General features: G+C 34.1%; 2 protein-coding genes across 2 annotated transcripts; both read left to right on the top strand.

The window, feature by feature from the left end:
• The first annotated feature begins 34,750 nt into the window (after window positions 1-34,750).
• LOC107004783 (transmembrane 9 superfamily member 1-like) lies at window positions 34,751-44,162 on the top strand. Its single transcript, XM_015203135.2, has 12 exons — window positions 34,751-35,060; window positions 39,127-39,316; window positions 39,406-39,510; window positions 39,636-39,653; window positions 39,743-39,837; window positions 39,926-40,078; window positions 40,555-40,689; window positions 40,771-40,937; window positions 41,540-41,634; window positions 41,733-42,106; window positions 43,388-43,661; window positions 43,780-44,162. The coding sequence occupies exons 1-12, from the start codon at window positions 34,986-34,988 to the stop codon at window positions 43,845-43,847; spliced, it is 1,749 nt and encodes a 582-aa protein (XP_015058621.1). The 5' UTR covers window positions 34,751-34,985; the 3' UTR covers window positions 43,848-44,162.
• A 4,319-nt stretch (window positions 44,163-48,481) lies between these two features.
• Window positions 48,482-51,354, top strand: LOC107004149. Its single transcript, XM_015202387.2, has 2 exons — window positions 48,482-49,749; window positions 50,761-51,354. The coding sequence occupies exons 1-2, from the start codon at window positions 48,829-48,831 to the stop codon at window positions 51,061-51,063; spliced, it is 1,224 nt and encodes a 407-aa protein (XP_015057873.1). The 5' UTR covers window positions 48,482-48,828; the 3' UTR covers window positions 51,064-51,354.
• Window positions 51,355-63,888: the final 12,534 nt, after the last annotated feature.

The following is a 63,888-nucleotide window of genomic DNA, read 5'->3' as shown; positions in this document are numbered from 1 at the left end:
CTATCTAATAGGCTAGTATTGATTGGTACGAGGTAATAACTTAGTCAAATATCGAATACGATGCTTAATATGAGGTAAAGATAAGGGTTAGGAAAGCAACACACGTAGCCGGACCAAGGTGCGGAGTGAGATTTTCTAGATGCCGGACCAAGGATTTAGAAATACATACCTTATCACTTTGCATGCAAGATACTAGGAAAGAATTGTTATTGTTAGAATTATCAAGTTATGAACCTGTGAGGAACACGTAAACCCTAGTTACTTTGATTAATTGATTAAAATCCAACTTTCAAAACTGTTAAGTGTCTCTTTCAATTTCGTTAGTTATTTTTACTCATTTAGAAATATAAACCCCCCTTTTATGTTTTTACTTTCCAAGGAAGTCATCAACCGAACAATAGTAATAACAGGTTGAAGTTAAGTCTAGACTATTTTCCTCGTGGGAACGATCCCAACCTCACTAGTTGAGTTATTTACTTGACACGACCGCTTTACTTCTTATTTGAGAAGTAAGTTTGAGCGTATCAGCTATGTAGGAGATTGAAAAAAGCTTTTACAATAGAAGGAAAAATCTTCAAATCATATAGAGGTAGGGATTTCTCAACCAATACTTATTGTTCCTTAAAGAACAATCAACATGGTCCATTTCTCCGTGTTATTGCAATTAAGGGCCAGACACGAGCAGTCATCATTATACCAGAAGATCACTTCAAAGAAGGGTGGGGGAATCTGGCTTTAATAGTGGAGGAATTTACTTGCAGAAAGATAAATTCAGCAGGTATATTAATCACAACAGGGTAGAAACCCATCAATTGATGGAGGGAGAAATCACAAAGAACACTCAATAGAGTAAATGGAGTCGCAAGAGATTGAGGAGGTAGTTGCTAAGATGGAAACCGACTGATGGTATTTTTAGATGCAAAAGAGATCCCATGACGATAATTTCCAATTGCATCATTGAGTTTTCTTTAAATTTATGTAAATGAGATTTGGGGTGTGTTTCTCTGTTTATTGCGAGCACACCTAAATGTCAATATTGATTTGAGCACTGGACGTCTAGTTTCAAATTTCAAAATTTACTTTAAGGTCTGATGTCTCATCTTTCATGACCCCATCCTGAATTTTTTGCATTGTTTGTGATTTATGACATCATTTGTTTTAGCATGAACATCGATTTTCCTTGGACATATTGGACTGTAATAAAAAGAAATTACTAAATTTCCCCCTGAAAAAACTCATTTTCTGACTCCAGTCCGGTTGCAGCTTGCCGGAATCATCCAGCTCTGTCTTTCTCACCACAAGCTAATTCCTTCTGATTTAGTTACCCCCCCCCCCCATTCTTCTTTTCTTCCAAACCAGTATTGCAGAGAATATATTTTTTGCCATCAAGGACAAGAACAAGACCTACTTCAATGATGGTTTCAAATTATTTGACATTACAAAATGGACATCTGGAGTTGTACCTGGTACGAAAGGGTTGAAAGGAGTAGCAAGCTGATGAGAAGAACCTCGATAAGTAGCAAGATCATGGAGTGGATTTACTTCACACTCACAGAAGCATTTAGGAGATGGAAACCACAAGAAGAGATGCTGCACATTTTAGTGCAAGAAAATAGAATGAGCATGGAAGATTTTATGAGCATCCTCTAAAGTTAACTATTAGCAAAGGCACGCTTTAAGCGCACTTAAGCCCTAAAGAGAGGCTCAAAACGTGTTGAGTGCTTCATCTCGCTTTATGTGCGCTTCAATGTCGTCATCAAAGTTCTAAGACAAACTTTTCCATGTCAATGAGCCTCTTATGAATAAGTGACACTAAAAAATATATATTTTATTTTATTAAAATTTTATAATATTTTTGGTCATATATTTGTCATTCATGTTTATAACTATTAGTCTTGGACTAAATCGTAATCGATCACTTGATAGAGTGTATAAGAATAATGCTAAATAAAGTGTATTATTAATGTTTGTATTTTCAATGCATGCATTAGTTATGCTTGCATTAATTATACATAGATTATTTTAATGCATTAAAATAGTATGTATTGCATTAAAAAATTATTTACAAAGATACCCTCCACTTTTATGGTGTAAAAGATGTAAAAAGGGTTTTTAGGGGCAATTGGGTCTTTCATTATGTTAATGAATGCATTAAAATCATTGCATTGCTAATAATACCTAGAAATCCATGTTATTAGCAATGTACACCTAATACACAATAGAGTATATATCTAATGCAAGCATTAGTTGTACATAGGTTGAAATAGAGTACCAAACAAGGTACTAGTAATATACAAGGTCAATACATGCATTAATTTTTCTAATACACTCTACAAACTACCACCCCTAAGTGTTTTGAACATGAATGGGGGATTCAAATCCGATTAAACACTTAATTTAGGTGAGGAAACGCGCTAAGAGAAGTGGGGGTGGGGGGAAGGAAAATACCAAAAAACTCTTTCCTGAATCGGATGGAATGCCTTAAATGCGGAGGCTTTACTCAAACAACCATAACTTTTTACTCATGTTAAGAAGTAAGGAGCAGATTGACATTCCCCTTACAAGGAACAAGCTGACATGCGACTTACAAGTATCATGTAGGCTTGGGCTTTGTAACGCGCATGTCAAGATGCGCCTTACTCCATAAATTTAACAGTATCCACTTCTGTCTAAATGTTGCACTTTTAGTTTGAACCTTATTTTTGTGGACCTTTAAATTTCCCACAATGTTTTTGCCCTTTTGGATCCGGACTCCATCAAACTCCGTGGTTGTGAAGATGCATGGGTCAGAGATTTAGGGTTTCCCTTAACCTCTAATCTCATAAGTTTTTGATAAAATTCATCAAATATGTGTGATTTAGGTAGCCACAGAAAAGGAGAGGGGAATTAGAAACCAGATAAAGTGAAAAAAAAATAGTGGCTATGATAAGAGAAGTGTGCCATGTTCACAATGTCGAAAGCAAACCAAGATTTTATGATTCTTCCGAAAATGGAATGTGGTGTGGCTAGAGAAGACGAAGCTGGATATTACCCAATCCATGTGTTTAACCAGAAGACAAAGAAGGGAACCGATTGTGGTGGAAGTCTATTTTCTTAAGAATCCAACCAAAATAGGGATTCGATAGAAAAATGAACACATGGGGTGTTTTTCAATACAACTACAACACATTAGGCCCAAGGAAGCACATGAAGTGTTTGACAAACTGATATAACACCTCAGCAAGTGTTTGTCAAACTTACGACTTCAATAAGACAACTAAGGACTCTCTTCTCCAAAGCTTTGATCGACCATCCATGAAAGTCTCATCGAACATTGGGGAGTCCTCTAACATGGTCACTATTCCAGAATTGTTATATTGAAAGAGAATTATTGAGGAGGAAATATGGTTTGTCAAGGGCTAATGGAAGGGGCATGGGTAGCTTGTGGGGATTTTAATGTGTGCAGTTTCAGTTCCGAAAAAAGGAAATGCACTAGAAGAACAAGACAAAAGAAAGAATTCTAACACTTAATTGAAGACATTATCCCTACATACCTACAATTAGAGGATGCAAATTACACTTGGTTTAGAGGGGATAACCGGAAGCTTCTTAAAAAATTGATAGAATTTTAATTTCTGGAGATTGGGATGGTTGCTTCAATCCTTTAACAGGTTGTAACAGACACATCTGCATTGGATTATATTCTATGTCACTCCTATTTCCCTAAGGGGGGATCTTAAGATAGAAAGAAAAGTTACTTTTAGTTTGAAAATTGGTCGTTAGGAATTAAAGGCTTCATATACAGAGTCAAGGGTTGGTGGGATAGTTTAAGATACGATGGAAGACTTAATTATATCCTAGCTTGTAAAATGAAAGCTCTAATGGTTAAGTTCAAGGAGTGGAACCAAAGAGAGTAGGGGAATTTTAAGGGCAAAAAGGAAGTTCTTGCTAAGAAAACTAACAATAATGAAAGCAGTTTACAGGGATAGAATGCTTAAAAAAATGGAGACAACAAGTAAAGAGGAGCTTTTGGCCTATGTTGTTTGGACTCTTTAAAAATGACAATGGGTGTGTGTCAGATTTGCAAAAAAGTAGTGTATTTTTGAAGAATTTGAGACGGATGCGGCATCAAAAGTGAAGAGTCTGTGCAACTTAAGGTCTTTAATATAATATGAAGATCCGATTAACAGAGAAGGAATTGCATGGAGGCAAAGATAAAGGGCACTATAGTTGAAGGAGGGGGACAAAAATACCAAGTCTTTTCACAAAACTGCCAATGCTCAATAGAGGTATAACAATATTGACCAACTGTATGTGCAGGAAGAACACACCTCGAGTATTGCCAGAATTGAAGGTTAGATAATAGAACTTTACTAAAGTCTATACACAAAAACAGTGCATTGCAGACCTGATTGCCATTTCCCAAATTGCACAACATTAATAATGAAGGAGAAGGAGAGCCTCCAAGCAAGGGTTGAGGAATGGTCGAAAGAAAAACTATAAATGGGTGAATAAGAGGATTCAATGTGGCAAGAGAAGGAAGGGATAATTTGGAGGTGGATATGCAGTTGATACCCTCACTTTCAGTGATGCAACTGAAGAACATGTCTACTGTTTTGAATAGCGAAAGGCGACAAGGGCCTTCGTCGCCTTGTGGTGAGACGAGCGACTTTTTGAACTGAGGCTCCAATTAATTTCAAAAAATTAAAATATTTAATTGAATATAGAAATATCTAAAATCTCAATAGCAATAACATATATTAGCAAATAATTATATTCAAAATTTAATAGTAGATACTAAAGTCTAGAACTTGAATGACTCAAAAGTTCATAATACAATTGAAAAGGAATATTAGAACTCTAAAAGTCTATTCTCCTACAAGATTATCAAAATCTTGAAGATCAACATCCTCGTGATCATGATTATATTACTCATCATCTGCTTCCTTCTCAGATTTTTCATTAATTAGTGTTCGGCTCCTACTTGAAGTTATAGATGTAGTTTGTACTCATTTGCCCTTGGCAAATGCTCTAAATCTTGAGGAAATTCCGCTAAGATGATAGATACTCTCGTCAACTCCAATTGTCGAAGCAACACTACCCCAAGTAATATCACCTTCCTTGTATAGTAGTTTAGCTTTTGGACCTTCGAGGCATCCAACTACCCATTCATTTAACTCATCAATGTTATCCAAGAGCATTATATCAGTGGTATCACGAGCATCACAATGACGTTTCAATGTTCTATTGTACTTAATGTAACACTAGATCATTGAAATACGATATTGCAAGCCTATTTCTCTTTTTGGAATGAATATGTGCATAAGTTGTAGATATTAACAAATAGATACTAATAATAATATAATATAGAAATTAAAATAAAACATATTCTTCTTACGTGTTCAAACAAACTCTAATTTCGCTCACATTCGGATGAGCTACAAGTTAGGATTAATACTTTCATGGCAAACTTTTGCATGTTAGGAGTTTGACTACCAAATAGTGACCACCATTCAACTATGAAAAGTAAAAAAAAAAAAAAAGGTTAATAAGCATGAATAAGTCAAATAACTCAAGTAAAGCTATAGTATAAAGTATAAATTATAAAGAACTAAATCAATTTACTTTCCTGGTGACCTTGTGTCTTTGGCTCTTTGAGTCTGACCACAACCAAATAGTCCATCCACCATTTTATACTTGGAAGGCGTTTGGATTGGCTTAAAAGTTTTTCAAACTTACTTTTAAGTCAGTTTTTGACTTCTGAAAATGTTTGGAAAATATAAAAAAAAATAACTTAAAATAAGTCAAAAATGACTTAACATAAGTTAGGAAGTGTTTGACAAGGTAATAATGACTTGTAATAAGTTTAAATGACTTCAAAAAGTCAAAACCAGAAGTAGTTTTTTCCCTACTTTTTATTTTGTGACTTAAAAGTTGTTTAAGTTTGACTTTTTATTTTTGACTTAAAAACTTCTTTTTTAAGCCAATCCAAACAAGGCTCTTAGAAATCTGAACAACTAGTAAATCTTGTAGTGCTATATTGGGGTTCATCTTCTCAGACACATGCATGATAATCCTTCCACACATCACAGGATGTACATTTCCATTGTTATAAGCTTCATAAAAAAATCATGGGTTCAAAATATGGTATGTGGCATGAAAAGGTCGATGGAGTAGGTTTGAGCACCTTATATAAATAATTTCAAACACTTTCTCATACTGCTTCTTAACTCCATCGAAACCCCACTCAATAGTTTCATTAGGCACTATACATTGCTTCACAAATATATTCCATTGGTGCTTTTTTCTCCCCATCCACCAAATGAAGCATTATTGGCAGAGGACCACAAACTTTAAGTGCCCGAACAACATCATTTCCAAAGTGGGCAGAAATAAGAAGGTTGGGAAATTCTTTCCCAAAGTTTTCTTTGCAAATCTACTTGAAGTCCATTAGGTGGAGAGGACTAGAATTCTCAAGTTTTTCTATTGTTTGTACATATCACTCAAAATTAAGAAGGCCGTTGCAAATCTTGTCTTGGCCAGTTTCACCAAATTTCTTTCATTGGTGAATTTTCTCATCAAGTTGAACAAGAACAAACTTTACCTAATGTAAGAATGAATTTTTATGGACTTCAAAAGTTGTTAAAGTAATATTATAATTACGAGGAGAATAAACATAAAGGGATATTTGAAGTCGTACTAAATTTTCAAGAAGGCACATTAACTATGTGTCTATCCTATTGTCCCTAAACAACCTTGCATTGATATTATTACATCATTTCTTGTCCACCTAACATAGTGAGTGTATGCACTCTCTTAAAGAACATAAGCAACCTAAAACAATGTATATAACTTTATTTTTACAAGAATCTTGTTATAAAATATATTTTCTATTTTTCCTTGTTATTTTTTTTCTTTCTTTCTTCTGCTTCAAATATTCATAGTCATCTCCGTTAGAACTCCACACTTTCAATCTCACCATTTTTACCACAACTCCATCCTCCTTGTTTTACTATTATTAGTTTAGTTCTCTTCAATTTTAGAACTTTATCTAAATATTTTCTTATGTTCGAACAATTTGAAACCCATTAGATTTCAAGAAAATTGGTAGGTTTAATTTAGCCTTTTACCTAAATTTCAATGCTCTATCAATTTTCGGGAAACTCATTGATTCTTTCAAAATTATCATTTCTACTTTTGAATTTATATGAAGACGAGATAAATTAAGTAATGATACCTTAAAATTTTTGAAGTTTCTTAGAAAAACAACTATTTTTTCATCAATAACACAACTAAGTTTAAAAAAAAAGTAAGATTTTTTAAATAAAAAGAATAATGAAAGATGGAATTTGATTGAAGAAGAAGAACAAGAAAAAGAAAAGAACAAAAATGTGGGAAGGACTCAGTTTGACGTGGAGCGGTAGGTGAGGTGGGAGGTGCGGAAGAAAGAATATAAAAAAATGAAATGGAGGGAGGTTTTCATCTTGAAAGTGGTGGTGGATGGTGAAGTAAAATTTAAGATGAAATCAAATCAAAGCAATAAGAGAGAAATTAAGGGCTTAATCAGATTCTAAATTCCCCCACTTTTCATAGAGCATTTTCCTGACCCATATTAAGGGCTTAATTAGGTTCTACATTCCCCATTCACGTTCAAAAAACTTGTGATTTTGTAGGATTAAGTTTCAAGAAGAGAGAAAGGGCTACATTCAAGCGTTCATCAAGAATTGAGGAATTTCGCCAAGAACATCGTTCTTTTCAGGTATGTGAGGTATTGTATAGTGATGGATTGTTCATTTTCACGTCAATCATGTAATTATTTCATTAAATTATCCAATAAAATTACTTGTATAAGGATTCTTGAAGAGTTCTTGAGTTTTGGCTTCATTTTTTAAAAATGGAGATTTTGAGTTCTTTAGGTGAGGGCCTTGAGAATGAGTAGTGTTTGTTTATCGAATTTAAGTGAGATTTCAATTAAATTGCATTAGGTTTGTGAATTTACGTGAGTTTGGAAGAGGAAGAAAAAGATGGTCAAACATTCACGTTCAGGTTCGCATTGCGGAGACGCTTGAAATTTTCCATCTTCAGTAGATCACCCCCTCTCTGCATCGTGGAGAGGATACAAAGTCTTCTGTATCAAAAAACTTTTCATAGCCAAAAATTAAATTTTCTCTCAGCGTCGCGCCATGGATACGTCACGGTCTCCTGGCCTTTTTTTCCATTCTTCATTTCGTATGTGTTCTTTAAATCGTGTTTTCGTTCTCTTCTTGATTGGAACTCTTAAAGTCTTAATTAATTCTTAAGAGAGCATGCATATACTAATCACATATCTGATTTATATTTTAAAATTTTAGTAAAGTTAAAGAGGAAAGTTCATGAGGAGTCAAAGTTGAGAACCTTTATCAATTAACTAAAGATTTCAACTAAATCTTGAGTAAATGAGTATGCTGATGAGGAGAGTTGAGTTTAATGTTTCGAGATGAGTATAATGGAACTAAGTACTCCCAAATTATATAATTTTTTTACATTTAAAAGAGAGAAAAAAATTATTTCTAAATGAGTTTATAGGTTGAGAAGAGTTTTAGAGGATTACCTCTTTGAAGAGAATCTTTTGAGTAATTACCTCAAATTGAGAAAAAGTTATGTTTTAAACATTCGATAATGAGTTTTATATATTATTGGGATTAGTATTGAGCACCTATATGAGGATGAGTACAGAAAACTCAAAATCATTATAAAACATGTATGCCAACATGGGTAAAAGGATAATAGTTTTGTGGATCCACTTAGTTGAGGTAATCTATACCCGGGCAAGGTATAAGACAATTATGACAACGTGGACAAGACATTGATAGAGGCGTTCAAGGTCATCAATAGGCGCTTCGTTGATAACATTTACATTCCAGTTCACCTTGGTGAGACTTTCTTTCCGGAGGATCCACATTATTTTTCAGTTTTGCTAAGATGATGTTAGTCTTGTCTCCACATCTATTGTATTATTTAGAGGCTTCATAGACAGTAGTAGTTGAGGAGTCTTTCCCTATTTCTGTTATTGATGTTTTGAGACTTAGAGTCATTTGTTCATGTTTAATTAAACTATTCCAGACATGTCTGAGTTAAACTATTGTTGATACTTTTGAGTTGAGTGTTGCATTTAAAGTTCATGTTTTGTTGAGCAAGTCTTCCGCTGAGTGATGAGTCAAGATAAGGGTTCGCTTGGAAACCATCGATGGTTCTCGAGTGTAAGCCACGTCCAAGGTGTAGGCTCGGAACGTGACAGTATTAAACTAATTATTTCTATATAATGCCCTTGTTATTTTCTACCTTGTTTTGTCGTAAGTTTTAAAAAAGTAAAAATTTAAAATGGTGGACAAGATCCAATATTAAAAAGAAGTGGAAGAGAGAAGAAGCGGAATGGGGTGGGGTGGGGGTGGGGGTGATTTTACTATGAAATCCTAAATTAAGTTAATCATACGAGATCATATACTAAATAAATTATCTGACTCTCCGGTGGGAGAGCCATTAATAGTAATCAGCTAACCCAAGAACTAAACAACTTAATCAAATATTAAGACATTTTAAGTTACGCAAGCATCTTTAAATGCACAAATCAAATAGAGTTCCCACAAACTCCAAAAGTCTAACCTTCAAACTAAAACATTGCGAAAAACACCCCTAGAATTGGAAAGTCAATGTATTAAAACTCTAACCAGGAACATAAGTCTAAAGGAAATGGGTACAACCTAATTAAACATACGAATAACTAACTAGAAATTCTGATTTTGGACAGAGTGGACTAAAACATAGACAACTCATGGCAGCCCGGAAGAACTGGTTCACCCTTGAATTCGAGTCGATCACTGGTCTTCTAAACAAAGTCTGTCAGTAGCCACCGAAAGATGCCTTGCACTCAGCAAAGAAAGAGAAAGTCCAGTATCAGTACACAACTATAGTGTACTGGTAGGATCACACGACTATTCCAAAAGGTGAAACACATACAAGTAACCACAACATAATAAAACAAGCATATAACGAACATATACAATATTAGTCATCATTTCAGGATCAAGACTAATTCCACATTCTCAATAATACATCAATATGAAAAGTAAATGGTCGACATGGAAGCTACACTCAGTCTGTTAATGTACTGGTACTTGGTATCCGGTCAAAGTTAATGTGTCAGACATGACACCCCGACCCCATATATGTTCCAGAACATGGCACCCAATCCAAATTCATGTGTTGGAACGTAACACCAATATACATTCTAATAATCATACAATCAAGTGTTGATTCATGACATAGAAGCATTCATTCACACTCATTTAGGATTAGTGTGATCAATCATGTAACATTCACATACATACATGCATTAAAATGAAGTAATTACTAACTTGCATCACACCAACATAAAATCACAACCATCACCTACAACCCATGACACTCAGAAATTACCTGTTCACGCTAAGATGAGTTTCGGGGGTTTCACTCGCCCGAATTCAATTTCATAAAGTCGTACGATTTCTTAATGTATTAGATATCCACATATTCAATCAATTAATTATTAGATCTATCATTTGTTACCACATTTTCCTAGACGTTACTGAATCTGATTTCATCCAAAGCCGGACTAGTCTAGAAAATTTCTAGTTACTACGAAAATATTTTCCAGCCTAAAGTTTCTCCCGATGGATTTTCTATAACGATCACTCGTCCATAAGTGAAAAACTTAGGAAAAACATGTTAAAGTAATAATGGATTAGTACCTTAATCGACGAACAACTGGATATTCATCTCATATGTCCTTCTCGGTTATCTAGGTGCATTCCTCAACTCGATGATGTTTCCATTTAACTTTCACGGACTTAATATCTTTAGTTCTTGACTTTCGTACATATCGATCAATAATTGCAATCAGTTCCTCCTCATATTGGAGGTCTTTGTCTAACAACACTGAGGCCCACCTTATGATGTAATCTCTAGCACCATGATATCTCTTTAACATAGATACATGAAATACAGGATAAAATCCCAATAAATTGGGTGGTAAGTCCAATCTACTACATAGTCAATAATCTCAAATGGTACAATGTATCTACGATTAATCTTTCCCTTCTTACTGAATCTCATCACCCCTTTCATGGGTATCTCTTTAAGAAACACATTCGCATTAGTGAAATGTCATGTCTCTTACCTTATAGTCCACATACTTTTTCTATTTACTCTGGGTTGCTAAAAGGTTAGCTTGATTGGATACTCCTCCTTTTATGTTGAACATACTTCACTAAATCTACCCTAAAAAGGTTTCACATATCCAAACTCAAACTATCTTATGGGTGATCTACATTCCTTCCCATAGAGTGCCTCAAACAGTGTCATATCTATGATGTAGTGATAACTATTATTATAGGAGAACTCACTATTGTTGCAATAATTACTCTATTGTTGCAACGAAACCCAACTACACCAATAGCTTAGAGAAAAATAGATTCTCCATTTCACGACACATTTGCATAACAACATAAAACAAATATGACGATCACCACATAGGTTCAATTAGGACTCACCATTCAGTTTCAGAGTCTTCTACGGAGGTCTAGATCATTGATCACATCACAACATAATGCAACATAAGACATCAATATAAAACATCTAAATTAGGTCTTGATTATTATGATATCTTGATATGTCATCAATGATTGTAGATCATACTTTTAAAACTATTTCCATTAATAGTAGGGTATTTTTAGTACGAAGTTAATGACTATGGACCTTATAAAGCTATTATGAAAAGGTCATGGACGGTGAAATTTTTTCTCACGCATGGTCGGAGCTATTCTATAATGTTTTTAGCTTGGATTAGTATTTTAATCATATTTTTTGATGAATGATAATATGAATATAAATTAACGACTATTCTGTGGGACTTTTACTTAGCACCGAGTGAATTTGAGATGGAGGCTCAATTAGGTTAGTCTTTAGTAGAAACCGCTAGTCCTAAACTATATGGCCCCGTAAGAGTTGTCTTAAATGACCTACCTAGTGGATCCACATATAACATATGGTATGATCTGTAGGATTTAAACCTGACAAGTTTGATTTTCCTTTTTTTGGTATGAGGAATATACTGGATTCCATGTTATAGCTCACATGATCTATGTCAGTTAATGGTTAACTTTCCAAAAGAAGAACTATGTTAATTTCTAATGTTTTGTGAAGATTCCTTTATGATTTGAAGATGCATTGACCATGTTCATGACTTATGAATCTTCTTAAATGATTTTACTATGCTTTAACTGGGTTATGAATTTCTTGTTTTGTAATGATCCGAAAGGTCATTTTCGATAATTTTGAATAGTCATTTAACTATAATTAATTAATTTGCGGGTATTTTAGTTATTTTTAATAATAATCAATTAAACTTCTCATTTATTTAAGACCCTATATCATTAAGCCTAGTATTAAAAATAAGTTAGTGGATTTTATCAGTTTAATAAATGATTAATTTAGAAAGAAAAAGAATCAGAAAACATTGAAGCGAAAGAAGAACTCAGAAACGATACCAGACCTGCAAATCGTTCCAGGTAACTTTAAGCGATACTTCAATTCTATTAATTTAAGATGGTGTTTGCATACATGTATATATTACTATTATATTAGGTAGTAATAACCGTGCATTTCCCCTAAAATATGTTATCTAGTATCATTTTCTATGCACCCAAATTCTTTAGCATTAATGTCCATTAGTGGAATGTTGAGTTGGCAATGATAGATATAGAGTTAAAAAAAAAGGTTATGTGATAGAAGATTTTGGTAGAAAACTAAGGCATATTATTGTAGTTTGATTTAGAAAAAGGACGGTGAGTTTTCAAAAAAATTAGGGGAAATATTAGGGATTAATTTAATAGGTAATGGTGGGCAATGAATGGCCATAATGAGCCAATCATTGGTTGGGATTAAGGGTGAGAATTGAATAGTTGTCGGTACGTTCTTTGGGTTACCAAATCGTATAAATATCATTAGACTTATGATATTGAAAAAGTTGAAGCTTAACCCTATACTTGAAACTTGAAAAATATGATAGTTGAAACATTAATAGGCATCAAGAATTACGAACTTAATTATAAACATGGATGAATTTGTAGGTCAAGGTTAAACACATAATAATATGAGTGTTGTTAGTACCGAAACCTTATTGTGAATATATATACTTGAATAGATTGCATCGATTCAGAAGCTCAACGGAAAAGAAAGGCTCAAGTCCCGGAGTGATTATTCGATTGGCTAAGGGAAGTGGATTTCTAACACTTGTTAAGCGTATAAAATTCGTGTATTTTCTTATGTGATTTTTGAGAATCATTTGGAGGCTTATTGCTTATTTGTTGATGTTCTATTATGGTTGCATTGTTGTGAGTTGTGTCTTGTTATGAAAATGGTTATTTCCTTATTATTTGTTTGAACATGTCATTTGCAATGCATCTGAGACATGGTTATGATAAGTGTTATGTGATAAGAGGACGTACCATTTATAGGGTCGTATCACACACCGCGATGAATATTATATTTCGGGGGTTGTATATCGCTCCGTGATGGTTATTGTTATCAACAGTTGTATCGCAGTCGTGATGGACGCATAGACAGATATGTCCCCAAGGGGTCCCAAACTGAGAGACAATGGGTGTGTATGATTAAAGAAGACATGCATCATTATACTTAACATTATATCTCATGGCATTACACATTTTTATTATTAATGAACTTGAACTTGTGTTTCGTTAATCTTGTGAGTGTTTTTCTGCGAAACTTGTGACTGTTGAATATTGAGTTGTTATTGAGAATATGTAATCTAATACAGTGTTGTTGTTGAGCTCTATACTTGGTAAACTGTGAACTATTAGGTTGTAGTGTGGAGGTTAAGAGAGGGTGTAAGGAGTACCCATATTTTGTTCCCTTAACCTATGTTTAGAGGTTTGTTTATTGGGTACTGTGTGGTTTGGTTTGGTACTCACCTCTTGCTTCTACAAATTTTTGTACGAGCCCGGATCTTCGTGATACCTTCTATTCTTTTAATTTCCAAGGCATTCTATAGAGACTTTAAGGTAGTTGTCATCTCGGCAGACCTTCTTACTCCTGTTTATGATTTTGTTTTTAGTTGAAAGACAATGTCATTCGATACTTGCGTATTTTAATTCAATTCTAGTATTTACATTAGAGGCTTGTGCACGTGACCATTAGGTTTTGGGGATTGAATTAAGTTGACTTATTTTTTGTAATAGTAATTGATATCAAACTTTTATTTGAATTTCGCACTTTATTAGATGTTGAGTTTTAAGGTGACTTGTCTTGGTGAAAATAAGACGAGTACCATCACGCCCATTTTTGGATCGTGACAAAATGGTATTAGAGCCTCAGGTTCATAGGTCTCACTTGTACACATGTAACAACCCTAAAAATGGATATGCTAAACAATGCGTAATGTATCTAGAATGCCTACGATTAGATCAGGTTCACACGGATTGATGCACGTAGAACCAGACCTCCGAACCCTTACGACAGCATATCCAACTAACATAGGGAGTTAGTTGAGCTAGAAAAGGTTGGGTCCATCCATGTAGGGCTCCCGAATATGAAGACTTACTTGGACGAGTCTTTACCGGACTTAAAAAGGGGAAATCATAAGTTTGGAGGGTCTAGGGGTAAAATTGTCTTTTTCAAGTATAAGGGTCGTATCGTAATTACCATTAATATATAAGTAATTATTTAATTAATAAGGTGGAGGGGCATTTTTGGGAGAGAGGGTCGAAAATTGACTCTTAGAGTAAAGTCTTGCTCCACCCGGGTTCGAACCTAGGTGGAAGCGATAATTTAAATTGTTTTTTATTTAAGATGGTAAATTAATTTAATTAATTAATATTTATTATTTATTGGCTGATTTAAAATAAAATGAAAATCAGATTTTTACAATTTAATAAAACCTTATTTGACTAAGTCCTAAACTAGACTCCTAAGCCTAAGAAAACTCTTATCTCTCACACTCATCTCTCTCTCACGTCTCTATCATTCTCTTTCACGTTCTTTTTTCCAAAATAAAGTACAAGAACAAAAAAATTACCAAAGTTCTTCACACTTGAAGAACTCACAACGAAAAACAAAATCAAACGCTAAGCAAAGTACGTTAGGCAAAGGAAAGAGATTTTCCGTCAAGAGTTTGGTGTTGAAACTTGGATTTGGACGTGAGTGTTGGAGCAGGTTTGAACCTCATAAAATTTATGGGTTCTCTTCTCTCATGTTCCCTTTCCCAAGAGACCCCTTAAGGTTCAGTATATTCTAATCCGAAAACTAGGATTATTTCCCCGTTGCATGTCCCTGTCACTAGCTTTCATTGAATCATAGGTTGGTTATATTTGTTGGTAGAAAACTAGGGATAAAACATGTTTTCGTGATGCTTATGTGTTTATATGTATGCTCAGAATTATGTGACTTATGTTGATGTTTGCCAAAAATGTAAAAACGTGCGTTTGGGTGTGTTGCCGTGGCTATTGGTCATGCTATAGGAATAGAAATTGCATGTTAGTTCTTTGTATTTCATGTACACATGTTTATGTAAATCGTGATGTTCTTATGAGATGAAATGTGGATTAATTGAGTGGTAATTTCTTGGCTAAAAGAATCCATGAAAATGCACCTAAAACGTTCTAAATGCACTATGAAATTCCCCTAAGAACTAACGTGTAATGGAATGGAAAAGAAGCTGAAAATGTAACTCAAATTTCAGCACCTTGTTGATTAGTTTAAGAAAATTTAAGTTGTTTAAAATGTCATGAAAAGTGAAGAAAAACAAGTGAGGTCACTGAGGGTCAAAATCCGTGACCTCACCATGTTAAAAGTGGTGAAAAGAAAGAAGTGAAAAACAATGTGGTAAGGGGGAATTGAACCGTGCTCCTGGCTGTAAAAACAAAGTATGAAAATAAGAAATGAGAGGAGTGGGATTCGAAACCCACAACCTCTCGGTCAAGCTTAAGGAAAAATGAAAAAACAATAAGTGTGAGGCGTGGGAATCGAACCCACGACCTCTAGGCGGAAAAGGAGAATAAAAAGAAAAATAAAGTAAGGTTGTGGGGGTTCGATCCCACAACCTCATGGTCAACTCGAAAAAAATCATGGAAAAAGAAATTAAAATAAAAGGGGCTGTGGGGGTTCGATCCCACAACCCCTCGGCCAAGAAAGAGAAAATTTAAAGAAAAGAAATTAAAGAAAAATGAAGGCGTTGGGGCTTGATCTTGGGTCCCCAAGCCATGTGGAACAAAATGAAATAAATGAAAAATGTAAGTGTTGTCCAAGGGATTCGAAATCGGGTTCCTTTACCCAAATTTCGTATTTATACATAAGTCATACGTGAATTAAATGTTTAAGAATAATGTTGCCTACATAGATCAGAATCAAAATCTTGGCATACATACAAGATGCATAAGTCTTGTACCACATAATCTTAGGAAGATATGAATCACTTAAACGAATTATGATTGAAGCCTCATGGCTTGTATGTGTAGACCAATAAGTCTAGCATACGTTAGAAATAAGTGAACCTAAGATGTATGTAATGAAATGATGATATGAACAATGAAATGATGAAACCCTAGTAGGGTTAAGTAAGAGTGCCAAACACACTAAATGGCCAAGTGCATTGGCATATCATGAAATTAACATTCACGTAAAAAGGGGTGAGTAATTATGAAGAACAAATGTGCTAAAGTTAATGAATGTGGTGACAACATGATAAGAGGCTAATGTAAAAGATGAGAGCAATCTCAAATGAGCCTAAATAAATGTTACCAAAACGTACTCACCTATGAGAGTGTAAAGTTATTGAAGAGACCAGTCTCTGTGAGCACTATAATGAAAGTATTGAGATTAATATACACTTAATACTAATGGTGAGATGAGAAATCATCTACTGAGCTATGATGTCCTCATACTAGAAGCCAGCTTCCATGATGTATGAGTTGAATGTAATGGAACTTTACTCTGAGCACCAATAGACTAGATATGAGTGGTGATGCCTTTTTTCAGGAAGGGCAGAGGTTCACGTAACTCTCATGAGATGAAACTGTCCGACATGCCGGGTATGGGTCTCCTTGTATCTCCAAGTCTTCGAACCTATACTGCCAATATAGGGATCTGGCGGGGTTCAATTCTGATGTACGTTAGCATGTTTTGGGTCACTTTGGCCGGTGATTCCACCTCTTTTCGGTGTGGGGGAGACACTGGATTTCATGATGCTCACATTATCTATGTTGGTTAAAGATAAAGTTCCCAATGATGAATGAGGCTAGCCTCACATGATGCACATATAGAAATGAATGATACCAAAGATGTTAGGATAGGATAACCAAGAGGTGAGCTAGACTTAAGTAATGACACTAGGTCATTCTTGATCATTGCACAGCGAACCCAATGGAAGTCTTAAACTACATCTTAGGTATAGCTGGTGTTTACACTAGCCTATGAAAGAAATTAAATGAAGTATGTATGAATGAATGAAGCAAACTCTGTGTTTTCTAAGGAAGGCTCCCTAGTTGAGGTACCATATGTTGAGCCCTCATTTTGGGAAGTCTTAATGTCAAGTCCATAATTCCAAGGTCTCATGGCCTATGAATGAATGATATGAAAGATGTTATGTGCTATATGCAATATGTTATGTGCTATGTGTAAGATGTTATGTGTTGTGTGCGATATAATAAGTATGACGATGCATGTTTCTCTCATGGAATGACTTTCCCAATTCAAATTTGGAAAGCTCACTCACTTTCCTAATCCAAATATGGAAAGCTCACGAACCTTTCTAATCCCAATTTGGCAAGTCTACCGACTTGAATTTCCATAATCATGTTGTTAAGAAAGAGTTCTTTTACTTATGCATGTCCTTGGTGTGTGCTTGAATATACCCATACTTAGTACAAGTGTGTACTAATCCCATACAATTCTACAATTTTAGGTGCAGGCACAGGTGGATGCTAGAGCTTATAGGTTGACGTTGCAGCTATCTGGACATGGAGCTTTCATCCGAACTTCTTATGCCCTCATGCTTTCGAGGATGTATACCGTTATTGTCTAGCTTAGATGTAGGCCATCGCTAGTGGAGCATGTCCCACTAGTGTTTCTTTCCACTTTCATTTCAGACATTGTACTGGTGTCGTTTTGTTAAGAATACGTTTAATGCAATTATGAATTGTTTCTTTCATTTGACTATCTTTATATTAGATGGTTGATTTGTGAATGTCTATGATGTTAAGTTTAAAATGTCTAGCATGAAATAAGAAAATAAAAAGTTCAAATTTTCCACTAAAGTTAACCTAGATGAAGTAAGTATGACGTATGTAGGCTTGTCTGCGACCTCTTAAAGGTCAACGACGCCGGTCTCGTCTGGGGTCTAGACTTCGATCATGACAACACAAGTCGAGTCTGTGCAGAGTATCAAGGATTGGTACAGAGACGTCTGTACCTATCTTTGAGATACTATAAAGACTATTAGGAAACTTCCTTTTTGTTCATTATTTCTCATCGTGCGTGGATACCTTCTTTAGTACTAAGTTATTGTGTACTCTTTTGATAGATGACGAGGACTAGTGCTAATGTTACTGGTGGTAGAGAGAAGGAACTTCCCGAGGCAATTATTGAGGCCCCAACTAGGGGTAGAGATAGAGCCCGAGCTAGAGATCGTGCTCATGGAACGGCATTAGCCAGAGGTCGTGGCAATGTAGGAGCACCAGTGAGAGGTCGTGATAGTGAGGAACATGTTCCTCTAGAGCCTGCAGCTACACCTTTTCTTCAAGATTCATTATTGAGGGTGTCAAGTGTGCTTGAGAGTTTTCCTGGAGTGGTGATGCGACCACCACACCACATGACTCTCAAACTAAAGAGGGGGATCAGACCCAAGAGCAGCAAGAAGCTCAAGTTATTGAGGATGTTGTGGGGAAGCTACAGGTGGATCCCGCGATTGAGAATTATCTGACAACCAGGTTTTGAAAATTGAATTAAGTTGACTTGTTTATTATAATAGTAATTGATATTGGACTTTTTTTGAATCCCGACTTTATTAGATGTTGGGTTTTAGGCTGACTTGTCTTGTGGGATAAGACGAGTGCCATCACTTCCATTTTTGGGTTGTGACAAAATGGTATCAGAGCATCTAGAGAGCGGGCTTCTTTCCAGTCCATTGTGAGCACCGCCAAAGAGGCGGAGTTGATGGATAGAGAGGAGTTTGGGGACTTTAAAAGGGCCCGTACATAAAGTCAGTTCCATGATGCCTCATCTGGAGTCAGGGGATCACATAGAGGGAGTGGTTCAATTCACCATCGGGACCCATTCACGCATCTATACCGACATCTGAGGGTGGTCAGATATGTCGGGATTCTTATAGCTCAGTTTAGGGATCATACGGTTTAAAGAAGTAACCTACAGGGCGAGGCAAATATAGTGGGTTTTCAGGGTCTGCACAGCAGTTTCTCAGTCAGAGATTTTGCTCTACTTGTGGAGATCCTACCATATGATCTGACAGTGTACTTCTCAGAGGGATCGTGGTGGACCCCAACCTAATTCTTCATTTCAGTCTAGACCACCGGCACCACAGGGTAGAGGCCGTGAAAGAGTTCAGTCAGGTAAAGGCGGTAGAGTTTTCTAGTAGTTGTGTTGTAGCTCAGCAAAGTGGGCGTAGAGGTACCAACCAAGCTGGTGGTTAATGAGGGGGCCACTGTTATGCTTTCCTAGGAGACCTAAGGCGGAGACCTCTGATGTTATTTTTACAGGCATCATCCCAGTTATGTCATCGACCTGCGTCTGTATTATTTGATCCAGGGTCTACATTCTCTTATGTGTCTACCTATTTTGCTACTAAATTTGATATGATATGTGATAGCATGACTATACCTATTCGTGTTTCTACACCCGTGGGTGAGTACTTAGTGGTAGGTTGAGTGTATCGATCTTGTCTTATTTCTTTGGTTCCGTGTGACACTTGGGTAGACTTAATCATTCTGGGAATGGTAGACTTTGATGTTATCTTGGGTATGAATTGGCTTTCTTCTTATCATGTTGTCCTTGATTGTAATGTTAAGACTGTGACCTTAGCGATGCCTGGTATTCCGAGGGTTGAGTGGAAGGGTGTTAGTGGTTCTTATCCTAGCAAGATCATCTCCTTTATCCGTGCTTAGAGATTGGTGGAGGGAGGGTGTTCGTCTTACATAGATTTTATTCGGGATACTAGTGTTAAACCACCTCCCATGGACTCTATTCCCTTGGTTCAAGAGTTTCCTGATATATTCCTTTGTGAATCTCTAAGTGTTCCTCCCGATAGGGATATTGATTTTTCTATTGATTTGGAGTCGGGCACTAAGCCTATTTCTATCACTTCCTACCGTATAGATCCAGAAGAGTTGAAAGAGTTGGAGGATTTATTGAGTAAGAGTTTTATTCACCCTATGTGTCACCTAAGGGTGACCCTGTATTGTTTGTGAAGAAAAAGAAAAATTGGACAATGAGGATCTGTATTGATTACAATCAGTTGAACAAGGTAAAATTGAAGAAGAAGAAGAAAAATTGGACAATGAGGATCTGTATTGATTACAATCAGTTGAACAAGGTAAAATTGAAGAATAAGTATCCTCTTTCGCGTATTGATGACTTATTTAATCAGCTACAGGGAGCATCATTGTTCTCTAAGATTAATCTGAGGTCAGGGTATCATCAGTTGATGATTAACGCATCAAATATTCCTAAGACAACTTTTTGGATCTGGTATGGGCATTATGAGTTCCTAGTTATGTCCTTAGGGTTGACTAATGCCCCTGCAACATTCATAGAGTTGATGAACGTGGTGTTTCGACCATACCTTCATTATTTTGTGATTGTTTTCATCGATGACATCTTGGTTTACTCCAATACTGAGGAGGACCATGTCTGACACTTGAGGGTTGTGCTTCAGAGGTTGAGAGAAGAAAAATTGTATGCCAAGTTCTCAAAGTGTGAGTTTTGGCTTAGTTCTGTGACATTCTTGGGACACGTGGTGTCCAAGGAGGGTATAAGAGTAGATTCGGACAAGATTGAGGCAGTTAGAGGATGGACGCAACCTACTTTTCCTACCGAGATTTGAAGTTTTATGGGATTGGAATGTTATTACCGACGATTTGTTAAGAGCTTCTCTACTATTGCAGCTCCATTGACTAGATTGACTCATCAGGGTATGTATTTTTAGTGGTCTGATGAGTATGAGGAGAGATTTCAAAAGCTCAAGACTTTGTTGGTTTCGCTCCTGTGTTGACTCTACCTGAAGAAGGTGTAGACTTTACTGTGTATTGTGATGCTTCAAGAGTCGGTTTAGGTGGCGTATTGATGTAGAAGGCAAAGGTGATTGCTTATGCTTCTCAGCAGTTGAAGTCCCATGAAAAGAACTACCCTACTCATGATTTGGAGATGGAGCTATGGTATTTGTACTTAAGTTATGGCGTTATTATTTGTATGGGTGCATTTTGAGAGCTTCACTGATCATCGATGTCTTTAGTATATTATTAGTCAGAGGGATTTGAACTTAAGGTAGTGTAGATGGATTGAGTTGTTGAAGGACTATTATGTGACAATTCTATATCATCCGGGCAAGGCCAATGTTGTGGTTGATGCTTTAAGTAGGAAGACTCCTAACATGGGGAGTCTTGCAGCACTAAGTATTGAGAAGAGACCATTGCCTAGAGATGTTCAGGTGTTAACTAGTAGTCTTGTTCAATTGTATATTTCAGAGGAGAGTGATGGGATGATTGCTTTTATTGAGGCTCGGTCTTCTTTAGTCGAGCAGATTCGTGCGCACCAGTTCGATGTTGAGAAGTTATGTCTCATTCGAGAAAAAGTATTGAGAAGGGAAGCTGGGAGGTTGTCCTTGATTGTCATGGTGTCTTAAGGATCAGAGGTAGGATTTATGTGCCCAAGATGGGCGAGATGACTAGATGGATTCTTGAAGAGACCCATTGTTCTCGATATTCCATCCATCAGGGAGCACCAAATATGTATCTTGATCTGAGTCAACACTACTGGTGGTATGGGATGAAGAGAGATATTTCAAACTTTGTTTCTAAGTGTTTAACTTGACAACAGGTCAAGTGTGATATCAACATCCCAGGGGTGTATCTCAAAGGATGCCTATTCCTACTTGGAAGTGGGAGCGGATCACTATGGACTTTATTGTAGGTTTGCCTAACATAGTGGATGGTTATGACTCCATTTGGGTTGTCGTTGACAGGCTGACCAAGTCTTCCCACTTCATTCTGGTTCGGGTAAAGTATACGGAAGAGAAGTTAGCCGAGCTATATATCAACTAGATTGTACGAATACATGAAGTTCCAGTTTCTATTATATCAGATTGAGGTTCACTATTTACTTCTCACTTTTGGAAGGCATTACAATATGGTACGGGTACTCAGTTAGATATGAGTACAACTTTTCACCCTCAGATAGATGGTCAGTCCAAGCGAATGATTCAGCTCTTGCAAGACATGCTTCGAGCTTGTGTGATCAATTTCGGAGCTAGATGAGATCGACATTTGCCCTTAGCAGAGTTTGCCTACAATAACAGTTACCACTCTTGTATTCAGATAGCCCTATTTGAGGTGTTGTATGGCAGACAGTGTTAGTCTCCAATCCGTTGGTTTGATTCGACGGAGATGGACTTCTTGGATACAGACTTGCTTAGAGATGCTATGGAGCAAGTCCATATGATTCAGCATAGACTGTTGATATCCTAGAGTCGAAAGAAGAGTTATGGATATTAGGGAGTTAGAGCCTTCGTGTTTATGAAGGTTGATCATGTTTGGCTCCGACTATCACCCATGAAGGGTGTGGTGAGGTTCGGAAAGAAGGGCAAGCTTAGCCCTAGATTTATTAGACCTTTTGAGATTTTGAGCCGAGCGGGAGAGATGGCCTATTAGTTGGCCTTTCCACCTAGTTTCGGCATTTCATCATGTTTTCATGTCTCTATGCTTCAAAAGTATGTCCCGAATAAATCTCATGTAATTTCACTTAAATCTGTGGATATGGGTCCACACTTGACATTTGAGGAGGAGCCTATAGCTATACTGGATATGAAGGTTTGGAGGCTTAGTACCAAGGAAATTGCTTCAGTGAGAGTGCAGTGGAAGCACCGATCAGTGGGAGAGGCAACTTGGGAGACAAAGTATGGCATGTGTGTCAAATATCCTCAGCTGTTCGAAGCTTCAGGTACTTTGCTTTACTTTATGTTCGAGGAGGAACATGCTTATTGGTGGATAATGTAATGACCCGAAAGGTCATTTTCGATAATTTTGAATAGTCATTTAACTATAGTTAATTAATTGCGGGTAATTTAGTTATTTTTAATAATAATGGTTAAAGTGATAATTTATTTAAGACCGAACACCATTAAGACCATGTATTAAAAATAAGTTAGTGGATTCTGTCAGTTTAATAAACAATTAATTTAGAAAGAAAAATAAATCAGAAAAAACAAAAAAGTGAAAGAAGAACGTAGAAAAGGCATTGGACCAGGAGTGCGAATTGTTCCAGGTAACCTTATGCGACACTTCAATTCTGTTGGTTTAAGATGGTGTTTGCATATATGTATATATATTACTATTATATTAGGTAGTAATAACGGTGAATTTCCCCTTAAATTTGTTGCCCAGTATCATTTTGTATGCCCCTTAATTCTTTATCATTAATGTTCATTAGTGGAATATTGAGTTAGAAATGATAGATAAAGAGTAAAAAAAGGTTATGCGATGGAAGATTTTTGTCGGGAAATTAAGGCATATTATTGTAGTTTGATTTTTTTTTTAAAAACGCGAGTTTACCGCGAGTTTTCTGGAAATTTAGGAAAAATATTAGGGATTAATTGAATAGGTAATGGTCGACAATGATTGGACATGATGAGTCAATCATTGGTTGGGATGAAGGGTGAAAATTAATAGTTGTCAGTACGTTGTTTGGGTTACCAATCGTATAAATATCATTAGACTTATGATATTGAAAAAGTTAAAGCTTAACCCTAGACTTTAAACTTGAAAAATATGATATTGAAATGTTAATTGGCATCAAGAGTTACGAACTTGATTATAAATTTGGGTGAATTTGTAGGTCAAGGTTAAACACATAATAATGTGAGTGTTGTTAGTTTCGAAACCTTATTGTGAATATATATACTTGAATAGATAGCATCGATTCAGAAGCTCAATGGAAAGGGAAGGCTCAAGTCCCGTAGTGATTATTCGATTAGCTAAGGCAAGTGAATTTCTAAACCCTTGTTAATAACATGAAATTCGTGTATTTTCTTGTGTGATTTTGATAATGATTTGGAGGCTTATTGCTTATTTGTTGATGTTGTATTATGGTTGCATTGTTGTGAATTGTGTCTTGTTATCAAAATGGTTATTTCCTCATTATATTTTTAAACATGTCATATTCATGCATCTGAGACATGGTTGTGATAAGTGTTATGTGATAAGAGGATGTACCATTTTGAAGGTCGTATCGCGCGCCGCGATGGATATTATACTTCGAGGGACGTATCGCACATTGCGATGGTTACTATTATCGAGGATTGTATCGCACGCGAAGATCAATGCATGGACAAATATTTCCCCCATGGATCCAAGACTGAGAGACGACGTGTGTGTATTGTTACTCCCAATTGCACACGCTATTGTACGTGTTCACGCAAGTAATATAGTTGCTCTTACAAAAACCAGATTATTGATCCCAAAGGACTTGTCAATTAATTATTTTTACCAAATTATACTAGTCTAATTATTTATTTAAGAATGTCAAAAGAAATGAATGTAGGAATAAAATAATAACATTACTTATAATAATTGAAAAATCCCAGGGCTGAAGTATATATTGAATTTCATATATCATATTATTGGCTTAGAACTAATTTTAGTTGTCAAATTACTGATTTATAGGGCTCATAGTATGATCAGGGTTAACCACCTCTCATCGCCTACCCCAGTTACCTATCGAACTATATCGTTGAACGGGGATAAATAGACTAACTGGCGATTATTTATATTTCATCCTATTTCGTAACCAAGCAAGGTGTTCGTCTTTCGGGCGTCACTCCTGAACACTAATCTTCTCAATTTAATTGGCGGACCGAGCTCTCTACATTCTCTGGTCTATCTAACCTCTCCTATGGTCAATTCAAGATTAGACACTAAATTTATCTCAAGATGGCCAGTCAAGAAATAGTAAAAACAAGAATATACAAGTAACTTATAATGACAAATGAAGATTAATTAATAACGCCATTAATAATAAACATTCAATCCGTAGCAACAGCCCTAGAACAAGGACTTTAGCTACTAATCTCTAAGAAAACAAGAAGAAGAAAACCTAAAAAATATTGACGACTTTCTCTTCCAAAGTACCTCATCTATATTCCTACAATTTGAATGCATCCAATAATTATTAATATGAACTATTTATATATGTAGTAAACCTTAAATAAAATATTTGAGTCCAAAGCAAATCAATAATAAAAAACCAAAAGGAATTGGATTCCCAATTGAACAGTACTTCGTCCGTCGCTTCTAAGTAGAATTTTGGAGATGTTGCCGCATGTCAAAACTCAAATGTTCAATTCTTTGATTTTTCGCCACTTTCTCCATATATATAAATATTAATATAATATTCATTTTAATCCATTAAACTGTCTGCTTGATTTACTTCTTCAACCTTCCATTTTTAATCCTTTTTAGCTCTAAACTTCTTCATTTTTCCACCAATTTAATTCTACAAATAAAATACACTATTCAATACAATTCATTAAGTCCATGCTGAAAAAGGACAAATATAAATGATAAATGTGAGACAAATAATGATTAAAATATATACTTTTGGCCTCACATCATGTATCATTAGGGCAGACATGCATCACTATACTTGACATTGCATCTCATGGCATTACACATTTTTATTATTGATGAACTTGAACTTGTGTTTTGCTGATCTTGTAAGTGTTTTAAAATGAAACTTGTGACTGTTGAATATTGAGTTGTTATTGAGAATATGTAATATGATAGAGTGTTGTTGTTGAGTTTTGTGCTTTGTAAACTGTGAACTATTAGGTTGTAGTGTGGAGGTTCAGATATGGTGTAAGGAGTACCGATATATTTTCTCCTTAACTTGTGTTTAGAGATTTGCTTGTTGGGTACTGTGTGGTTTTGTACTCACCCTTTGCTTCTACAAGTATTTGTAGGTTATGAGCCCGAATCTTCGTGATACCTTCTATTCTCTTTTTTTCCGAGGCTTTCTGTGGAGACTTTGATGTAGTTGTTGTCATCTCGCAGGCCTTCTTACTCCTGCTGACGATTTTATTTTTACTTGAAAGACAATATTATTCGAGACTTTCGTATTTTATTTCAATTCTAGCATCCAAATTAGAGGCTTGTGCACGTGACAATCAGGTTTTGGGGATTGAATTAAGTTGACTTATTTTTCGTAATAATAATTGATATTGGACTTTTGTTTGAATCCGCACTTTATTAGATGTTGGATTTTAGGCTAACTTGTCTTGGTGGAATAAGACGAGTGCCATCACGCCCATTTTTGGGCCGCGGCATGTTTTTTATTATGTCCCCACATGATCACGTGTCATGTTTTATTGCATTTCTCTCATACTTGGTACATTCCATGTAGTAATGCATAATTGTGCCTACATTGTTTCAGCAATGTAGGGCTTGATGATTCTTCTTTCTCCATTCCTGGCTAGTTGATTGTATTAGAGACTTGAAGATTTGGTAAGTCCTCATACTCAGGGGAAGATGTCACTCTTGTATGTTTTTCTTTATTATCATTTTCAGACTTTGTATGTGATGTATGAGTTACGTCCCAATCAAGTTTCTTTGATATAATAGATGGCTATTTGAGATTGTTAAACTTCTGATTTTATCAATCTCATTTATGATATATGATTGTTTCTTTGAAATCTTTATTTCTATTATCTTGTATGCATGCTTAGTGGCTTGTGTAGGGCCTCTTAGAGTCTTATACATCATGTCACGTCTAGGGTGTACTTGATTCATGACACATATGCTCTTGTCTTTGTTGAGCATATCATGATCATGACACTCCTATAACTCTAGTGCACAACAAATTACAAATAAAATGTGGTGGAGATGAAACCTGGCTATGACTTATAAGGAATCAAAACCCTAGAGTGCGATGATTATCTAGTTAAATAATTTGTTGAACATTATTTGAGTTATCTTTAAGTTATGTTTTTTAGGCTAGAAGTTGACTCAGATTTATTTCAAGGTCGTATATATATGTTTAGTATGACCGCCACTTCAAATCAATTGAATCAATGCAAGCAATGTTGTTCCCGCATGCCTATTCATTCATAAACAAAGATCTTCTAATAAATCTCTTCGGTGCTTGAACTTGATTTTTTAAAGTCGGGAACTCCATTCAATTAGTCGGGCATAAGCTTTTCTCATTTTCACTTGATACGCTTACCTTGACCCTTTAGTTTTTTCAAGAAGTAGGTACAGGCAGGGATATTCCTAGCAAGGTTCTTCGTCTCAGTTGTCTCTCGGCAGCCAGCTCGTCAAAGTACCAAACCTTGACTTTCTACCCTGAACTTTGGGTATCTTATACTGGCCCTTTGGGGGAAAGTGAAAGCACTAGATCGAATACACATGATTGTCCATGTTTTTTTTTACCTTAACTCTACTTCTCTAGTTTTCCTTTTTATATTTGTTTGCTTCCAAAGGCTTACGCGGGACAGCAGTTCCATTCATCATCATAAAAGAGCAACAAAGATTCTCGATTGGGAGGCCTTGCCGCATTCTTCGTTTCCATTATCGCAATTCTATTCATAATTTCTTCCTTCACAGTTAGAAAGATGGACAGATACGAGAGAAGAGAAAATAGAGTCAAAATCTATCACTAATTTAGTAGCAGCAATGCTATGAGACAGAGATAGATGCACTTCTTGTTCTTTTTTCCCTTCGATTCTTTAACGCTTCTTTCATGTCTTGCTACCCTTGACCATGAAAATAATTTTATACTATAAAATCAAGGTGCAAGTGGTGCATAAAGTTTTGTCATCCATTGCTCAAGCCTTTCTTTGAGCAGAGTGCTTTCTTTATGGTCATTGGCAAGCGCAAAATGGGCTTTCACACCCGCTTATGTTGTTTAAGGACCCCAAAATGAACTAGATGAATCTAGATCCTAACATGTGTGTCATGAGATTATAAGGTCATAAAATGGTTAATTATAGTATTATAAGTCAGTATGTTGAGTTTGGAAGTGAAACGGCCAAGGACGACCAAGACGTCCGGAAGCTAGTCTAAGTTGAACTAGTGTGTCGTAGTGTTTTGTAGTGGATTTTTGGGGTATGGTATGAGGGTGAATTGAGTATTGATGGTTCCTACACATAAAGTGACATGTAAAGGTTCAAAATGTTTGAGTACACCCAGGGGACCACCCTAAGGGCCCCTAAAGAGGACCCAAATGTTGGCCTAGAAAGCTGTCGGAAAGCCACGATTTAATAGTTCTTGAGCATCGCGCCAGCAGCACTCAAAGGGAAAAATTTTCCCTACGACGCGAGGAAAACACAAACCATTCTGTCCCAAATAAAAATTCCAGAACCAAGATTGAATGTGACCCAAGGACGCGCAGTGACTTCCCAGATTTGGTCGCGTTGTTTTTAAGTCAAAGTAGAATTGGTTAAATGGTCCAACACGTACAGGGGTATTTTGGGTACTTTAGGTATTAATTATTGGTGGTTATATTTTAGGGGTTTTAAGTGTATTTAAGTAGTACAATATCTATTTAGACTCTAGAGTCTTAATCAAAACCTCTCTTTCCCTAGAATTCTCTCAAGAACACCATAGAAGAAGAAGAGAAATTGGGGGCTACTCTTAGGATGAATTTCACCAAGGTTTCAAGCTGGTTTTAAGGCTCTAATATAAGGTATGTGAAGCTTATTCATCCATGGATTCTTCCATCCATAGAGCCCCCATAGTTTCACTTAATTGTGAATCCAAAATACCCCAATCTAGAGAGGGTTGTGATTGCATCGTGGGTAAGGCTTGATTGTGATCCCAACCTAGTGGGTAGAATTCAATTATGTTCATATGATGATTATGTGATTTTTTCATAAGATTTTCATGGTGAATTGTAGTAACTGATGTTGAAGGTGATCATGGTGATTTTAGGCAAGATGAAGATTCTAAGTTGATCTTCTTGATTCAATTGTATTGCATATTAATTGATCATGATTGAATCACCAAGATATGAATTGAACAAAGCCTAATTGATCTAGGATGATCTTGACTTGTAAAGTTAGAATTGTACCTTTGTGATCAGGTATGCCTATACTTACCTTCTAACGATCTAGTTGAATGAAGTAACTTGTAATTGGACATGGATCATGATATATTGAAGTTGATAATCGACTATAGTGCTGGTATGTCATTTTTGTTAAGGCTTTCGGGGTGAAGTCATTATTAAGGGATTTTGATTATGCTTTGTTTTTTTCTACACTTAGACATGAATAAGATAGGAGAAGCAAGTTCTCTCATATAGATGGACTCTAAGTTGACATAGAACCTAAAATGAATCAATGCATGTTAGACTAGAATAGCTTAAAGATGGATTGCATGGTCACTTCTTGTATAATACACTTGGTGAGATAAGACTAAGGCATGATAGCTTGAGATGATGTATTTCATGATAGATTGGGATGGAGAAAGTAAGCTCTCCCATGTTTAGCTTGGTCATGTGTTGGTAAGATGTTTGATCATGGTTGCTTGGGAATGGTAATTTCCATGGTAGCTTGGGATTGAGTAATTAAGCTCTCCTAAGAATATCTTGAAGTAGCATGATTAGAGCGCCTTCATGATAGCTTGACTTGGTTAGCCCAAAACCATTTCATGATAGCTTTAGGGAAAGGCCTATAATCTCCTATTTTTAGCTTGACTTGCATGCAAGGTGCATATCATGTTAGCTTGACTTTCATGCAAGGTGCATTCATGGAATAACTTGAAATTAGTTTCTCATGATATCTTAGGGTTGAGGATTCGTGCTCTCTTATGATTAGCTTACATTTACATGATTGGTTGTATGGTAGTTAGATTGGTACTTGTGTATCCTTCCTTTGTTACCTTGGATTAGGTTAGTCTAGAAAAGTACTTAGTGTGGATAGTAGTATGAGAATCTATATATATATGGCACAAGTATGACTTGAAGCTACCTATGACATGACCTCTAGATGATGTATGTTTAGCTTGGGTAGTTACTATAATTACTCTCCATGACATGATTGACTTAAGATGATAGTTCCTTGTCAATATGAAGTAGGTCTACTTAGAGACTCCTAAAATGAAATGAAAGGGAATATGGTGACTTCAAGATATGCTTAGTGTGTGAGGTATAATGGGATGATTCACATGCATTGCACAAGTGTGCGTTGAGGTGGCCTAGGGGCATAGTGCTTTTTTTTTATGATGAACCTAAGTCTTAATTATGAAAGTGGATTATGATCAAGAATGACCAAAGAGAGGTACTTAGCTTTGTAATAGTATGGGATGCTACCATACCCTTGCACAAGTATACTTAGAGGTGGCTTGTGAAGTAATTTCATTTGAGTAAGAAGGTCAATGAGTTTAAGTATGAACTCTTATATTCTTTATATACTTTATTATGCTTATGATGTTCATGATATGCTTATGCCTTTATCTCTTATGATTATGTCTATTATTGACTAACCCTTGAGATATCTTATGTTTTGATATGATAGTTTCCATACTTGGTACATTTCGTACTAACACATATTTTGCCTATATTTTAATCCAATGTAGGGTCTTGAGGATATTGAGTTGCTTAAAGGGTATAGTTCCCAAGGCTTTTCAAGAAGTGAAGATTGGTGAGTCCTCATAGCATCCGAGGACATCACTCCTATGTTGTCGTTTATAATCTTTTCTATGTTTAGACTTTTAAGGGTCGTGACCCAAGACCTTTGTATTCATGTTGTCACAGATGGTTTTTGAGACATATGTTAGAAGTTTTATGAAATGATTCCATATTATATGAGAAAAAGTTTTAAATTCCTTGCTATTTTTCATATATATGCAATAAATGATGTCTAAGGGCTTGTGCAAGACCTCTGAGAGGTCAAGTACGTCGTGTGGCGACTTGAAGGATGCCCTATCTTCTAGGGTGTACTTTGGGTCATGACGTGGCTGTGTGAAGGCATCTATATTATTATATTATATAGAAGAAGATGGTTAGATGGTTAGCGGCTAGAACAAAACCATAGGAGTTGAATGGAGGTTTCCAAGTAGAGATGCGAAGCAATTGAGATGCATATAGAATATAAAGTAGGGTTCCAAACCTCGCCTAGCACCAAAAGAGAAGGCCTTGTTCTGCAGGGTACGGCCCTGGACATCGAAAAAATATAATAAGATAGAGCCTACCTACTTGGTTCAGACAAATTAGATAGATCAAAGGAATGGAATCCAGCTGGCCCTTATGCCACTTTTGAAGGTCTAGGTTCAGACGAGATAGATGGAAATCATTAGGTTGATGGCCGGGGTAATTTCCTTCCCACTCCGAGACATATTGATCTAGATCCCTGGGAACAAGTCTTAGAGAAGTAGATGGCTCGGCTACACCGGGAGATGAAAACTATATGCACACACTTTTGTTTCCCCGCTAACCTTAACAAGGGGCTTTCATGAATAGAGATTTCCCACTAGCAGTCTTCTCTTCCTATCACTTTACTTCGTTCTAAGAATCTGACCTCACTGGGCCGGGCGAAGGGAAGGAAGGAATGGGTGGTCTAAAAACAACAACGAGAAAGGGCTCGTAGCCCCCTCACACTCTTCCCACGCCTATTTGTTCACCCGAGATGCAAAACTCTTTTTTCTTTTTCTTTTTTAATGAATAGATAGAGCCATGATATATTCTGAAATATTGAACAATTTATAATTATCTTTAAATTATGTTTTTGTTGCACAATTTGTGTGTATTTCACCTGCTTAAGTTATGTTTCAATATTTCAATACTCATATTGGTGATTTAGAGTATACTGTCGAAAAATATTTAGTGCACATTTCGATCAATTTTTGTATCATTTTTCTTTAGCTAAGCGGCATGTATTTTCATGGTGCTCGTTTTTTTAATTATGAAGTCTGGCTAAGTGATCGAAGTCACATTGGGCCTAATGCCTATAATATGTTTTTTTAGTATTTAGTAATTTTGTATTGTCTATTCTCTATTTTGCAAAAAAAAATATTGCAACAAGTCTTAAACTGTATTGTAAATTTATCAACAAATAAAGTAGTTGACATAATAGAAAAATAAATTGTTACAACAAGTAAAGTCGTCATGGTAACAAGTAATTAAGTTATTTCAGCAGATAAGATAATAATTCCAACAAGTAAATAAGTTGTTGCAATATTGAACAAAGTTGCTACTTACTGCAAAATCCCAACAAGAAAACAAGTTGTTGCAACATACTTAAGTTAGAGCAATTTAAAGATTATAGCAATTTCATAATAAATTTACATGTAAATAGCACTAAAAATTTTGTGTGCATGTGCTCGCGTGCGTGCGTGTGTGAGTCTATATATATATGTGTGTGTGCGTGTGTAAAAAAAATCAAAATCGATATACAATAAAATAAACATATTCTAGTATAATTGTTGATATTAAAGTTAAGATACACTTGCTGATGTAATAACTTTTCGTGTTTTATGATATTAAATAAGAAAATACATAAAATCTTTCTTAAACTTGTCACTAAAACTTACTTTAACACTATAACTCACGTGCATTTAAATATCTCCTTAAACTACTTGTAAGTGAATTGAACAACAACTTAGTGGCTGATTTGAAAAATAAAAAAGTTTTAGGCGCGTAATAGCAATAATTTTTTTAAACAAGTGGATCCCACTTTGAATTCGTTCAATGACCTTTTTCATCTCCTTTTTCTCTCAAATTGTTTCAACTCTCTCCATCTCTATTTCCTCATTGTCCAAACCTTCGGAAAACATTGTTGATGGCAACTATAGACCGACAGTTGCTCAATCATGAGGGACCCCATTTGTTCCTCGTTCATTACTACTCCGCAAGATACCATGTAACGTGAAACCACCAAATCTTCCCAAAAGATTTCACCGCGTGAGCGACTTAGACAAAACGTCAGTCATGTCTTTTTCCTTGGCTTTCTTTCATTCTTCGTATTTTCTTTTTATTTTTATGTGTTCTCTTTTTTTGACAATCACCGTAAAAGGTTTGAAATCATTTAGATTAGTCAATTTTGAGCCTAAAATAATAAAAGTGACTCTGATAATCATCCTTGAAGCACTAGCAACTCCAGCTACTATGATGATAATATATGAATCACTATGTTTTTCTGTTTTGCACACCATATTCTTCATATTATTAGAAATTTTGTTGCGAATGTTAGTTTTATAGCTTAGGACACTTTAATATTAGTATTGTAATGAAGAAGATTAGTGATAAGCGAAATGAGAACAAAAAATAATATGAAAGAAGAAAAAAAATGAAAACTAAATACAAAAATGACATGGAAAAACAGAAATAAAACAAAAAAAATTAGCATCTCACGTTATGTCAATGTGTCAATGAGGCGGCGCATGTGTATATCACCTTCCAATCGTGAAATTGGCATTATATATATAAAGTGATATTTAATTTATTTGAAGGTTTTTAAGGAGAATTTAAACGTTCGTAAAATTACAATACAAAAGTAAATTTTACGGACAAATTTAAGGGAGATTTTATATATTTCTTCTGTTATAACTGATGTATCTTAACTTTATCAGCTTAATTGATAAAAACTAAATCAACAAAAAGAAATAGATTACTTGTCACCTTTTTCTTAGTTAAAGAGATATTTTTTTAAAAAAAAAGTAGTTTCTTAAAATTGTATTTCTTATTATAAAAGAATATATTTTAAAAATAATAATAATATACTTATTAGGAGGAAAATATTTTTAACCCAATTAATTAATAATAAAATATTCTTAAATCAAAATTATACAATATAAATATTTTTGGATTAAAATATTAATAAAAAACAATTTTATTCAATTTCTAGTATAAGAACACTTTTGTCCCTATTCTGGTTTTAATTTATTAATTATTCAATCACTCTTCACAATTTATAGAACTTTTATTATTTATTTTTTTTTGAGAAAGAAAAATTTAGAGCGAATTTATCCTTGTTAAAAAGTAGTGCATGCATATATTTTTCGTCTAACACATAATATATTTTTTTTTACTAATATATTTATATTTATAAAAATTCAAAATAATAAATTTTTGATTTCGAAAATGCCGGTGACTTTATAAAATCACTTTGCTCATTTTCTTTCTTACCCCCTATAAACCTGATCTAAATAAGAAGTATTCAATCTTTCTCGTTTTTAGTTATAAAATTCTATTGAATTTGATCAAAATAATAAATTAAATTTTTTTATTTAAATTCCATCTCAAAATTAAAAGTAAATGAGTGATATATCTATATATCTATATAATACAAATTTTTAAAACTAAAAGTGTCAGTTTTATGATTTTGTTAAATTATACGTCCTTCGTAAACAATAATATATATACAATAGTTATTAAAGGGTATATGTACTATTTTATTTTGTATGAGGTTATATTTGATCTATATAAAGTTTTGAGGGTTAACTATTGGCCTTTTACCTTAATTTTTTTTTTTTTTTTTTTTTTGGTAGAGAAGTGTTAACAGTTTCTTTGAAACGACAATACCTCAGATTTGGTTGCTTTGTCGAGTCTTAGAGCTCTCAAATTGCTCTGAAACTTGAGATCTAAAGAAGTCAAAGAGAAGAGAGTAAAAGAGGAGAGCTCATAAAATCTGAAACACAAGTACAACAAACCCATACATACGTTTTCTAGAATCGATTTTTCATTTTCAGATCCGTTTAGCAATGCTCTCTACTGCTCGATCTCTCGTCATTTTCGTTATCTTCTCTCTATTCCTTGCATACCCATCTCTTGCAAAGGTAAATTCATCTTAGTTTTTTTATTGAATAATGAATTGATCCACTTTTTTTTTTAAATGGTTCTCTATTCTTGGATCTTGAATTGCTTCTACTATGTTTCTATGTAATTCCATTTTCTGTATTGGGTGATTTATGGTCCTTCATTTTTTTGTGTAAATCCGAGCTTTGTGAAAATAAATTAGACAGTTTGTATGATGATACTTTTGATGCACTGAAATTGTAGTTGGGTAGTGAGTTTTGAAGGTTACAAAGGATAGTTTATGTTTTTTATTAAGCTTTTATGTGTGTAGGTGCAAAGTATGTATTGATTTTGAGCTTTCTAAGCTTGCATTTGGATATGTTGTATGATCCCATGATTTTAAATCATGTTTGGACTTGCGATTTGAGATCATGGCTTGATTCATGATTTCAAATTCCAAATTCTCCAAAACTTAAATTCCTATTGCCATGTCCAAATGGTCCCTAAAAAAGGTTTGACACTTCATATTATAATAATGTTCTGATGCTGAAAGTCTAGCTGGATAATGATCTGAATTATACAAATCGTGATCTTTTTTCTGTTAATGTGATTACATGCATACTATAAAAAAGGCTTTCAGGCGTGCTGTTGAGCAGCAGAATTAAACTCATCTGCTTGTGAGAGGCCAGGATTCAAATCTATACATTCGGCAGGCCACCTAAGTCTTTTATAGAGAATTCTGCCTTGATACATGCAATAATATAACCAATTAAGGTTGAAGAGGAATAAAAAATAGGGATATTATCAACATTAATTGTGAGAACCAAAATACCAGTAGCAATCCTGACTATAATCACGCTATATCAGAAATGGATCTCTAAAAGCCAATGTCAAGTAGGTATGTGGCAAGATGATTTAATCAAGCCGGTGGAGACTGCTTCAAACCATAGAGATCATTTTAGTTTATAGACGTAATTGGGATAATCTGGGTGTTCAAAGCTTTTAGGTTGCCTCAAGTATACATCCTTATTGAGTATGCATTGGTGACATCAAACTGGTGCATGTGCCAAATGTTCTGCAAGTTCATAGAGGACCAATCTGACCTTGTTGAGCTTAATGGTAGGAGTAAAGTTTGATCATAGTCTATGCCAGTCTGTTGGAAAAACCTTTGTGCAACCAGGTGAGCATTAAATCTATCGATGGGACATCAACTTATATTTGATATGGTAGGCCAACTCGTTGCTAACTAACTATGTTGGCGTGAGCCGAAGGAACTCAGGACTATGTTTGATTTCGAAGGAGTGCATTGAACTCATCAATCATAGCTTGTTGCCACCTTGGTCCGTAGCAATTGCATAAAAGATCAGGGTTCAGAAAAAGAGGAGTTGGTAGAGATGGCCAATGAAGAAAGAATGGGGGCATAAGCGACCCTCTCATAGAACAGGTAACCATGTGATGGTTACCTGAGAAAGTAGTTTCAAGTGGAGTGGTAGAGGTGGAATGGTGTTGGAAAGAATTACTTTGAATGTGAGAGTTAGTTAGAAGTAAATAATTAGAAGTGCTTCTAGGATAAGCAGAAGGTAAGTTCGAAGTTTGAGATGAAGATTGAGGAGTAGATTGAATAGGAGACATCATAGGATTACATGCAAATCAGATGCAATATCAGTTGTCTTCAACTTCAGAGTCTCGTGTACATTCAAATTGGGAGCAGGTAGGATTGGAGAGATTTGAGAACTATTCTGAATAGAAGTTTAGTAATGATGTGGACTATTCATCATATTATGGGTTGTATCCAGAGATAAGAATTGAAAAATCTTATCACCAGCTCCAAAATTTGGAACTTGAGGCAAAGTTTGGAGATAGAGGAGTTAAAGTTCCTAATTGGTACCACCAAAGGATTCTTTGGCATTTGAAAGTTGTGACTGTCCAAGAGGCAAGGCTGTAGCTTTTATGCGATCCATGCTGGCGGGATATTGATAAATTAGGAATGACAAGAAACATGTGGTTTGGAGGAAGTGATGTGGATGAGAAATTTGAGCTAGAACGTGGATTAGGCAAGGAAGCATGTCATGAAATCTGATGCTTTGTATGACCTATATGTGTGCAAGATAGTGTCAAACGAGTTTGAGATAAAGTGGGCTTGTAATTAAAATATGGAAAGACAAGAACCACAGATTGAAATCTGATGCTTTATATGACCTATATGTGTGCAAGATAGTGTCAAACGAGTTTGAGATAAAGTGGGGGTTGTGATTAAAATATGGAAAGACAAGAACCACAGATTGAAATTAGAGACTTGGAAAAGACCGACTTTGCTTCATGCATAAATTAGAACAAATGATGTGAGATCAAATACCCTAATTCTAACAATTAAACAGAATCTTGTCTATAGGAAAAACCTTCAAGTGGAAGAAAAACTAGGGTTCTATTTAGTGTTACCAATACGCTAAAGTCAGTGCAATAGGAGAGATGTGTTGGTTCCTAATTAAAAAAGAAACTAAAGAAGTCTATGATAGGGTTTATATTTTTCCAAACTTCCACTAAAATGCTGAGGTTGCTGAGGATTGATAATGGGTTGGTTCCTGATTATAGTAATGTTTTGGTTTTATTTGGACATCAAGTGTTACTGCCATATTGCTTGCCGATTGATGATGTGTTGGTTCCTGATTATACTTTTATTGTTTTTCATTCATGTGTTTACTATTGTACTCCGGTTTCTACAACTCTTCTAGTGGATTTCTACTCGTGTACATGAAGGGACACAAGATCGTTTCAGAACATAATCTCTTATGTGGAATATCATTCCGGACGTAGCCACTTGTCAGTGAATCTATTGGAAGCAACTTGTTGATTATATGGTTATCAAAATAAAAAATGTTGAATATCATTTAGCTGGGATACACCGGAGCCTGATCTCTCAATTTAGTTCGTACTTTTGTCTTTGCTGAGTTAATCAACCCTGATCTTGGAGTAAACCCTAATGAGATGGTTCTTCCTAAAGCAATATGGATAACCAGATTATACAAAATATAACACAATTATTTCGTCACAAAACCTCACATGCCAAAAGTGCTTGGACATTTTGTATCAGCAAGTGCTGGTTAGACAAATTGCTATCCCATTGGCAACAAAATTGGCGCATCTAGTCCTGACTGCTTGTTAATGTGCCTTGTTTCACCATGTACTCAGCTTCTAATTCATTTTATTCTTCTAGACCTCATTTGTTTTCATTTAAGATTAAGACAACTTTATTTTAATAGACATTTGAATATTAAGATGTACATTAAGATTTATAGCTCTGAATTTAAATAGTCATTTGAATATTAAGGTGTTGTATTAAGATTTGATTACCAAATAATTTAGACGGTTTGTTTTCTTGACACTGAATTTATAAAACTTGTTTCATTTAAAAGTTAATAAATATAAAATTCAAATAAAATACTTAATTTAGTATTATCAATAGAAGTAATTTTTAAAAAAATTGTATGGCAGTCGGTGGTGGTGATGGCTAGTGGTTGTGGTTGTGGGTGCTGTTTGAAAATTGTGTCGGGTGATGGTGTTGTTGTAGCTAGTTAGCTGATAACAGTGATTGCCAGTGCTAGTTGGTGGTGGTAGCAAAAAATTGAGGTGGACGATAGTGATAGCTAATGGTGGTGGTAAATGATTTTGGTGGTTGACGATATATAGTGGTGATTGTTGGTGGTGATGACTGTAAACGGTCGCTAATGGTTGTAATAGCTGATTATGGTGATTGATGGTGGCAGTGGTTGCATTGTTGTTATGTTAGATGTTGAAAAACAAATAGTCTTTAATTATTCAGTTTTCAAATCTAGAGACATCTTAATAAATTAGATGTTTATTCAGATTCAAACGTCTTAATTTTTAAAGAAAACAAATGAGGCCATTTTAGTCATTCAAACCCATTAAGTGGCTGTAAAATTAAAAAGCCAAATGCACTTAATGATTAAGATATCTTCTAAGAGCCAATAGGGTCTTTTTTAGTGTTTCTATATACATGTAGGAAGATATTGTTTCACAAAAATATATGGTTTAGTTTCGGTTTCAGTTTGTCTGATGGTGTTGATGTCTTTTTACTATATGCTGCAGTATCAAGCGGATGAACCTGTCACTCTTTGGGTAAATAAGGTTGGACCCTATAATAATCCACAAGAGACGTACAACTATTACAGCCTTCCGTTCTGTCATCCTGGTGATGGTGGTCACAAGTGGGGTGGCCTTGGCGAGGTTCTTGGTGGGAATGAACTTATTGATAGCCGAATTGACATAAAGTTCAAAAGTATGTCTTTTTTTAAAAGAAAACTTACAACGAATTTGTTATTTCTCAAAGGCCATCTTTTTTTACCATGTTCCATTTTATTTCAACAGGAGATGTGGAGAAAAGCACAATCTGCGAACTTGTATTGGATGCAGCAAAAGTGGCACAATTTAAGGATGCTATCGAAAGTTCATATTGGTTTGAATTTTTCATGGGTATATTTCATATTAACACATCCTTCTATGGTTTTTTATGTTCTTTTACACATGGCTACTAGATGCAACCTGCTAATCTGTGATCTTTTTTTGTGGTTATGATGACATATGGCTTCCTGCATCAGACGATTTGCCATTATGGGGTATGCAGTTAGCTAGTCTTTGTATTCTGATTCTGAAAATCAAGTACTGTTTAACATTACTGAAATTCTCTATGGTTATGGAAGTTCAGGTTTCGTGGGCGAAGTGCTTCCTGATAGAAACCGAGACAACAAGCATGTGCTCTACACACACAAGAATTTTCTTATTCAATACAATAAAGACCAGGTAAGGCATTATTATTCGTCACTCTTGTGGTCATCTATCAGCCTTCTGCTACGTAACTTTGGTAATTGTGTTAATTTAACTTCGACAGATCATTCATGTCAACCTAACTCAAGAGAACCCAAAGCCACTGGAGGAAGGAAGACTCTTAGGCATGACATACTCTGTAAAATGGGTTCCGACAAATATTACTTATGAACGGCGGTTTGATGTATACTTGGATTACCCCTTTTTTGAACATCAGGTACATGCCAATCACTATTGATGATCCTCACTGTGCATTTGTGTTACTTTTATTGAAAGAATCAACTGAAGAATGAAATGGTGATTGCAGTGTTAGTCCACTTGGATCTATCCTCTATCAGCTATGACCACTTTAATATATATGACAAGTTTTTGGAACCTCCTCAAATGGAACTAATTTGATTATTAAAAGAATGTGTCCAGTGGACAATTCCGAACTCATTTGTACAAGTTAACTGTTCACATTTTCTTTACTGATGATTAGAGACAATACCTTGTTGCCCCCAAAAAAGTTTAGAATTCAACTGCTTGGATAGCGTCCTTTTGAGCTTACTTGTCACATATGTTTTGAAACTTCATGTTCTTCTGTTCCTTGTTGAAACCAATGAGTCAAAGAGAAAGCTGCATATAAAAACAAGTAATTATGAGTTGCTCTTTCTGTTGCCAGCCTCTGTTAACATCTTATTCTTTATGCAGATCCACTGGTTCTCGGTGTTCAATTCGTTCATGATGGTTATTTTCCTCACTGGCTTAGTGTCTATGATTTTGATGCGCACTCTTCGTAATGATTATGCTAAATATGCTCGTGAAGATGATGATCTGGAGAGTCTGGTAATCTTTTTTTTTTTCTCAATGAATCATGTATTCGTCAGTTACATATTTTTTATGGTTTATAAATAAACAATTGTACAGGAGAGGGATGTGAATGAAGAGTCTGGTTGGAAACTTGTCCATGGTGATGTTTTCCGACCTCCACAAAATTTGGCCCTTCTTTCAGCTGTTGTTGGCACTGGTGCTCAGCTTACAACACTTGTTCTCCTTGTGATCATATTTGCTATTATTGGAATGTTATACATAGGGTATGTGTCCTAATTATATGTACTAAATCTGCAGATTGTGGTTCTATGCACTGTTTATTTCCCGTTCATTTACCAGTTGGATTTTCTGCCTCCCACTTTAATCTACTAATCTTTATCCTCTTGTCTGAACTGTTCCATATATATCTTTGTCTAATCAATACTGTGTCTATCATTTTCTATTTGAGTTTCTGCACATGGATTTGGATATTTCCTAGTGATTCAAATTGGTCCTTGTCTAATATTTTGACTATTTAATCTATACTTGGCATTTATTGCGCTTCTCATGTAGATATAACATTTTTTTCTATTTTGTGTAATAATGTAGCCATACACAACTAGCCTAAGTTTAAACAAGTCAAATCTGTTCCAACTAAAGAAATATAGTTCGATTAATTGTTTCACCTAACTAAGTTTTCGAATATTAGTTAAATTTTCTGGTACTATTACCTGTATAGTATGAAAATCACATTAATATCATAAAGCTGTCCCCAGTCAAATCATATCACAAGGTGGATTATATTTTTTTTTTGATAAGGTACTGAGGGATATTTTACCCCCTATTTCTTAATATTGAACTTACTGCTGTACTTTATATTGCTCAGGAGAGGAGCTATTACTACAACCTTTATTGTATGTTATGCTCTTACATCCTTCATTGCCGGATATGTGAGTGGTGGCCTGTACTCTCGTAATGGTGGTATGTGACCATTCTGTAGTTGACGTCCTTCAGTTGTTTCTATCAATTCCCTCTAATCACAAGTGACTAAAGTTTTTTTCTTTTGTGAATCTTGTCAGGTAAAAAGTGGATAAAGTCAATGATACTAACGGCATCACTTTTCCCCTTTATGTGCTTTGGCATTGGGTTCATTCTAAACACGATTGCTATATTTTATGGATCTTTAGCTGCTATTCCCTTTGGCACAATGGTGGTGGTTTTTGTTATTTGGGCTTTTATTTCATTCCCTCTGGCACTTCTTGGTACTGTTGTAGGAAGAAACTGGAGTGGTACGCCAAACAATCCTTGTCGTGTTAAGACCATACCCCGCCCTATCCCTGAGAAGAAATGGTACCTCACACCATCTGTAATTTCTCTAATGGGAGGTCTTCTTCCCTTTGGGAGCATTTTTATTGAGATGTATTTTGTCTTCACTTCCTTCTGGAACTACAAGGTAATTCTCTCCCCCTTTTTTTTTTTGCTTAATGGAAATAGCATTTTAAAAAGATATTTTTCCTTGCACCATTTCACTCGACAATCTTTTCAACATCGTTCAATATGTTTATTTGCTTTACTGGACAGTTTTCCACTATGTGAGCATTGAATCAGTTGAAATACAAACGATTTATATTGCCTAAGAACTGTTTTTGTGAGAACTAAATATATTATATGCTTCCCTGTGATTTATGTGCCATGTATATATAATTTCTGAGAACTATTTGACTACAAAAAAGCTGTTGCAAGGCTGATTTCGCTTCATCTTGATCAATCTGGAGGATTTCATCATTTATTAGAATCTTTCAGCATCATTATTTACTTATTTCATTTTGTTCAGAGAAAGCACCTGTCTTTAATTTGCTTGCTATCAGTGAGTTAAAAGTGAAGCTTCTCTGGTTCCGACACGAGTTTCTAACATGCAGAATATGTGTATGTGACATTTTTCAGAATGCAAGAGGACACAACATGGGAACACATAACTAACAATGATAGATACAAAAGTCTATTTGACGTCACAATTACTTTTCTAGTTTGACGCTTTTGTAACATCTTGATATTCATCTGGAGAAGTTTCAAAATACCTTATTTGACCTTATGTGCTAAAGAGAAATTGGACTTCTTTTAGATGTACAAGTTTGAGGAGTGAGAGCAAGCTTATGACCTACGAATAACATGTGAGATAATTTTCTATTGGTCAAAAATAAAAAAAAAGGTAATTTAGATGTCAACATTGTTTTGGGCATGACAGCATGTCCCAGGACTGTCCAATGTGATCCTGTTAGACACTACCTCTGACATGGATATTGAACCGTTCTAACTGCCCAAGCTTAAGTTTGAAACCAGATTTTGTCTTGTGATCTAACTTTATAATGAGGTATAGTGTAATAGAGACAAACTTGTATAATTGTCAATGTTATTTGCCAATAGATTCTGGTGATCGTTTTTCTAGTAGCTTGAGATTCTGAGAGGTTTATCATGTTTTTTGGTATAGTTCCTTATGTTCTCCATAAATTATTGAACACATTATTTAAACACATAAAGGACAACTTGCAATAACTTCTTCGAAGTAGGAATGGCGACATTGTCTAGCAACCAATCTCACAGCATTTAATATGCACAGTGGAGATCCTTTAGTGTTCCACCTACTGCTTTTCTTTTAAGTTGCTGCAAAGTTTTTCCCACAAAACAATGTATTTTACATTTATACTTTGGCTGACCTTTATTTTGTTGTTGGCAGGTTTACTATGTCTATGGTTTTATGCTTCTTGTATTTATTATTCTCATAATTGTCACCGTTTGTGTGACAATTGTGGGCACGTATTTCTTGCTGAATGCCGAGAACTACCATTGGCGATGGACTTCATTCTTTTCTGCTGCCTCAACAGCTCTTTATGTTTATCTTTACGCCATATATTACTATCACGTAAAGACTAAGATGTCCGGTTTCTTCCAGACCAGCTTTTACTTTGGCTACACTATGATGTTCTGCCTTGGCCTCGGCATCCTCTGTGGTAAGCTTTTATACGTCAAATACAGGATTTGTTGAGTGTCTTATATTTTCCTTCCCTTCAAAACGTCGCCCCTTTCATGGACTTAACTGATTCTTTCTTGATTTCTTTGTAACTCCAGGTGCTGTAGGATATCTTGGCTCTAACTTGTTTGTTAGAAGGATTTACAGAAATATCAAGTGTGATTAAGTGCTCAAACAAAGCATATGAAACAATGCACCACAGTTTTGCATGATCCATTCTACCTGTCACTTGTGGATTTCCAGATAATACCACAGCAATCGGGTTACCTAATGTGAATGAAGATTATTTTTAGAAGAGATCGAAGGAAGAAAATTAGTTATTTCCAATTTTTCTGATTTAGAATGTGTGGAAATGTTTAGTAAAGTTGTATGGGAGAAAACAATGGAATATTGTGCAACTTTTGTAGTGCATACATATATTACTTGCATATACATTTGTTTTTATTACTTCAAAGGCGATAATCTGCATTGTGTTTTGGAATATGTTGAGAATCATTTTTTAAAAGCAAGTGACATTACTTGGAAATGTTGCCGCCTTCATGTTTTCGTGTTGTGAAATTCAGTGTTGTTTGTACAAATGGTTGTGCGTATACTTTGCTATTTGAAATTGGGCGAGTTGGGTGAAATTAAAAATATTAAAATGGATTGAAATAGAAGTTGAGTTGGATCTTGACCCGCTCAAGTGTACTTTGATCCTAAATGAGTTGGGTTTAATAGGCTAAAAAGTGAATTGGGTTTTGAGCGGTTTAATTTGACTCGATGAATCTCTTTCACATATTGATATTTAATTTTTATAATCATAATTTGAATCTTATCTAAATTGTTATTTAATTTTTTTAAAAAAAATAACAAGATCCTAAAAAATGTTAAATAAATAATAATTCATATCTTAATAAAAAATTAAATTAAAATTAATTAGAATTGAGCTAAATTAAAGAGTCACGTTAGATAAGTTATGCTTGAATGAATTAAGATTGATCTCAATTAAAATTATCCTAAAAAAACTCTTATAATTTTCTAAACAAATTAAACGATGCTTGAGTTCACTTTAACGTCCCTAAATCATATCTACGTGAGTTTGCTCTAAATTCGGCGTTAACAAACTAATGAATTTACGATGAATTCCAATAATAAAATAGTTACCAGGCAACTTTTAAATGCTTGTTTTAACTATATTAGAAGAGGCTTGTTTCAACATGCTTGCTTCATTGCTTTAAGGTTATTTTTGTCTTTTCAATTTCAACATGCTTGCTTCATTGCTTTAAGGTTATTTTTGTCTTTTCAATTTCAACATGCTTGCTTCATTGCTTTAAGGTTATTTTTGTCTTTTCAATTCTCAATTCTGAATACGTGTCCTCTTCTCGTTTCATCATTTTTTTCTTCTCCCTACGTGTCTTCCTCCTATGTTATTAATGTACTACACAATACTCTGCTCTTATCTTCTTCATTTAAGTTTATGCTCCACTGTCTGTGCACACAAAGTCCACTTCTTTCTCTTCAGCATTCTTCAGGTATGGGTTCTTTCATGTTTCAATTTAGTGTTCTTTTTTGTGCCATCTTTCTTTTCATCAATAACTATATTCCCAAATTTGATATGAGTGTGTGATGTTTGCTTATTTTTTCCATTTAGATTTGTCATTGATGTTGGATTATCCTTGTGTTTTGGAAGTCTGAATAATTTTAATAGTTGTGTCTTCAATTTTTGTTGGGTGATTATGCTTTCCGTGTTCTGTTTTAGATTGTCGAAAATATGTTCAGATTCAAATTTTTGGTGTGTTTTTTCGGATGTAGTAATTAATTTGGTCTTTTTTAGTCGGATTTAACTTTATGGGTTTCTTTATTTTAGCTCGGGTTTCTTTATCAGAGTTCTTTAGATCTTCCTCTATTCATAGGCTCTTGTGGGTTTAGCTTGGAGTTTAAGAATTTTCAATTACTTCTACTCGAATTGACCTACTGGTCTATCGGTAGATCCAGGTGACTAATCAGGAAAAATAGATAGATATGGGAGAATATATTTAGTTGCATCCTTAAATGTAAGTACTTAGTGAGAACTATTAAATTACAATTAACAAAAAGAAAAATGAACCTACAGACACAATATGATCATATGAAAGTGAATGGTTTGGGATAGGAACAGAGCTAGGAGAAATAGGCGCAGACACGAAAGTGGTTACAGTTGAATGAGAAGTTGGATTGAGTATGATCTCTGCTACAACTAATATAAGGGAGAACTCTTGAGTAATTATAATCCTCTCATCTTTCATCATGTACCAGGCATAATACAAGCCTCTAAAAGTCATTGGTTTGTCGAGAGAATATGGTGAGATGATAAATTCATTGTGAATATATCATTGTTGAAAGGATGTTGAATTACATACTACTTGTATCACTTCTCTGTTTTCATTGAGTTATGTAGATAATGATGTGATAGTATTTTAAATCTCTTGTTGAGTAGAAGCATAAGATCAAAGAACAATTATCCATTGTTAAACTAATTTTCTGTCATTCTGAGATTAACAAATTGGCTTTTAGTGAACTGCTTATTATTATTTATAATGTTTCAAGTTCCGTAGACGGTAAAATCTTCTAAATAAATAACAGTTACATAATCTAGGTGTTGGCACTAGAGTATGAGCTCTAAATTTGTCTCCTAATGCTCTGTAACCTATTTATTTTACTTGATATATGATATTGTGAGATGCAAATATATATGTTAATGATAAATGAGAGCTTAGTGAAATGGGAGAGCTTCCAATCTTTTATGTTTCTTTTGATGCACCAATATAATACAAACTTGTATAGGAAATACAGTGGAGGTGTTAGTTATTGTTCTCGTAGAATATTTGTTTTGAACTGAATTTCACTTGCTTTTGTAAGGTATCATATTATTTCTAAGTCAGCTTTCAAGAATATGGTGCGGGGTGACTATTATTGTAGATAGGGTTCAATTTTGTTGCATTGCACACATACAACTCAATAGGGTAATGCTAAGCATCCCAAAGGTGAAAAGTGAAAATAAAATATCAATGGAAAACTTTCGCCACTTGCCTTAGAAAGCACATGCGACGATATATTTGGTACAATGAGATATAAGAAGCTTTGGAGAACCTTTGGCTTTGGGAGTATTGAGTTTTTCTTTGTGTAAATTAGGAATTAAAAGTCATTAGTTCAATAATCATAATTTCCTTTCATAACAATTTATATGTTGTTGATAGTAACTTATAATTATTTTGTATTTGAATAAATTTAGGCTGAGTACTCAATTCTTTTATAGTGCTAGCAACCTTCTTTTAGTTTCAATCTGAATTTGTGATTGCTTATTTATAAAATCAGCTCCAACACTTGAATTGTGATTTTCAGCAATTAATGCTTAAATGTTACTTAAAATACAGACAATCCAAACGGGTTAATTGTTGCTTGTTGATTTGAAGTTACTGTCACAATAGAACCCTCTGTGGAGAAGTCTTGGATCCGCGGCTAAATGGATGAATCCAAAGAAGAAACGAAGTCTTTCAAAGAATTAGGAAACTGTACTAACATTTAGATACCAAAAAAACTTACCAAGTCAAGATATATTGCAACACTTTNGAGAATATTATTGTTGGCGTCTTTTCTTTTATTTCCAGAAAAGTTTAGAATTATACCCTTATAATCTCTACGTTTGTAGGCAACTCTTGACTATACTACTTGCTGCATATTTGAGTTTTACACCACTGGTGCATTTTCGCTATGTTTTGTAAAATATGAATCTATGCATCTATAATGATCGTGTAAATGTGTTGGACACCTTCCTCTTCTCCTCTTCTATAGAAAAATTGTTCATATTTTACTACATTGGTTTACACCTGAATAGACTTCTTAGAAAGAGTGAAGTTATAAACAATTAGGTTCTTCTATATCAACCACATCATTTTGGAATGTCTTGGAATCTTAGCAAGTATCTACTGTTGGAAAAGCCAAATGAAATACAAAGATGGTGTTGCTTAAAAATGCTACTTGCAGCTTGGTTATTGATAACTGGGATCAGTGAATTCTTTTAGCTTACATATAATTTGCAAAAAAAAGTTAAATGTCTCTAACCCATGGCCACATTTTATAGCTTCCCCGTAACTATTTCTTTCATTAAATTAACAATCTCTGCCCTTTGTAGGTTGCATGGAAAGAAAAATATATTGTTCCCATATTTTGTACTATTACATTTTCTTAACTAGTGTTGTATTTGATATTCATAATGTTTCGTATGCTAAACTCTACTACCTTATTATACCAGAAAATAGTACGATGAATCTTTCCAATCGGGTGAAAAAATGATTCCTCAAAGTTACAGATCAAGATGAAACATAGAGAAGGCTTGGCCAATTACCTAGTGGATGTGGAGAGGTAACATAAAGAAGAGAGATTGACCAGTGTGTGTAACTACTCCGAAAGTATAAGAGACAGAGACATAAATGCTTTCCTAAATATTGTTATGCAAATATGCATTTTGCAAAGTCATAGTTCCATTGATTGTTCTATAAAAGTAAAGTTCATCATTTACTGAGCTTATTTGTTTTTACATTAGTTAATTTCTTTGGGAGTTTAGAGTAAATTTAAAATCTTTATACTAAATTGTATCGTATCTCTAATTGTATGTGGCAATTCATAAATATAAGATGCAACATAATTATTTGCGATTATATATTTATTAACATATTTAATTAGTTTCTATGAAATTCATTAACATCTTCATCTTTTCTTTTGATATTTCTAAAAGAAATACAAATATAATACACAAAAATGGGCTCGTGAATATATAAATATTGGACCCGTGCTTGCACGGGCAACTCCTACCTAGTCTAATACTATTAACTCCAAAATATACTTTGTTTAAAAAAGCTAAATTGGGTAGATAAATGTGTTCAAGGCCTCATCTGATATACTTTTACATTTTAAGGCGAATGGACACGTGGATTCAAAACCGCATGCAACTGGACACGTATACATTTTTCATCCAGCTAACATCCCTGACGTGTGAAACATTCAAACTTACCCTTACCCTTAAAAAAATCAACCATATTACTCCTATTTCATCTCACCATCTTCCATTCCATATACAACAAACAAAAACACTTGCTCTTTTTTTTGTCTTTCCTTCCCCATAATAAAGGATGATTAATATTTTGGCCATTTCTCTTGTATTATCCACACTTGTTACAGCTGGATTTCTCACCCCCAATAAAAAAGAAGATGTTGTTTTAGTCGTTGAATTTGATCACAATCAAGGTACCAAAGTTCTAATCTCACCACAACAAGCTCAAATTCCAAATGATAACTCATATTCAAATTCAAAATCAGGTTATGTTTCTGATTTGAAAGATAAATTATATGAAAAAGCAGAGGAAGCATCCTCTGTTCTTCCAAATATCGGTCAAGGGATTGCGAGTCCTTACGTGAATCAAAATAGCGCTAGAGATGTTGTTTGTGATGCTTATGGAAAGTGTAAAGAAAAATTTACTACTGTTTTTGGTAAAACCAAAGATAAGGTTGAAGAAGGTGTTACAGAAGCTTCAGAGAAAGTAAAAGAAAAAGCGAAGGATGTAATTGATAGAACGAAGAGCAAAAAGGATGAAATGGAACAAAAAATGGAGCAAGTGAAAGGAGAAATATCTGAGAAAGCAGAAGAAGGGAAAGAAGATATGAAAGATATTATCGTGCGAGGACGTGATTTCTTTCGTGATGTATTTACTTACATATTTTCGTTAGGTAATTTGCGTCATGTGATGCGTTTGATGCATTTATTGGGGTTTTCTGTGGCTTATGGGATGTGTATTTGGGTCACATTTATTTCGAGTTACGTGTTAGCTAGAGTATTGCCAAGGCAGCAATTTGCAGTGGTTCAAAGTAAGATTTACCCTGTTTATTTTAAGGCTATGGCTTATTGCGTTGGCCTCGCATTCATCGGTCATTTTCTAAGCCAAAAACGTTGGTTCTACACTAACTTGGGTGAAGCGGTTCAAGGTTTTAATCTTCTAGCTTCAATCTCCATGCTTTTGGTTAATTCTCTATATTTGGAGCCTCGAGCTACAAAGGTAATTCATATTTTTAATACATTTTACTGGCAATTTCTCTAGTTCATCTCTTTTAAGTTTTTGCTTTGATTAGAATCAGCTTTCAACTAACTTTTAAATACTAGACACAAGCTATTACTCCCTGGCTCTCTCACATTGAATAATTTTGAATATGAATTGCATTTCGTCATTAAAAAATTACATTTTGAAATGTCACTTAAAATTTTAGGTCCCAATTTATAGGTACTTCTCAATTTTTTGAGATTTAAATTGTGTGAATTTTGGTCATTTCTATTGTTGCTTAGATTTTGATTGTTTTGTTTAAATGTATTTAGTTGATCATTCGATTTAGCTTTAAAGAGTAGTTAGAAAATGGGTGGTGGTTTGAATCTCAAGAAATGACAAGTACTTATCACAATTTTTAACGGTAAGAGTAGTTTGAATCTCGAAAATGGAGTGAAAGGAGTAGTTCCAATCTCGAAACACGAACGAGTGTCGGTCACAAAATTGAAACCGAGGAGTAGTTTGAATCTAAAAAAATTGAACGAATAGAATAGTTTGAATCTTAATAAACGAAAAGTGCCACATGAGTTGGCTCACATGAAAAGAATTTGAAAAGCATAATAACTCTTGAATTGATATCTCAATCTTGTTCCTCCCAAATTGGTTTGTGTTCAAAATATCGATACTTCTCCTCGTTTTTCAAAAAGAAGGTATATATTTTCTTTTTAACTCCGAATGAGCCTTTCTTTTAATTGATAATTTTCAACTTTTCACATGGACATTTTTAAAATTATGAGATTCAAGGATATAGCCTAAAAAAATTATTTTTTCCCTTAAATTCTGTTTCAAATCAAAACAAGTATTATTTTAAAAAATTGTATCTAAATGCCATCATTAAAGTTGTAACGCATTTTGTTTTTGAAAATGGAAGGAGTATTATTTAAAAAATTGTATCTAAATGCTAATCTTTCATTAAAGTTGTGACGGTGAAATTGTGAGTTGCAATAATGTTTGTGTTGCGAAGCACAGGTTATGTTTGAGAGATTGAAGTTGGAGAAGGAAGAAGGTAGAGGCAGACACATATTCAACGTCGAACCAAGCGGTACTATGGGAGTGGGGTCGGTACTGGATCCAACGAAGGCGACAGCAACTAAACCAGCAGAAAAATCTCAAGAGCAGTCTGCGCCAGAGGTAGTGAAGCCCCAAGTGGTAAAATTGAGTCAGAAACTTAAGAAGTTGAACTCATATTCATCTTTTCTTAATGTGCTCACACTTATGGCACTTACACACCATCATGTTCACCTTACTCAGCTACTCGATGCCGCCACCTAAATCCGAAGATCGATCAGCTAGCTACTCTATACTCTGGTTATCTTATGTTATTTTTGGTTGAGGTGATTGCCACTCTGTATATCCATCAGCTAAACTACTAGTATTCTAATTTCATCGTGTTTGCACTCGTACTTTGGCTTTCCTCTATTTAGTCAAGTATACTAGGCTAGTTTTGATGAGAACAATGATCAAAATGGTCCCTGTATGAATGAGACGTCCATATGGTTCTTAATGTAAATGAAAAGATCAATTCAAAGAACTGTTGAATTTAATAGATTTTTTTTCTTTGTATATTATTGGGGGCTAAATCATTCGTGTAGAAATTTTAAATTTATATACCAAAGCTAAACTAAAAAAATATGGGTTTTTCAATATTAGGTCCGTTTAAGTTTTTTAAATATCAAATTAAATTATTTCGTCGAATTTTTAAATTTATAGATGAAATTAAACTAATGAATTTTAATTTTCTTTTTTGGATTTTTAAATTTTTTGGTAGAATTTGTATAAAAATATATAATGAACTTGTGCTTTAAATATTTTTTAATCCAATTAAAAACAATTACTTAAGGTGTTTTTATTTAAAAATAATACAAAATATGATATGAGGATTTGGTTACACAAAAATATTCATTAAAAGATATTAATGAAATCACCATACAAAATAATAAATATAAGTTACATAATTAAATATTTAAGAAAAAATAATATTAGATTTATATATTTTAATATTTAAATTAATATAAAATTATAGAACGAATATTCAATATTATTGTCATTTTTAGCGTTGAATTAATTTTTTTTATATTAATATTAATTTGATTTTGATTTAAGCTATATAATAATAATCAACATTCTGGACTAAATTTTTTATTGAATCAATCCGAATTTTAAGTTTTAAATTTGAAATATTATATTAAAAGATAAAAACAATGAATAGTATAAGAAATATTTTAAAATGATATTAAAGTAAATATTTTTATGTATAAAATAAAATTTTGAAAATACATATATAATAGCGAGTTGATTTGATTTTAATTTTTTCTTTTAGTTAAAATCAAGTTAACTCAAATAGTCGGATTTATTTTTATACTATCAAACCAAACCACAAATCAAATTCTTTTGTCAATTTAATCCAATTTACAATTTGATTCGATTTTGTACATCTCTAACCACTATAAGATCCTTCTCTTCAACTTCTTTCTTTTGCAATTTGAGGTCATGCTATATATCTTCATAAGAAAAATAATATACACTACACTTATTTCTCATTTCCGTTCAAATAAAATTTTCGAAAGCTTCCATTATCCGATATATGGAGAGGACATAGCTTTCTTTTGTTTCTATCCTATTCAAAATTACTAATTTTTTAAGCCACTTTTAATTTTATTTTTAAAGTTAAAGGGTAAAAATTGAACAGATGTAGAAAACAAAAATTTTACTAATATACTTTTGAAATTTGAAGAAGCTTTTCTGACAAGATTTTTGCAGCAGAAATTGTGGAAGAATGAAAAAAAAGATGACGAAGAGCGAGAAAGATGGAGGAAGAAGGGGCCCAATTGTGCAATTCACAATGGAGTTTTAACACTTTTTATGTTTTCAGTTAGTTTTCAGCGTTAAGAATCAAAATGATCCTCTTTTGTAATACATTAAGCACCATACGAAATAGGTGAAATTGTCTCATGAATCCTTATATATATATATATATATATATATATATATATATCAATTTGTATTCTGAGTCCCCATTTGGATTGACGTATTTTAGGTGCTTTAAAGCTAAAATAACCTTTAACCAGTTTTGAAGTGTTTGAGTAAAGTTAAAAAGTGCTTATAAGCACTTATTTTAAAGCCAAAATAAAAAAAATAAGTCAAAAGTCATACGTTAGAAATCCTAACTTATGACTTTTGACTTATAAGTCGTAAGCCAAAAGACAATCCAAACAGGCCTTGAATCCTTTTCTTAATCATTTGCCAATTGAACCCTTTTAAGCCCCTTTAATCATGTGTGTAACTCACTCTCCTTTACATAAATAACATGTCAATCCACGTCATACATATTAGTGTCATGTCATAATTATATCATAACTATTTTTTAAAAAAATTATTGATCAAAATTATTTAATAAAAGATAAAATAATAAAATTATAATTTATTCTTTAATGTAAAACTCCATACATCTGATTCTCCCCATTTTCAGTGTTCATGGTCAACATCTACGATAGAAGTTATTGCCGTCGTCGTCACCACTTTTGCCGGCAAAATGACATATGCTTTCTCCTTCATCTGTCTTCATCTCAGCCGCCCATGATCATATTTCCTTTCCTCCTCTAACCTTCACAAAACAAACAACCTAAATCACCGCACCACTAGATCTGTCCAAAAAACCTCTTCGCTTTCATGACCTTGCACCCTCATCTACCTCGTTCTTCTCTCCACTGACCAGTGTCATTTCTCTCTCTCTCTCTCTCACTCCACTGCGAAGCAGTGGTATTGTATTCGCCGCCATCGAGCAAATTACTTCTTCAAATCCTCCATCTCCGACGTAGTTCCTCCTCACTGGAATTTACAATGGTGGCTGCAAAGAAGACCAAGATTTGATGAGTTTGACAACTTTATTTATCACTTGTTGGAAGAAAGCTTTGATGATGTTGAATTTGAGTTAAACAATTTTTTGAGTTATGTTGTCACAATCCAAAATGAGTCGTGAGTGGCACCCACACTTAACCTCCTAGGTGAGAGAACCAACAAATTTAACCCAACTTACAACCTACAAGCATAATGCGGAAAGTCAAAATCTTACTACTGTTTCCCAAAACCTGAAAGTCATCACATCAAAAACATCTAATCTCCAATACTAAGTCTAAGAATATCAAATACATCAAAATAAAATAATAAAACGGTATGTGTTCGAAAACATAGGACATTATGTCATGACGAGAGAATCCAACACGAGTTTGAATAAATAGCTCACCCTGGAACCTGATAATCTGGGACTGACTAGAGATGACGGCAAATTGAAGTCATTCCTACACTCTCTTCACTCCATAAAAAAGAAAAAAAAAACACGAGAAGGGCTTAGTACGGGGCAACCTGTACTGAGTAGGTATCATCGGCCAACCCAAAATAGAAATTAATATACAATGAGTAATAGTATGAACTCAACTATAGCACTTAATAGGTGATAAGCGACAAACAACATGAACCAGTGTCACCAACACTAAAGTAAGTATGAAATAAGTCAACAATAGCAAGATCATCCATGAGGACTCATGCCTCCAACCAAACCATTTGGGAAATTGAGTTCTTTGAGATTGAGTACATTCCGTTAATTCAATATGTTTTTCCTTTAATATTATCGTGTCGGAACGTGACACTCCGATCCAATTATATCGTGTCGGGACGTGACACTCCGATCCAAGAATACCGTGTCGGAAGGTGACACTCTGATCCAAGAATACCGTGTCAAAAATGACATTCCGATTCAACTATACCGTGTCGGAACGTGACACTCCGATTCAATTATACTATTAAGTTATCATTTACTATCACCATTTTCAATTCATTGATAATATTTAATCAAGCCTTCTTTATTCAAGGCATCACTTCGATAAAGAGGGTTAAAGAATATAAATTTCACGGTCTCAGGATTTCAGACCAATCACAAAACACACAACCAAAACACACAACCATATATTCAAGTACATAGAAAAAATCACAATATCATTTATGCATATAAATCATTATTAAGAGTTCAATATCAAATAGCATAAATCATAACCTACCTCCACCGAAGAACCGAAGTCAAGCAAGCTACTTCTTCAATACTTTTCCTTTCCTCAAGGCCTCCGAACCTTTCCAATCTATGCAATATGCATAATTTGTAAGTCAATGATTCTATATACACTCATATTACTCTATGTATAGGCTAGAACCAACAATGAATCAAGCACCAATCTATATTCAAGTTCCTTATCTTGAGGTCAATTAATATGTCAAGCCTCCTATTTCTTATATTTAACCTTAAGGTTAAGTCTTTATTTCTTTGAATAACATAACCTTAATAATATTCAAATAATATGTTACACTCAATATTTAATTATCTATCTTAATATATCGCAACCCATTTTATAATAAGATAATAAAATAATATTTGATTAAAATTGGAAGCCACTGATTACGAATCATCGGTGAGTGTCAACGACCATATAAAACTTCCAATGTTTGCCCCATACCCATCAATTAGCCTAACCCAGATAATTTCATAAACACACTGCACGTGAAATCTTTCTAATTTCAATTATTTTTCAACTATGGAAAAGTGAATTACTATATGCACTAGTTACACACACAATCCTTAGATAAACATTAATCCTTTATGCAAGGGACTTAGAAATAAAATTGAAACAATTTATATCCATCACCTCAATCCTTAGATAGACATTAATCACTAATTATTCCAAGCCTATAAACCCATGTGTTGGAAGTAGGACCAAAAAATTCAAAGAAAACAAATATGCAGAAACTTTTCAAACTAATAATTCATTCTTTCTATCCTTCATTATCTCATTATTATCCTAATCATTGACATTATTAATTTCTTATACAAAGATTCCTCTAATATAACAAATTATAACTACATAATTGGTTAGTCTCTTTCCATATGAAGATATAAAATGATAAGGCAACCGGCATGGTATAATGCCATTCAACAGAAGTTAGATCATTGATATTCTTACCCAAATGTGCTCGGCGGCCCTCACTCCTAATCTGCCTGTGCAGGTAAGTCTTCTAACCTACTTTATTTTTCCTAAATTAATAATGAATCAAAATATGCTAAACTTTATTAATTTTATTCCTATTTATGGGATTGACCCATTTATAATTAATAAACTTAATTATTAAATACATATCCACCAATTGAATATATTACATAATAAATATTCGTCAACTAAATAATCGTAGTTACATTAATTGTTCAAGATACTCATTTAGAATCTGTCGAAAGAGTCTTTTGTGAAATAAAAAAAAAGTTTAGTACTCAAAATGATTAAATAGATTGTTACATTAGATACCAATTTACCCATCGTTCGTCCTCGAACGATCAAAAGAAGGTGAGGGTAAGAAAGGGTAGCTGTCTCAATAATTCCTTCAAAATAATAGTACCCATGGTCTCATATAAAAAGTATAAAACCAACCAATTGGACATCTACACCTCCTGCCTACAATGCCTCAAATGGGGCCATCTCACCACTAAAATGATAGTTGTTGTATGTAAACTCAACTAACAACAAAACTATTCTCAAGTGGATTCTTCAACTGGCCGATTCTTCATTTAGATCTTGACATAACCATCAGAACAAATATTATCAAACATAACCATGATAAACTCTTTAATCACTATTGGCTACAATGAGGACTAAACTTGAACCAGCCACCACATACTGATAACGCTCAAACCATCATAGATCTTATCAAGATCACATCATCACATCAAACTATTTCCTTGAGCTTAAGCTATAAAAATTTGATCTTTAGACATCAAGTAATCATCAAGGATGATCAAACTTATCTGATCCAAAGATGAAAATGATCAAGTAACCACCATCGAATGATACACTCAAGCATACAAAACCTCTAACAACATTGTCAAAATGCGAGATTAGTAGCTATTATTGACAAACCTTGAGAATGGCAAATATTAGACAATGGTTCACACATTCAATCACACATAGCCAAAACATGATACCAATGATAAGTTAAATCTTAAGTTTATCGAACAACTATAGATTTTTATGGCAGCTCTCCTATAAATTCGCATAAACAAAGTTGTGCGTGTAGAATCACTAGTATACTTCAACTATCCCAAACAACACCAAATCTTCTATAACTAAAATGAGCAAGTCTAACCAACACTACAACAAAGATGATCATTACCGACAATTAATTTATAATTGCCGCTAAATATGTATTTTTAGCGGCAATTGTCACTCTTTTTATATGTCCCTAAAGTCGTTAGCGACATTGGTTCTAATGACACTTAACTAATGCCGGTAAAAACTTTAGCACTCTTTATTAATGTCAATATTTAATGCCGCCAAAAGTTATTTTTGTTGTAGTGCAAGGATGCCACCCTACCAGGAGGACAATCACAGAATCCATACACTCGATCCACTAGTAAGACTTACCCATCGAAGCGAAAACAGACACAGACGTAGAAAGTGAATCATACTCTAAACCATGCCTAGAATTAAGTAGTTGGTTACATAAGAATGTACATAACCAAGTTTGAATAATCTAGTTGCTCCTTCCATAGTGCCCATATCAAACATTTTCATTCATTAGACTCTTTTTCATTGATATTATAGCTACCCATAATCACTAGTTTAGTCCCTATAATAATTACACACATACTTAGTTTATCGAACCCCACATCCATCGAAGTCAACACTCTTAATGCAAACAAAACATCATAATCACACTGATCGTCTACCTTACTCTCAACCATTATTATTATTAAAGTATTCTTATCAAACACATGTTCAAACTATGGTTATCTCTCTTTCTTTTTAAGCATTTTATGACAAAAATGAGTCTCAAATAGGTCTAATAGCACTAATTTCAAATTTGCTAGTGCCTTTCCATCGAGATAAAACTATTAAATTTCCACATATCATGTTTTAGCTACACTTCTAAACCATCATATACCTCATGACGACACTTATGAAAATTCTTGATCACTCAAATTATTCTGTATACTATAAGCTCATAACCTCTATTCACCATCCAATATCTATTTAACACATCATAACATTCTATTTAGTCCCATCAATAGAGTAGTATTAATCTAACTCTAAATTCTTAACAACCAAGTAGAATTATATCACACCGTGTGCATCATTCTTAAGTCATCTATCTTAATTTGAACAATCTAACCCCATGTAAATTCTAAAATTTTCATACCTCATTATTTGTCAAACCAAATTTCAATCTCTATAAAAGTCGATGATAAATTCATAGTAAGTCCGTACCGAACTAGTTCACATCTCACAGTCATATAATCAATAAAACTATCAACTACACCCACGGGTTTATACGTTTATAAGAGAGGCCTTATTCCTTCACTTTTCTCAATTTATTTTTCATGGTGCAAAATTCTAAATATCTCGATCCTTCAATATATCAAACTCTTATTTCTCTAGCTTGTTTTCCGATATCATGTTTTACCAATAACCCATGACATTTTACTTCACACTCTAAATAAAAACTCTGTGGGTAAAATCTTCTTTAGATCCTTTAACAATCAAAAGTAACAAACTTTATGGTCCCAAGCATGCATAAATTCTTTCACATCTCAATACCAATGCAATCAATCATTTCTCATCTTACTAATTCATACCTTTGACAAAATATATCACCAGAAATTCAGACTTATAACAAAAAGTTTGGATTGTAAGTCCAATTGTGTAACACAATACCCTTATCTATCTACATTTGCTTATACTTTAAAGACTTTTATGAATTCATGTATCTTAGTTTATCATTAATCACCTCTTCATCGATCTTGCCATATCTTTCACTAAAAAATCAAATGTACTCACTATCAAACTCGAACCACAAAAAAAGCTTATCATCACACTTGAGTTGGATGTATGTACAGTTCTTTGTTAAGTCTTATCCACTATTGAACTTGTGATACCATGACCTTAACCAAAAAAAAATTAGATAAAATCACACGTCCCTCAACTCAATTCTCAACCCCTTCTAAGATAAATTTTTAGTCCTTGCAAGGCTAAACATTTCACAACTTTTATCTTATTTTAATTATGATTCTAGATCCTTTAAATTCTATTTAAACGGTGCCCCAACATCTCCTAAAACTTGCCATACAACCACATTACACACTAAATAGTATAATATCACAACTTTAAATACTCACAAGTTTTTGTTACCATTCAAAATTATTTTAACCAACAAATCCTTATTATATAGTTTCATCCCATTCACCACCCCTCACGAACTCTTTTTACCATCATGCTCTGTTAGTCCTTGTCATCACCACGATGTGAACTTTTTCCTTGACTTGTATACCAATCAAACTCAAGGGACTAACTCAATTCTCCACGCACTTTCTTACTAAAATTTTCAATTTTCTTCATCCAAAGTATACTTTCTAGGACTTTATTTCCCTATAAGTTTGTCATTCTAGTATTAATCTACCCTTTGAAGCTTAAGATAAAATCATCAGTCCTTATTCATAACCCTCAATACATTCTAAATGTATTAATATCGTACCAAAGATCCACCACTAGAATTTTCTAAAAAGAACTTGTGCTCAATCCAAGCGCCTGTAGTAATAAATTACTTGGTTTTTCAAATGTGAAATCAACACCGAATCTCATTATCTAAACTTGTCATACTACTATTACCTCCTTAAGTAATTAATATTAATACTTGACTATATATCGATGTATTATTTTCCATCTAACACTAGTACGGTACCGTAAACGGCCATTAAATCCATACTAGAACACAACATACTTATCGAGAGGATCGCACCTAAATAGCCCACACATTTCTACTCATTCAATAACTGCACAAAAATATCGAATTTTTTCTCCCTCTATCCCAAGAAATTTGCTTTACTTCTTAGATCAAGTCAATAGCACAAGCAATACACTTCACAACTCTAACCAAATAAGCATTGAAGACCCTCTCTGATATACACTCAATTTATGGATCATAATAGAGATTTTGACCTCAATAGGTGGAACATATACCTCTTGTTATTCAGTAATTAATATCTCCTCCTATCCCTCAGAGTCTAGGGTATAGAATTCTTCATAAAGAAGCTAGAAACGTGTTGCCTTAAGTCATACGTAGTGCATTTACTAATTGACACTCAACATGAGACTATCACTACATTTTGCGTATCCTCAAAACTAGTATGTCACAAACTCAACACTTAGTCTCTCCACTATATTCATTTATGAAGCAACTCAATAAAAAAACAATATTGATTACTAGTCATTACATGCCCTTTATTCAATCGAGAAAATATACTCATTTTCATGGACACATTTTTTTTAATAGTGCTATTTCAACTCCTGATACTCTAGCACTAACCATATGTGAAATAGAGTGAAAGAAGTTCATCTACCAATTTGTATCACCTAGATACCAATTGGATTCAAGTAGTAGCACGAATGAAAGAAAGAAATGAGTTTTCCTAAAGTCCTATAGCCTCTCGAAGAAAAGTAAAGGCGCCCCAATACCGTTCCGCAAGACTCTACTAGACTTGTCCTTGCGTGATGATATCACCGAACCTAATGCTCTGATATCAAATTTGTCACGACCCAAAACGAGTCGTGAGTGTCACTCACACTTAACCTCCTAGGTGAGAGAACCAACAAATTTAACCCAACTTACAACCTACTAGCATAATGTGGAAAGTCAAAATCTTACTATTGTTTCCCAAAACCTGAAAGTCATCATATCAAAAATATCTAATCTACAATACTAAGTCTAAGAATATCAAATACACCAAAATAAAATAATAAAATGGTATGTGTCCGAAAACATAGGACATTATGTCATGACGAGAGAATCAAACACGAGCTTGAATGAATAGCTTACCCTAAAACCTGATAAGCTGGAGACTGACTAGAGCTGTGGGCAAATTGAAGTCATTCGTACACTCGCTGCACTCCATGAAAAGAAAACAAAGAAAAATACGAGAAGGGCTTAGTACGGGGCAATATGTACTGAGTAGGTATCATCGGCCAACCCAAAATAGAAACTAATATACAATAAATAATAGTATGAACTCAAATATAGCACTTAACAGCTGATATACAATAAGCAACATGAACCAGTGTCACCAACACTAAAGTAAGTATGTAATAAGTCAACAATATCAAGATCATCCATGAGGACTATGCCTCCAACTAAACCATTTGGGAAATTGAGTTCTTTGAGATTGAGTACATTCCGTTAATTCAATATGTTTTTCCTTTAATATTATCGTGTCGTAACGTGACACTCCAATCTAATTATACCGTGTCGAAATGTGACACTCCGATCTAAGAATACCATGTCGGAACATGACAATCCTATCCAATTATACTATTAAGTTATCATTTATTATCACCACTTTCAATTAATTGATAATATTTAATCAAGCCTTCTTTATTCAAGGCATCACTTTGATAAAGAGGGTTAAAGAATATAAATTCCACGGTCTCAGGATTTCAGACCAATCACAAAATACACAACCAAGCCACAAAACCACACAATCAAGTACATAGAAAAAATCACAATATCATTCAACGCATATCAATCACTATTTAGAGTTTACGATCAAATAGCATAAACCATAACCTACCTCCACTGAAGAAACAAAGTCAAGCAAGCTACTTCTTCAATACTTTTCCTTTCCTCAAGGCCTCCAAACCTTTCCAATCAATGCAATATTCATAATTTGTAAGTTAACTATTCTGTAGAGACTCATATTACTCTAAGTATAGCCTAGACCCAACAATGAATCAAACACCAATCTATATTTAAGTTCCTTATCTTGAGGTCAATTAATATGTCAAGCCTCCTATTTCTTATATTTAACCCTAAGGTTAAGTCTTTATTTCTTTGAATAACATAATCTTAATAATATTCAAATAATATATTACACTCAATATTTAATTAATATCTTAGTATAGCGCAGCTCATTTTATAATAAGATAATAAAAACTATTTGATTAAAATTGGAAGCCACTGATTACGAATGAGCGGCGAGTGTCAAAGACCATGTCGAACTTCCAATGTTTGCCCGATACCCAACAATTAGCCTAACCCGTTTAATTCCATAAACACACTGCACGTGAAATCTTTCTAATTTCAATTATTTTTCAACTATGGAAAAGTGAATTACTATACGCACTAGTTAAACACACAATTCTTAGATAAACATTAATCCTTTATGCAAGGGACTTAGAAAAAAATTGGAACACTGTATATCCAATCACTCTTTATATAAACATTAATCACTAATTATTTCAAACCTATAAACCCATGTGTTGGTAGCAGGACCAAAAAAATCAAAGAAAACAAATCTGCAGAAACTTTTCAAACTAACAATTCATTCTTTCTGTCCTTCATTGTCTCATTATTATCCTAATCATTGGCATTATTAATTTCTTATACAAAGATTCCTCCAATATAACAAATTACAGCTACATAATTGGTTAGTCTCTTCCCATATGAAGATATAAAATCATAAGGCAATAGGCATAGTATAATGCCATTCAACATACGTTAGAGCATTATTATTCTTACCCAAATGTGCTTGGCGGCCCTCTCTCCTGTTCTGCATGTGCAGGTAAGTCTTCTAACGTAATTTGTTTTTCCTAAATTAATAATGAATCAAAATTTGCTAAACTTTATTAATTTTATTCCTATTTATGGGCTTGACCCATTTATAATTAATAAACTTTATTATTAATACATATCCACCAATTGAATAAATACATAATAAATATTCGTCAACGAAAGAATCATAGTTACACGAATAGTTCAAGATACCCATAAAGAGTTTTTTGTGAAATAAAAAGACTTAATTACTCAAAATGATTAAATAGATTGTTACATATGTTAAATCTACCTTTTATGATAGACGGTGCTTGCAACGGATTAGATCTGGCAAGTCGTCTTCAACCTCTACTCTGTAACTTCTACTTCTTCGTTTTCTTTTTCTTCTTTCCTTTGTAACGTTATTTTAAGACTTTGTTCTTGAAAAATAATAAATAAAAGGTGGTCAGGTTCTTCAAGAAATAGGCAAGGTACCAAGTTGATCCATATGTTTGGACAAAAATGAAGATGACCGAAAAAAGTAGGTCATTGGGTGAAGAAGAAGGGTTCCTTTTTTTCTTTTTTAAGTTTATTACTCTACTCTTTTAATTAGAATAATTTTAAAAATTTAAATATGTTGTTCACTTGCCTTAATAGGTGTGTGGTCTCACTCTCTTGCCAACTCAACCACATTAGTGCCACATAAGCATAGTCAATGGTCAAATGCGTTTAATATATTATGTTTTGTTAAGTGTAAAGATTCAATTGGTGAAGCGTTAAATAAAAAAAGGGCTCATAATATTAACTAATATAAGTACAAGGGTTCAAAAAACCATCTTGCCTATGGAATATACTAATTACTAAGGATCACATAAAGCAACCCTAATACAAAAAGGACCATTTTGATCACTTTCTATAGTTTTGATCATAGCTTTTAAATATTTTGCAAATGCTATTTAGGGAAAATTTCATCATGTATTTGGTCATAAAATTTAGAAAATATGTTTCACATTTTAAGAAATATAATTTATACTCATAAGCTTTAAACATTATCAAAACTAGCCATAGATTTGTATTACATAACAAATGACTTCATAAGTTTAAAAATTCATCGAAACTAATCATAAGTTTGTATTATGTAGCACATGACTTTGTTAGTCTAGGCCGATAATTCATCATTTTCCTCTATCATAGCCATTTTAAAGTCCACGTAAGAAATTAATGTAAAAAACGTAAACAATTATTTTTGAGGATGTTCTTGTAAAAGATAAAAGAAATTGGTGTAAAATTTAAATTATTAAAAGTATTCAAATAATGATAATTCAAATGCTAGTGTTTTTTCTAGTATTTGATTTTTGGGTTATTTGTTAACAATATTTGTCAAATAGTGACAAATTTTATGGACATACACTATTTGCTATATGTTTTTTTTTCCAAATTTTACTTGTTCTTACTAAATTTAGAGAATAGCAGGTCACTTATATA

This window comes from Solanum pennellii, chromosome 11, assembly GCF_001406875.1.
Source record: "Solanum pennellii chromosome 11, SPENNV200".
NCBI classification, from domain to species: Eukaryota; Viridiplantae; Streptophyta; class Magnoliopsida; order Solanales; family Solanaceae; genus Solanum; species Solanum pennellii.
Note: the sequence above shows the minus strand (reverse complement) of the source record. Positions and strands in the feature narration are given on the sequence as shown.

Bases quoted from the DNA above. Each gene is read 5' to 3' on its own strand.
- LOC107004783 (XM_015203135.2), top strand. From the start codon at position 34,986: ATGCTCTCTACTGCTCGATCTCTCGTCATTTTCGTTATCTTCTCTCTA. The intron at 40,690-40,770 runs GTAATCTTTTTT...ACAATTGTACAG, and splicing joins ATGATGATCTGGAGAGTCTG to GAGAGGGATGTGAATGAAGA. The intron at 41,635-41,732 runs GTATGTGACCAT...GAATCTTGTCAG, and splicing joins CCTGTACTCTCGTAATGGTG to GTAAAAAGTGGATAAAGTCA.
- LOC107004149 (XM_015202387.2), top strand. From the start codon at position 48,829: ATGATTAATATTTTGGCCATTTCTCTTGTATTATCCACACTTGTTACA. The intron at 49,750-50,760 runs GTAATTCATATT...TGCGAAGCACAG, and splicing joins TGGAGCCTCGAGCTACAAAG to GTTATGTTTGAGAGATTGAA.